This window comes from Triticum aestivum, chromosome 7A, assembly GCF_018294505.1.
Source record: "Triticum aestivum cultivar Chinese Spring chromosome 7A, IWGSC CS RefSeq v2.1, whole genome shotgun sequence".
In the NCBI taxonomy this organism is placed as follows: domain Eukaryota; kingdom Viridiplantae; phylum Streptophyta; class Magnoliopsida; order Poales; family Poaceae; genus Triticum; species Triticum aestivum.
Genome location: NC_057812.1, coordinates 738,391,383 through 738,463,471, shown reverse-complemented (window position 1 = coordinate 738,463,471; position 72,089 = coordinate 738,391,383). Strand labels below are relative to the sequence as shown.

Genomic DNA, 72,089 nt, shown 5'->3' with positions numbered 1-72,089 from the left:
GGAGGGGAGCACATATTTATAGGTAGAGGGAGCTAGGAGAGTCCAAATGAGATGCGGTTTTCGGCCACGCGATCGTGATCGAACGACCGAGAGGATGGAATGGGTTTTGGTGGGTTTTGGGCCAAAATGGAAGGGTGTTGGGCTGCATCACACACGAGGCCTTTACGGTCCCTCGGTTAACCGTTGAAGCATCAAACGAAGTCCAAATGATACGAAACTTGACAGGCGGTCTACCGGTAGTAAACCAAGGATGCTTGGCAAGTCTCGGTCCAATCCAGAAATATTTAATCCCCACAAATGAAAAAAAGGTAGAAAGGACCACCGGAGGAGATAGGAGCGCCGGAATGCAAAACAGACAACGGGAAAAATGCTCGGATGCATGAGACGAACATGTATGCAAATGAAATGCACATGATGACATGATATGAGATGCATGACACGCAAGCAATGACAACGCAACAACAGCGAATAACTGGACGACACCTGGCACATCGGTCTCAGGGCGTTACACAACCCTTGCTTCAACAATAGTCTAGCCGTGTCAATTGCGGCATTCAGTCGAGTAAAATATGCAACCTTCGAAGCTTCACCTCGAAATTGCATAGCAACATCAATGTGTTCATCTCTTTTTAGTAGAGCGGTACATTTTTTCATTGCTTGATCATGGACACTACCTGGCTCGCCAACATGATCTTTTAGCCTTGATGGAACGCTCCAGGTATCCCAACCATTCAGAAGAAATGCTTCATACCCAGCTTCTTTCTTGTGGCCACGATCCCTAAATAAGAAACAACAAAAGCAATATGCTTTTTTCTTCTCTTTGCTGTATTCAAGCCAACTCTAATGATCATCAAACAATTCAGGATTGAACCTTCTCCTCTTAGTCCCAAAGATTGAATATGGAAAATCGATATCTTTTGGCTGACAAGGTCAATTAAGCAATTACTTTCTTCTTACCAAGTCTTTCAAATTTGGATGATAATGTTCTATCAATTTCCTCTTGCCTGGATCATATTGAATCTCCTCCTCCCAATTCATGTCTTCTGGAGCATCTTGTGATGGTGCCTTTCTTTTGATAAGAAACTTGTCCGTTGCCTGCATTTAACAAATAAAATTACAACAGAGAAAAAAAAAATTGATCTACTAGCTACAAGTTAATACATACAATTGTTTGCAACTTATAAAAGCATTTATGAAGAATGACACACAAATGGGGTACCAAGCAGAATGCGAATCAAGTATGACTAATTGACTATAATTAGGTAAAAATACTCAAAGTGATGTTGCTACTTCGCTAAGGCAATAATAAGGCCTAAAACAGAGGGGGTCCGAGGAGGAAAAAATTTACGGCGTGCGGCGTAGTCGGCTAGTCGCGTCTCGCGTTGGAGGAGTTCGGCGTCCGGCGTCATGCCGTTGATCGGCGGCCTTCTGGTTGCCGGCGCCCGGCTGGCCGCTGCTGCACGAACGCCGGCCGCCCAGCCGCCAGGATCAGATCACGGGTGATGAGAAGACTATATGATTGGGATTTGGGGTCGCTGTTTTTTTTTCTCGAGTAGAAAACTGAAAAGTCACGATCATGTACTAGAAGACCGAACGCCCAGCCGCAGCCGTACCTGAATCTGCGAGTTGGCTTGCGAGAGCGTACGCGCGTGCCTCGGAGCTGGTGCGGCCTGGTTCATTGGTTTCATGGGCCACCCTGATGCACACTCGATGGGCCACCCTGTTGCCTCGGGCCATATGCCTTATAATTAGCACTAAATTTTCTTTTGGACCCTGTAGCCTGTGCTACAGGGTTGGCCCATTGGGCTCCGCCCCTGCCCACAAGCTTGCAAAGCATGCTTTAACGCTGTGTACAGGCCGTCATGTCTGGCTAGGTCATCCGGAAGATCTTTGCTTCGTCCCTGTAAACTGTGTGACGGATGAATAAAAACTTTGCAAGTTTGCCTCGAAAAAAAAAGAAAACTGCTCCCGCTCAAAAAAAAATGAAAGAAAACTGCTCGAGAGACGAACGGATCGGGGGAGGATGCGGGCGGTCGCTCGATGCTTGCCGCGAATGACGCATCTCACGCGCGCCGCCACGCATTCCATCTCCGCCACAGCCCGACGACACCAACGGTGGCTCCCCTTCTCTTCTCGCGCCGAGGGGAGGTCTTACCCGCTCCGCAACCAGATCAAGCACCTTCTTCTTGGGAGGTGCGCCTCCACTTCGCCTCTCTCTGGCCACGGAGCGCCTCCCTCTCACCACCATGGCGACGGATCTGCCTCCCTGAGCCACGGGTCCACCACCATGGATACGGACACACCATGATGGCGCCACGGGGATCCACCACGATGGCATGGCGACGGATCCACGGATCCCTGCGCCAGATCCAAAACCAACGGAGACGGAGGGACACACAAGCGCCAGACCTCGGCCTCCTCCAAGGTAGACCCATCTCCGCCATGGCGACCAACTGCAGCACAGGTATGAATCCCTCCTCCCTTCCACCTTCTCTTTTACTTCTGCACAGTTATGGGCAGTGTTTCTTTCTCTCTTTCCGATCTAAGCATGAGCTTGATTAGATTCTAATACCTATGTGGCTCACTAGTTGTAGGTTTTTGTGGCTGTGATTAGGGAGGATCTAAGAATAAGATGGTTTTAATTGTGTGTTATGTTAATCAAATTGGGCGCCTGCAAGTCTGGTTCCATGTCTACAATCGTTCCCTCCAAATTGGCTGGCTACACATACATCTTCTTTTTCTTACAAAGAAAAAAACAGTTATGCACTGTCTTGTCCTGTTTAGGGTAGGGACGGGGGCTGTATGTTGACACACGAACACGTCACGTGTACCCTCGATGCCGGGGGTGATGCACCGTAGCTCACGTCGAAGGAGACCCGACCGACAGCGCGATACGCAAGACAGTCGACGGGCGCTTTTGCAGACCCGAAACCCCCACACCCCCGGGAGGGACCCCGTCAGGGAGTGCGGCGGCTATGGGCTGCCCTAGGTCGATTCCCTCGCCCCTAGAGCCTCGGGATTCGCAGCTCTCAAACACGAAGAACAGCGAAGAACGAGATAGAAAACGGTGGAGAGATAAAACGTAGATGAAAAAGTAGTATATTGATTTGTTCGATTGTGTGTTGTTCAATCGGCCGTCACCCCCAACATATATAAGAGGCGGCTGGACTTTCCGTACAAGTAAAGGATTCATCAAGGCTTTCCTTACAAGAAAAATTATATCAATTCACGTCCTAGAGTCCTAATTCTATTCCAACTCGGATTCAGTCTCAATCTGGCCCAAACTCTGTCTTCCTTCTTGCGTGGGCCGCCGGGCTTGCATATGATCTCTGATCAAGACGGCCCAAGTATCAAACTTGTGCGCCTCGACGATACGAACAACTCTCATGTTGATCATTTTTTCAAATAAAGCCATCTTGAATACTTTTCGAGGTCATCTTTATCTTTCAGTCGGACTCGGTTTTGTAGTAGACTGGATTATCCGAGTCTTGTAGTGAATTTGTAGGCTATATATTATCTCTGATGATGATGACTCCAAAATCAAAATTTACCGTCTTGATGATACGCACAACTTCTGTATTGAACATTTATTCATCCAAGGTCATTTTGATAAACTTTCGAGCACATGTTCAATTTCACTCGGACTTGAGCTCATCCACTCGGATATTAGATACTTTCACTCGGATCGTCCGATTGGACTTTTTCACTCGGAAGACAATCTTTCACTCGGATAACTATATTTCCACTTGGATGACTATATTTCCACTCGGAAGGCACTATCTTATTCAATCGGCAAGTTTTCGTCCCGATGGTAATCTTTTCACTCAGAATATTTTCACCTGGACGACAATTTCACTCGGATGATCATATTTTCACTCGGATGACTATATTTTCACTTGGATAATAATAAGTTCATCCGGTCAGCAAACTTTCACTCGACCGAACAATTTCACTCGACCGTAAACTTTCACTCGACCGTAAACTTTCACTCGGATGGTAAACTTTTCACTCGGATTTCCGACTGAAAACATAGCCCGATCTTGATTTGTCTCTCCAGGCCTCATATGATCTCGGATTGAGACGAATTATATATGAAAATCGATCGGCTCGACAAGACAAAACTTTTCCATGTTGAAGGTTTTTTTATTCAAGGCCGTATTGATGGCCAAATTACTCGCGCAACCTATCAGACAAGTGTCTGGCACCTCGCGCCATATTTCCGTTGAGGTTCAGTCTGCAGTATATTGCCTCTAACTTTTGCATATGAACTCGGATTGAGATGATTTATATATCAAAATCGATTGCTACGACGAGACGAAGACAATTCCTTAAGAGTGCTCCTTCATCCGAGGTCATCTTGAAGACGTGATTGGCCAAAAACCACTCGGAACATTGAACTATGGCACTCGGAATATAGTTTCGGTCCGTAAGATAAAGTCGAATGAATATAACCGAAACATCAAAGTGGTTCCACTCGGTGACGTGAATGTTTTTATGCTGAAAACTCATTCACTCGAGACCATCTTCATTGCAATCTGTATCTTGCCAAAATCAGGTGTCAACACTGTATATGTGTGTTTGTTAGATTTCTGGCAGCATTTTTAAATTGTTGACCAAGATTTCTGCTAGGATTCATGTGTTTGATTTGAACCCAGCTTGCATGTTAATGAATCCTTAAAGATGTCGTATTAGGATTCAGGTGCTACACTACATGGGTTTAGTTCTTATATGAACATGAGTTGGTCTTATCCCTGCTTATGAATTCTCTGTGTCCTTCAGGTGCTACACATACATCTTCTTTTTCTTACAAAGAAAAAAACAGTTATGCACTGTCTTGTCCTGTTTAGGCTAGGGACGGGGGCTGCATATGTGTGTTTGTTAGATTCCTGGCATATTTAAATTCTTGACCAAGATTTTGTGCTAGGATTCGTGTGTTTGATTTGAACCCAACTTGCATGTTAATGAATCTTTAAAGATGTCGTATTAGGATTCAGGTGCTAGACTACATGGATTAAGTTCTTATATGAACATGAGCTGGTCTTATCCCTGCTATTGTATTCTCCTTGTCCTTCAGTTTTTCATGTTGTGCGTGCTGACTGATGGATGGACGCGCTTTTATGCAAATTTGCCATGATTTATTGATTACATGGGATTAGTAGAAAGGAGATGATACCCACGGCCTTTTTTGCACCAATGCAAACAGCCCGCGTCAATCATTAGTTTTTGTTGCAGATTTTAATGCTAAATTTTCTTATATTTCTCTCTTTTCGATTTAACAATCTCTGCTTCGTTTTATTTCGCAGCTGCCCATCCATTGGTGTTGCTGCTCTCCTCTGATTTGTCGCCATGAACATGCCCTAGGTGTTTCTGCATCTTACCTCAACAAGGTCACCCCATTATTTCTCCAAGATCCAGCGTCAAAGACTTCTTCTCTTCTTCCTGCACTATCCATGTCAAGCTCCGTGGCGTTGGATAAAAGAGTAAGATGATGACCTTGCTTGCAACCTAGCTTGGTTTGGGCCCTTGTAGCTAGCTTTCAGGTGGATGAACATGTATTGTATTGCATCTTCAATAAAACTGTCACACATTCAACTTAATCAAGATTTAATTAGCTGCTATTGCAAAACATCAGTTAGTGCTCTCCTGCAATTTATTTGGATAATCTAAAAGCACGTGAGTGATCTTCTCAACTAGTGTTGTAGTTTGGTTGCTGTGAGATTCAATTCAATGGTCTTGTACATATCTGGTGTGGGTAAACAATTGCCTCCTCTTTACTAGTTTCTAATGCCTGGAGTAATCTGCGTGGCCGGTTCTATATATTTAGTAACTGCTGGCATTGGTTGCAGATTCTTGAAGCTATTCTTGATGTACTGAGAGAGCTTTCTCTTTATTGTTTCTTGTGATTTTTGTTTGGTCCACCGATTTGGCCTCCTCCTGCCTCCACACGTGCAGTGCAGGTAGTCCCTCTTCCTCTCTATTTTTGTAGTAAATTTATTTATGGATGGATGTCAACATCCTCTTGTTTTTGAGACCGCAACCATATGGCTGGTAGTAAATATATGTGGATATTTTCGTTCGACTTTTGGGGATGAGTATGGTTGTAAATTTGTGGGATATGTACCTTTTGGCACTTTGTTGGTAAATACATCTTTGTTGGTAAATGCATCTATTAGATTTTGTGCAACTATTGGTTACCACTTCCTGGACTTGTATTTGTTGTATACTCGTGGATAACTGAATACTTAATACCAACTCAAGTAATGGCTGGATGGAATTGAACATAGAATTTTTTTTACAAACCCAACAATCATTTTCTGGAACTTGAATATTGGGACGGGGGCTGTATATGTGTGTTTGTTAGATTTCTGGCAGCATTTTTAAATTGTTGACCAAGATTTCTGCTAGGATTCATGTGTTTGATTTGAACCCAGCTTGCATGTTAATGAATCCTTAAAGATGTCGTATTAGTATTCAGGTGCTACACTACATGGGTTTAGTTCTTATATGAACATGAGTTGGTCTTATCCCTGCTTATGAATTCTCTGTGTCCTTCAGTGATTCATGTTGTGCGTGCTGACTGATAGATGGATGCCCTTTTATGCAAATTTGCCATGATTTCTTGATTACATGGGATTAGTAGAAAGGAGATGATACCCATGGCCTTTTTTGCACCAATGCAAACAGCCCTCATCAATCATTAGTTTTTGTTGCAGATTTTCATGCTAAATTTTCTTATATTTCTCTCTTTTCGATTTAACAATCTCCGTTTTGTTTTATTTTGTGGCTGCTTATCCATTTGTGTTGCTGCTCTCCTCTGGTTTGTCGCCATGAACATGCCATTGGTATTTCTGCACCTTACCTAAACAAGGTCACCCCATAATTTCTCCAGGGTCCAGCATCAAAGGCTTCTTCTCTTCTTCCTGCACTACCCATGTCAAGCTCCGTGGCGTTGGATAAAAGAGTAAGATGACGACCTTGCTTGCAACCTACCTTGGTTTGGGCCCTTGTGATCTGGTCCATGTAGCTAGCTTTGAGGTGGATGAACATGTATTGTATTGCATCTTCAATAAAACTGTGACACATTCAACTTAATTATTGCAAAACATCAGTTAGTGCTCTCCTGCAATTTATTTGGATAATCTAAAAGCACATCACTTATCTTCTCAACTAGTGCTGTAGTTTGGTTGCTGTGAGATTCAATTCAATGGTCTTGTACATATCACGTCTGGGTAAACAATTGCCTCCTGTCTACTAGTTTCTAATGCCTGGAGTAATCTGTGGCTGATTTGTACCGGTTCTATATATTTAGTAATTGCTGTCATTGGTTGCAGAATCCTGAATCTATTCTTGTTGTACTGAGAGAGCTTTCTCTTTATTTTTTCTTGTGACCGATTTGGCCTCCTCCTGCCTCCACACGTGCAGTGCAGGTAGTTCCTCTTCATCTTTATTTTTTGTAGTAAATTTATCTATGGATGGATGTCAGCATGCTCTATTTTTTGAGACCACAACCGTGGCTCATAGTAAATATATGTGGATATTTTTGTTTGACTTTTGGGAATGACTGCGGTTGCAAATTTGTGGGAGATATACCTTTTGGCACATTGTTGGTAAATGCATAGACTAGATTTTGTGCAACTGTTGGTTACCACTTCCTGAACTTGTATCTGTTGTATACTCGTGGATAACTCAATAATTAATACCAACTCAAGTAAAGGCTTGATGAAATTGAACATAGAATTTTTTGTACAAACCCAACAATCGTTTTCTGGAACTTGAGTATTATAAAATATAAATGATAGAAAAATATTCACATTAAGTGATTAGTTATAAATAAATGGTAACCATTATTTTTCTCGATTGTTGTTCATGAGAACCATTGGTTGAAAAAAATAGTTTGCTATGGTTATGGATTCTTTCAATCTTAAATGGTTATGGATATCTGAACTCTCTGTTTTAGGAAGGGTCTATCTCCACATCACAAGTCTGATGGGTCCTTGGTGGTTTTCTCAGTTTGACCCTGCTGCTGAGGATGCACAGGCTGCTCCTCGTTCATTCGAGGTGCGTGCTGCATATGATTGATGACCTTTCCCTTATCTGGTGGATGAACCATCTGGATTTTGCATTCATTTTCAGCTGCGATGCTTTTCTGCTGTAAACTAAATCCCACTTTTCATTCATGAATTTTGTGCCAATCAACTACTAAAAACCCAGTGCCACTGGCTTGTAGAACAAAAAAACGAAATTCATGAATGTGAACCAACTGCCCTTCCTGCAGTAGCATTAATTTAGGCTCATATTCAAACTTAGTTTTGGCATGCTGGCTTAGCCAGTTCATATGTTTTTCTTATTGGTTGCATAATAAATCTGCTATGATTCTATTGTTTGCATCTATTATGGATTAGCTGCTACATGGGCTGAATAATGCAATTATGTATGCACACATGATAGGCGAGCACTTGCTACACATTGATTGTTTATCAAAAGAAAAGCTAAAGTGTAGTTGGTTGCCATGGACATCATAGGTTTGCTGTAGTATGTCTATATGACAACGCAACAAAGCCACTTTGGGTAAATTGCCTATAATACAGTTTTGGATTGATGGACATGTGATTCCCTCCAAAAAAAATAGTAGATAAAACATGACCATAATAACAAAGATTAAACAAGTCATGCAATCTAACAGAGAGTAAGCAATTCCGTCACAAACTCTTCCTAGATTCACCACTAGTGGTTACTAGCTACAACTTTTTCAGCATTAGTATGATTCCTCTGAAAAAGCATGTACTGCCTTTCAAAAACAGAGAGTGAAATGCGCCATTAGTCTGTTAACTCAAAGTAAATGCACGCTTTAGGCCACCAACTCAGAAAGATATCAGATTTAGTCCATAAACTTGTTTATTTGATCAAACAAGTCCAAAACTGACCCGGGAGGGAAAAACCGAGTTGTGTGAGCCACTTGTACATCACAGGTGTGTTGTAGTATGTCTGTATGTCTATATGACAATGCAGCAAAGCCACATAAACAGTAGATGAGCAATTGACCATATGATTTAATCCACATAAAGATTAGATAAAATATGACCATAATAACAAAGAATAAACTAGTCATGCAATCTAATAGAGATTAACGAAATAGAATCTGTAGTTGTGGTACTGAACATAACATATCTAGTCCAATTGCTAGAATAGAACATATCTAGTCCAATTACTGAACATAACATATCTAGTCCAATTGCCATAATAACAAAGAATAAACTAGTCATGCAATCTAATAGAGATTAACGAAATAGAATCTGTAGTTGTGGTACTGAACATAACATATCTAGTCCAATTGCTAGAACTAGATAGGAACCACCACTCAAAAGACCGTTGTGCTACTAATTGATTGTTGTATTATTAGGTTAATTGTCTACAGTGATCCACTCTATGAAAAGAAAACCCGGATCGGATCAAATATATACCATGTATGGAAAGATATTTGTTCCTTACACAATAAGGGATAAATCGAAATGTAAGGAAAGTGTATAAAGGACAAATCATAAGCGTAAGCAAAGTAATCCTAATCAATATATTTTCTGGTACCGCTTGTTTTCCTTATCTTTCTTAGATAGTAGGGGAGAAATCACAACGTAAGGATTGGTTTTGCGGTTTTGCCCGTAGGTCATGGGTTAAGTTCCACAGAATGTGAGGCCTTTTATTTTTTCCCTATATTGAATTATTGGCGTTGTTGCAGAAAGATCCTGTAAAAATTAGTTAGTTTATGAGCTGCCAAAGAAAGAATGACATGGCAGCCATGTGGCTGGTTTTTTCTCCCCCGATTAGGTTTTAGCCTTATTTGATCAAATAAACAAGTTTACGGACTAAATCTGATCACTCCTTGAGTTGATGGCCTAAAGCATGCATTCAATTTGAGTTAATGGACTAATGACGCATTTTAATCAAAACCATCAGAACATGTTTACTAATAATTCAATAAATGCCAATGGATGTTAGTGCTGGTATATAGGTGAGGCCGTGCAAATTAAAACCATCCCAAAAGAATTAAAAAAAGGTGGAACTAACCAGCAGCATTTGTTCTGATGGTTTTGCTTCTTGAGTTAATGACAGGAAGGCAACTCTTGCCACAGCAGATTCTGCCTCCTTTTCTGTGGTGGTCTTCTGGACATTCAAATGTTCGCCCATCTATGCTACTACATAGTCCAGCCATCACCAAGATGACCTGACAATAAGCTATCCACCATACAACAACTATGAGCCAAAAATAAAAGAAAAACAGGCTTCTCCATGTTTTAGCTGGCCCAAAAAGTATTTCAGTTCCCACAAGTATTTCACCTAGGCCAAAAAGTAGTTCTGTTCAAACAAGTATTTCAGCTCGGCCAAAAAGTATTTCCGTCCACATTAGTACTTTAGCCAGGCCAAAAAGTATTTCTATGCACCAAGTATTTCACCTAGGCCAAAAAGTACTTTTGTCCGACCAAATATTTATGGGGTCGTCCGTCGTCATCACGCAGGTCGACAACCTTGAGCGCATAGAGCAGGGAGGCCAGTGGCAGACGAATCCCTGTGTGCATGAGGTGTTTGTGGCCGTGCTCGCGGACGAGGTTAAGGTGTGCGAGGCGGAGGGTGCCGTCGTGGGCTGGCGCAAGGTGCGTTCAGTGTGGTAAGGTTCAAGGGTGGGGAAATTGTTAGGACAATATCGCTGATACCCGTGAGGGCGGTATGGCGGGGGCAGACCGGCAGCACATCCAGAGGATCAGGCGGAACCGCTACTACATTGGTCGTGGCGAGCAGAACCCACCGACTGAGGACATGCACCAGGCGGTGAACTACCTCAGCTAGGAGCTCTACTCCAGGGACGTACACTTCCAACCTACTAGCAAGGAGACAACGTGGGACTGGGCGAGGACGTGGGAAGTCGCCCGTCGTCGTCACGGAGGTCGACAACCGTCATCCAAAAATCTCCACAGGATATCGAGCAACATGAACATTACAAATGTTACCATCTAGGACTTCTATTTTGAATTGATGTGATATGTGATCACTGAAATTAGTTGTGAACTTTGGTGGTAGGACCTGCATTAGGCAATCACCACCGGGCACCATGGCTTATCCATTCCTGTCCTCCACCGTCGGGCTGACGAGCAAGGAGGCAAATGGAGCTCGAGCCTCCAGGAGCCGGTGACGCGAGGCCGAGGCGAGGGGTCGGAGCGCGCGGAGGCGGAGGGGGCTAGGCATGGCTGAGCGTGGCGACCTGGACGGCCGGGCAGACGCGGGGCGGCGCGTGAGTCCAGCGACCACGGGCAGTGCGGCGACGCGAACTGCCAGGCCAAAGCAGGGCGCGCTAGCATGCGACCGCGGGCAGAGTGGCACGCGGGGGTGGCTTGAGCGGAGGAGCCGGCGCGGGGTGAAGAGAGGGCGGAGCCGCGCGCGGTCGTGGAGGCGCTGGGGGATGATGGTGTAACGCCCAAGACGAATCTCTATCGCGATCTCATGATGAATTCGAGATAACGGCAGAATCCCGTTTTGGATCGCTTAGCAAGGTGGCATACAAATACATACAACCGAAGAATAAATAGAATACAAGATGAAGGCATACACTTGCTCCAGAATAGCATAAATACGACAATCATCATACAATTCATCCATAACATTTAGATAGAGTCCAACTACGGACAAGACAAACGAGAAAACACCACCCTGCTACAATCCCCGGATAATCCGACTAGGGCCACTACTGATCGTCCGGAAACGAGACATAGAAATACCCATGATCCTTGTCAAATTCCCACTGATGCTCGGTCAGATCTCCTATGTCTGTCTCAGTGGTACCTGCAACTGTGTTTATAGTAATCTGTGAGCTACGGGGACTCAACAATCTTATTACCCACGGTGTTAAAACTAGCAAAGCTTAAGATTGGTATGGCATGGTTAAGTGGTGAGGTTGCAACAAGCACTAAGCATTTGTATGGTGGCTAATTTACGAGTACAAGAATAAGATGAGAGATTACGCATACGGTCACAAACTAGTAATGATCAAGAAGTGATCCTGAACTACTTACGTTGTAATCATAACCCCACCGTGTTCTCTTTCCGAACTTCGTCAAAAAGAGACAATCACGGTTCGCGGTTGGTGTATTTTAAAAGAGTTTAGTGTCAAGTTCACTACAACCGGATATCATAAATTTCCCATCTACCACATAACCGCGGACATGGGTCTCGAAAGATTTAACCCTGCAGGGGTGTCCCAACTTAGTCATTTATAAACTCTCATGATCCATGGAGGCAAATCTCCATCTCGGGACACCCCGATCAAACTCGGAATCCCGGTAAACAAGACATTTTGACAATGATAAAACAAAACCAGCAAGACCTCCCGACGTGCCGACACCCCGATAGGAGCCGCGCGTATCTCGTCACAGGCCACGATTGGATGGGACAAGCTACAAGTAAAATCAGACCTTGAGTTTCCTTATGGTGGCCCCGTAGGCCGCTCATTTTGGACCAACACTCATGAGGAGCACTGGCCTGGATTGTCGATTAAGAATCCTCGGGTTAATTACTCCCTATGCAAACTTACGTTGTTATTAGGCAAACCAGATCTGAGGAAGCTTACTTTCAGAAAATGTTTTGAGGCTCATCAGTTGGTAAGTCTATCTATGATGTTTAGTGCCCTGAAAAAGAAAAAAAAATACCAAAACAAGTTTTTTCAAGCTCTACAAGTCCTATATATATAGTGTTCCACTAGATAGCCATGTTAAACTAGTCCAGTCTTGCCGAGTGGCCTTATCTTCTGGTTACCTGGTCCGGTACTTCTACTTTGAGAGTGAGTTAGTAAACATGATCAACTTTATGATCCATTTTGAGAAATTGCAATCACATAATCAGAACGGGTGGGTCTAGAGTCCATCCTCACACAGTTGAAATGCTACTTCTCTCTTCTCCTTTCCAAAAGAACGTGGATCTCATAGCCTCTGAAAAATCGAAAAGTAGGTCTCAGTCTCATTTTTAGATGCAATTTTCCACTGAAAAGAGAATCTCATATTCTTGAAGTCAAGCCGTCAATCCTAGGGTCCATGCGGAATAGGAAACCATTGCTCTTTGAGCAGTTAGAGAATCGAAATTCCGCCCATTTAGAAATCGATCGTCGAATGCCATAGGAAGGATAAGGGGAGCCTACACCAACGTACACATCATATTGAGGAGAAAACTTACCCAGGCTACTGAACTTGTAAATACAGTTGCGCTCATGATAGGGATTCCGTTTATGGCGTGAGGTGAAGTTAGAAGCATACATATATATATATACTCGTAGTGGCTTCCATACCTATCTCCGGTAGAACTAACAAAATAGAAACCTATGACTAGTAGACTCATAAGAAAACTTGAAAGATTTATTTCATTAGAAGAGAAAGTTCACTAATCTATGGCCTAGAAAGCCAAAAGAAATGATCGGTCCAATGACAGAAGGACAGAAGCGCGTTCCCTTCATCCTCAATGTGCGTCCACAGCTTACTCGAGTGCTTGAAATATTCATTTGATTTAAGGCACCTTCATCGTAGGAAGGAAAAAACCGGGATACCCGGGCGGATTATTCCGTCTAACAAGCTAAAAATAGTCTAGGAGCAAGAGAGGAAAATCCAAAGTGCAAATAACATAATATGAAAATATTATTTTTTCTCTAGGATGCTCCGTCATCTTTGAAAGAGTGTTAAAGTGGTCATCTATGAATTTAAAAAGTGACCAGCCTCAGTTTAACCTAAAAAAGAATAGGGGTAATAGAAGTAGATGTATTTCACCGGCAGAGTGCAATTCTCCTCCCAGAGCAAGATGGAGTCTCAGACCTTGGAATGTCGGAACTACGTAGAACTACCCCTCATGGTTGAGAACCCTAGCCTCAGCACCAGCTTCGGGTTGGTATTGCGTAGAGCGGGGAGGCCGGTGGCAGACTTTGAGTTGAGATGCAATCTACAATGTGGATGTCATAGACAAGATTGCACTTGCCCTCCTTGGTGGCTCCTCTCGACCTTTAAATGTGAGGCCGGGTCCCAGAGTCCAACCTGAGTCGGTTACAAGTTACTTTAATCTAAGTCGCCCACAACTAAGGTTCTGGGCTGAATATAAACGCGACGGAGCTCCCTGCCGCTGTCCGTCGCCTCGCCTCCCTTCATGAACATGAATATCGTCGCTGCTACCGATCTCCTCATCCATTCCTGACTAGGGGATACTCCATGGGTCCCCACGATGAGGATACGCGGTGCGTGTCAAGATCGATGGCCCACTACAAGCCTTGACGGGCCCAACTTTAGCCTGCTAGGCCCAACCTAGGCAAATGCTATCTTCCACTACAATTTCACGCGGTCCGATGAGTATTGTTCAAGAACCTCCTTCTGCACAAGAATTCCGATGGATTGGTCCAACGTGGATAAACTATGCAAAGATTGAACATGTTTCTTTCTCACACAGACATTAATGAAAAATATGTATTGCAAGGAACGAGAAGACATCTGGGAAAACAAAAGCCAACTTAACATCACACTGCTTTTATAAGAACCATCACAAGGACACAGCCTGCAATACATGGAGAAATATCTAAGTCCATGCCTAAATAGGGGTGAACAGCTAAAACTTTGAACTATATGTCATGTTCCGTATGGTACTCCTCAAGTCTCCCACTCCATTGTACTCATCCTCGTCGGTGTGGCCCTCGTCGGTGTGGCGGAGAACGAAGGCATGCTTGCCGGAGGGTTTCTTCTTCTTGGGGGGGGGGGGGGGGGTTCTGTAACGCCCTGAACACACTCGTCGGTGGTCGTTACTCTTGACGGGTTCTAGACTGGCCCCATAGATCAATACTAGTCTTTTCTGCGAAGTTTGTCCTCACTTGTGCGCACGCGAGAGCAACTTCCCGGTCGGTCACCCATCCTGAAACTACTCCAAGCTAAGCACGCTTAACTTTGTAGTTCTGTCCGAATTGGCTCCCGCAAAAGAAGGAATTTCTTATTGATATGAGTAGTCTATCATCCCTAATAAGCCGGGCGATCACATGTTCTTCCCTCTTTTTCTTTTCTTTTCTGGAGGTAGAGCGGTGGGGATGACCTCAGTAGTTGCGATCTTCCTCTCTTCCTTGAGAACCTTGTGCTGGTCATCTGTCTTTGGGGTGTCTATCTTTGATGGGCTGCATCAGGGTGCTCGTTAGAATCGACCATGTACAAGAAGTGAGACAACTAATAATTTATGGGGGAAAATTGTTGTGCGACTTGCGAACACCCGAGGAGGCGGAGGAAGGTACCTACCTCGCCGGTGGAAGAACTCAGGGTCTCACCGGAGAGGAATAATTCCTCCAGGAAGGCTGTGGCGACGCTTTAGCTTTCTCAAGCGGAAGAGGCGCGGAGAGTGAGGGGCCGTGGTGCGAGAGATAAAGGGGCTCATAGAGCTGCTTAAATAGCCTGTGGCAGAGAAGAACCGAGGACAGTGGAGATTTAATTCTAGCGCAGAGTTCAACATGCTCATATTTACAATGGAAAACCGAATATTCAACTTCGGCGTAGAATTCACACGAGTGAATTGCTCTGCGCCGGCCCATATGAGGGTGTGCACGAGCGATTCACTCGTGTGAATTCTGCGGGGAAGTTGAATCTTTAGTTTTCCATCGTAAATGTGAGCGCATGTTAAACTCTGCACCCGAATTAAATCTACACTATCCTCGGTTCTGCTCCGCCACGGGCTATTTAAGTAGCTATACGAGCCCCTTTATCTCTCGCACCACGACCCCTCACTCTCCATGCCTCTTCCGATTGAGAAAGCTAAACTTTGCCACAGCCTTCCTGGAGGAAATATTTCTCTTCGGTCAGACCCTGTCCTCTTCCACCGGCGAGGTAGGTACCTTCCTCCGCTTCCTCGGGTGTTCTCAAGTCGCACTACAATTTGTCCGCATAACTTATAAGTTGTCTCACTTCTTGTAGATGGCCGATTCCAGCGAGCACCCCGATGTAGCCCGTCAAAAGATAGACACCCTAAAGACGGATGACCAGCACAGGCTTCTTGAGGAAGAGAGGAAGATCGCAGCTACTGAGGTCATCCCCATCGCTCTACCTCCAGAAAAGAAAATAAAACGAGAGAATAACCCCCTCCCCCCAAAGAAGAAGAAACCTGGCAAGCCTTCGTTCTCTGGCACACCGATGAGGATAAGTACGATGGAGTGGAAGACTTGATGGATTACCAAACGAAGCATGACATATAGGTCAACGTTTTAGCTGTTCACCCCTGTTTCGGCATGGACTTAGATATTTCTCCATGTATTGCAGTCTGTGTCCTTGTGATGGTTCTCATAAAAGCAGTGGTGATGTTAAGCTAACTTTTGTTTTCCTAGATGTCTTCCCATTTCTGGAAATACATATTTGTTCATGAATGTCCCTATGAGAGAAAAAAACTTGTTCAATCTTTGCATAGTTTATCCACGTTAGATCAATCCATCGAAATTCTTATGCAGAAGGAGGTTCTTGAACAATACTCATCGGACCGCGTGAAATTGTAGTGGAAGATAGAATTTGCCTAGGTTGGGCCTGGCAGGCTGGGCCTATCGAGGCTTTTGGTGGTCCACCGGTCTTGACACGTACTGGGTATCCTCGTCATGGGGACCCATGGGATATCCCCTAGTCAGGGATGGAGGAGGAGACTGGTAGCAACGATGATCTTCATGTTAATGAAGGGAGGCGATGCGATAGACAATGGTAGGGACCTCTGCCGCGTTTATATTCAGCCCAGAACCTTAGTTGTGGGCGACTTAGATTAAAGTAACTTGTAACCGACTCGGGTTGGACCCTGGGACCGGCCTCACATTTAAAGGAGGGAACCTACAATCTTCTTTATGATAGCCACATTGTTGATTGGATCGCAACCCGAAGTCTGCCATCGGCCTCCTCGCTCTATGCACTGCCAACCCGAAGCCGGTGCTGAGGCTGGGGTTCTCAACCACGAGGGCTAGTTCTGCATAGGTCCAACATTCCATGGTCCGAGACTCCATATTGCTCCGGGAGGAATTGCACTGTGATGCCCCCGATTCAATCGTACACTAATCATGCAAGCAAACATGTACGATCAAGATCAGGGACTCACGGGAAGATATCACAACACAACTCTAAAAATAAAATAAGTCATACAAGCATCATATTACAAACTAGGGGCCTCAAGGGCTCGAATACAAGAGCTCGATCATAGATGACTAAGTGGAAGCAACAATATCTGAGTACAGACATAAGTTAAACAAGTTGCCCTAAGATGGCTAGCACAAACTGGGATACAGATCGAAAGAGGCGCATGCCTCCTGCCTGGGATCCTCCTACACTACTGCTGGTCGTCGTCAGCGGCATGCACGTAGTAGCAGGCACCTCCAGTGTAGTAGGAGTTGTTGTTGACGGTGGCGTCTGGCTCCTAGGCTCCAGCATCTGGTTGCGACAACCAGGAAGTAATGGAAAGGGGGGAAAGAGGGAGAAAAGCAACCGTGAGTACTCATCCAAAGTACTTGCAAGTAAGGATCTACACTACATATGCATGGGTATCAGTGTAAAGGGGCAATATCGGTGGACTGAATTGCAGAATGCCAGAATAAGAGAGGGATAGCTAGTCCTATCGAAGACTATGCTTCTGGCCGCCTCCATCTTGTAGCATGTAGAAAAGAGTAGATGGTAAGTTCACCAAGTACCATCGCATAGCATAATCCTACCCGGTGATCCTCTCCTCGTCGCCCTGTTAGAGAGCGATCACCGGGTTGTACCTGGCACTTGAAAGGGTGTGTTTTATTAAGTATCCGGTTCTAGTTGTCATAAGGTAAGGAACAACTCCGGGTCGTCCTTTTACCGAGGATCTAGGCTTTACGAATAGATAAACTTCCCTGCAGGGGTGCACCACATAGCCCAACACACTCGATCCCCTTTGGCCAGACACACTTTCCTGGGTCATGCTCAGCCATGGAAGATCAACACGTCGCAGCCCCACCTAGGCACAACAGAGAGGTCAGCACGCTGGTCTAAATCCTATGCGTGCAAGGGTCTGGGCCCATCGCCCCTTGCACACATGCACGTTGCGTACGTGGCCGGAAGCAGTCCTAGCCCCCTTAATACAAGCACGGGCTTACGGTCCAATCCTGACGTCAAGAAGGCTTCGGCTGATACCACGACGTCGAGTGCCCATAACTGTTCCCGCATAGTTGGTTAGTGCGTATAGGCCAGTGGCCAGACTCAGATCAAATATCAAGTTTTCGTTAAGCGTGTTAATTGAAGTATCCGCGGGCGCCGACCAGGGCCAGGCCCACCTCTCACCTAGGCGGCCGAAAGGGGATCGAGTTTGACCTGCGCGAGCGAGAGGGGGCGGGGCGACTGGACACTGAACATGAGAACGGAGGATCGACGTTGGGCTCCTTGCTCCGCTTCGCCTCTGCCCGCCGGTATGGCTGTATGTCCGGTGCTTGAACTGAAGGGCGGGCGATTGGGCGGGCTTGGTGGTGGCCACTGGCCGGTGCTACCAAATTAAGTAGTTCATCAAGAGAACCAGCATGGCACCTTGTTGTAAGGTTTGTGGAGTGATGGTGTTGGATGTTGTTCGACGAGTGCAGGTACATGGAGCCGACATGCCGTACAGTTAGATTGATGGCAGGGCTAGGTATTAGTAAAATCTAGTACTGCAAAATAGAAATGCTAGTAGATGTTTTTTATGTTGGAAAAACCTGCCTAAAATGATTGAAAAACCTGTCAAAGTGGATGTTACAAACGACATTCACGCGCCTCTTACGTCTATTACACAGTCCGCGGCTAGAACCAACTTCAGCCAGCCCGCGGCTGCCGATGGCGGCGTCGTCTTGGTCGCGCCGTTCGGCCACGTCGACGCCCGAACCAAGTTCTGCGGCATGTGCCAGCAATCTAGCGGCAAGTTCGGGGCGAGGATGTCCAGGGTGGAAGCCGAGAGGAGGTAGCTCAGCACCTTCGACACCATGGAGGAGGCTGCCAATTGTAATGTTCAGGTTGCCTCCCTGCGCCGGCTCCGCCGCTCAGGCCGCCCGGACGTGCCATTCCGCCCACGGCCGCGTCTTTGCCACCCCCCGCCCCCTCCCGCTTCAACCCGGCCATCCGCGTCGCCCCTGCCCATGTCCTAAACTCTGACAACAAAACCGCTGCTCCCCTCGATCTATTCTCTACTCCCCTTGATCTGTTCTCTCACTCGTAACTGTGTACTGCCGCCCGCTGTCGTGTTCGGTGACGGCGAACAACATCCCTCCGTCGCCGCAGCCGCCGCTGCCCGCCCGCTATCGTGTCAAAATAAATGAAAAACCTGTCTAAAATGAGTGAAAAACCTGTCTAAAATGAGTGAAAAACCTATCAAAGTGGATGTTACAAACAACATTCACGCGCCTCTTTCGTCCATTCCAAAGTCCGCGGCTAGAACCAACTTCAGCCAAAGTGTGCTAGCAATCTAGCGGCAAGCGGGGGGCGAGTGAGGCAGTGCCCAGGTCGACACCGCGCGAGGAGTCCATTCATGTTTTTAGCCCCAGCACGCCAGGGCCGGCCTCTGGCTCCCCGTGAGACCGGCGCACGTGGGGAGCGCCACCTCTTGTTGGCTTTGTTGGTGGGCGGAGCCGACGCGCCACCGTGTATGCATCCCAGCACACCCCTGGGTTCCTAGAACTTCCTGGTGCCACCTCCGGGAGTGACGAACTCGCCACCCTGGTTGTCTACGTTACCCTGATGCTCCCGTATCCCGAAGAGCTGATTGAGTTAGCACACGACACACGCGCGCGAGGCCGAGAAGACGTGCTGTTGAGACCGGAGGCACCTCCGGGAGTGATGAACTCGCCACCCTGGTTGTCTGCGTTACCCCGGGAAGGGTTTTCGCGACCACTAGGCGGGGTTCCTCCACCACCCTTTTGCGTGCAGTCCCTCGGGATGTGGCCGGGTTGGCCGCAAGCGAAGTCGGTGAACCCAGTGTTATTGCCCGAGAAACGCCTTGGCTGGCCCCGCCTTCCATGTCGACATTCCTTCTTTGAATGATTGTCGTCGGGGTGCAGCTGGCAGGGCTCGTCGTCCACGACCTCCGAGGACGAAAATGATTTCGTCTTCTTGTTCTTGGGCTCGGCGGCGTCATCCTAGTTCATATTCAACTAGTTACTAAAGAACTAATAACTAGAACTACAATCAAGCTAAAACAATTCTAGGTGAAATAATCAATCTAAGTTCAAAAATATGAGTGATTTCAAGCAAATAATGCATCGAATCGGAAGCAAGTTTGCAAAAACTAGTTTGAGGGATCGGAGGAGCTTACGAATCTCTCTTCGGGGCCATCTCGATCCGAAGAAACGGTGAAGAAACAGCGAAGATTCGAGGAGGAGAGTGGAGGAGATGAGAGAGGGAGAGAGGGGCGGGCGAGGTGGGGAAGAGAGACGAACTGCTCGGTTGGGGGAGGGGGAGGGTGGGGGAGATGGCAGGGGCGGGCATGGGAAAATAACTGCTCGAAGGGTGCCTACCGCCAGTGACCCTGGCAGTAGGGTGCGACGGAGGGGGACGTCGGGTTTGCCCTTAGGCCACGTTTGGGAGATCGGAATTGTTTTAACCCTTGCAATATTAACTATTTTTTGCGTACACATGGAAACCGGCGAATGAAAATAGACTAGCAAATTAAGTGTTTTTATAGAACTCGTGTCGGTTTTCCAGGCCAGCCACTTGCCCCCGCCAATGGTGCCTAGCTGCCTAGCATGACCTCTCCCACGTGTTCTGCATCTGCAGGTCACCGCTGGCAGGAACCTATAGCCGTGAGGGTGGCTGATGTCAGGCTTGATCTTGCCGTTGCACAAATTTGATCAAGGCCCGGTGTTTCTCTAATGGTGGCCATGGGATCCCAGTGGCTAGCCTCGCGGATCTTGTGTCGGAGCTATGCAGGCGATGCCAAGGGAGACATCATCATCGGGAAGATGGGATATAGACCGCGATGTCAGGGAAGCGATGATACTTCCCGAACATATCTATAATTTTTGATGGTCCATGCTTGTTTTCTACCAAATACCTTATGTTTTCTATATGATTTCCTTCGTTTTCCAGACATTTTTCAGGGACTAACCACTTTGTTATCTTTTAGCAGAAAAAACAGTACTTCCGGAACATATCTATAATTTTTGATGGTCCATGCTTGTTTTCTACCAAATACCTTATGTTTCTATACCAGAGTCATAAGATTTTCCATATTTGCTAGACACTTCTACATACCAAAACGAGAGTCAATTTTATTGGCAACGCATACTGTTTGTTTTATTTTTTTGAGCAGAAAAAACAGTAAAGTTGAAAAATAAAAGGAACAAACCTCGCAGTCCTTCCAAATCCCACCGAGCCAATTAGAAGAATGGCAATCAGTCATACTCCTTGCCGGACTTTGTTGCTTTAGCCGTGTCAAGGACATGTCTTCATTAATATGAACAAGCAAATACCAATTATAGTTGGAAGAATTGTTCTAAAAAATGGTGGATTAGGCATATTGGACTTCAAAAGGCAAAACAAAGCGCTTCTCCTTAGGCCTTGTTTGGCAGCCTGATAATTCCCCAGATGCAATATTAGAGGCAGTGCATTAACTTTGTTTTCTTTTAGCGGAAAAACAGTAAAGAAGTTGGAAATTAATATCAGCTGAATAATTCTATACCAGAGTCATACCAAAACGAGAGTCAATTTTATAGGTAATGCATACTGTTTGTTTTTTTAGCAGAAGAAACAGTAAAGTTGCAAAATAAAAGGAACAAACCTCGCAGTTCTTCCTCAGCCCACCAGTCACACTCCTTGTCGGACTTTCCTGCTTCAGCTGTGTCAAGGAAATGATCAGGACACATGCACAGAAGAGTTGGAGAAGATAGTCAATAAATCTGGCATATTAGCTAGAACAAGTCTAAACTAACTCTTTCTCGATCCGTGATATACGATTCATCCGACTAACTCTTAGTCGATCGACCCTACCTTGTCAAACTATAGGAGAATAATCATCATCCCTTTAATAGTTCAATTCTCTTCTCGATCCATGATATACGATTCATCCGACTAACTCTTAGTCGATCGACACGGTTAACACTTAACCGAGTCGCGCATGGCTATGCTTCCCGAATCACATCACTTGAGAGGGCCGAACGAATATCTCTCCAGTTGGAGGGGCAAAATCCCATCTCGGTTATCCACATCACGCAGCTTGATTCTCAGTCAACCCGAACTCTACCTTTATAACTGCCCTGTTATGGATCAGCGTTTGACAGAACCTAAATTGGTGATCCACAACTCGGATTATGCGGTAATCTTATTGCAAGGGTTAAAACAATTCCGATCTCCCAAATGTGGCCTAAGGGCAAACCCAATGGCCCCCCTATTTGATATGTTTTGGTCCTCGCGGACTAGTTTGGGTAAAAAATCCACTCCAATGACCCCAAGCGAATCGAAGGGGTGGGACAGGTCGCGTTTTCCCCAAACATGGCCTAAGTTTGATCCATGTTTGGGGCGAGCGAACTTAGATTAACCTAAGGCCACCCAGATTAGTGTCCACAGGACAGTCAGCACCCTAGGATCTAATCCACTTAATGATAAGAAAAATTCAGACAGCCAACCATCATCAAACCAAGTAGAGAGTCAACAAACTGTGCTCAGGAGCACAAATGGCTAGCCGCAGAACATCATAGCCCCAAGGAGTGTGACTGATTGCCATTCTTCTAATTGGCTCGGTGGGATTTGGAAGGACTGCGAGGTTTGTTCCTTTTATTTTTTAACTTTACTGTTTTTTCTGCTCAAAAAAATAAAACAAACAGTATGCGTTGCCAATAAAATTGACTCTCGTTTTGGTATGTAGAAGTGTCTAGAAAATATGGAAAATCTTATGACTCTGGTATAGAAACATAAGGTATTTGGTAGAAAACAAGCATGGACCATCAAAAATTATAGATATGTTCGGGAAGTATTGTTTTTTCTGCTAAAAGATAACAAAGTGGTTAGTCCCTGAAAAATGTATGGAAAACGAAGGAAATCATATAGAAAACATAAGGTATTTGGTAGAAAACAAGCATGGACCATCAAAAATTATAGATATGTTCGGGAAGTATCAGCGTTTCCCCGACATCGCGATCTATATCCCATCTTCCCGATGATGATGTCTCCCTTGGCATCGCCTGCATAGCTCCGACACAAGATCCACGAGGCTAGCCACTGGGATCCCATGGCCACCATTAGAGAAACACCGGGCCTTGATCAAATCTGCGCAACGGCAAGATCAAGCCTGACATCAGCCACCCTCACGGCTATAGGTTCCTGCCAGCGGTGACTTGCAGATGCAGAACACGTGGGAGAGGTCATGCTAGGCAGCTAGGCACCATTGGCAGGGGCAAGTGGCTGGCTTGGAAAACCGACACGAGTTCTATAAAAACACTTAATTTGCTAGTCTATTTTCATTCGCCGGTTTCCACGTGTATGCAAAAAACAGTTAATATTGCAAGGGTTAAAACAATTCCGATCCCCCAAACGTGGCCTAAGGGCAAACCCAACGGCCCCCCTATTTGATATGTTTTGGTCCTCGCGGACCAGTCTGGGTAAAAAATCGACTCCAACGACCCCCAAGCGGATCGAGGGGGTGGGACAGGCCGCGTTTTTCCCAAACATGGCCCAAGTTTGATCCATGTTTGGGGCGGTCCACGGACGCGGGTCGCGTCCTCCCTGACCCACTAGTAAGTGACCCATGACATGTTGACTGGTCCTTCTTAACTGCACCGCGTCGAGGCCAACGTTCACGTCCCCACTCCAGTTCCCACTGCCACCAACCAAACCTTAGGTCGTCGGGGCAATGGTCAACGAGGGGAAGCCGCTCGGGCTCGGCCGCCACGACCACGAGGAAGGGCCATCCAACGGTCGTAAAAGGGACCTCCGCCGCCTGAGCTGGGACTACGCCCATTATCTCTCGACGCACGAAAAGCCGGTGCCGTGGCCGGATGTCAAGCTGCCGGATCGGTGGCATCTAAGCCCCCAACAGGTCCTTGTCCCCCCAGTGCCGGTGTACGGCTCGACGTGGCGGAGGGAAATCGCGCGGAGGCGCACTTTGAAGGGGCGCGTTGAGATAAACAAAAACTTTTCCTACGCGAACTCCCAATATCTAGCCGACGTAGAAGGCCACAAGGATTACCACTAGACGCACATTTGCGGATTATCGGTGCAGCGTCTAGATGCAGTGCAGTGCCACGATCCGATCCAGGCGATCCAATCTGGTGATCGCCGAAGTGTTGAACGTACATCACCTCTGCCGGTATCCACACGTACGAGGAGGAGCTTTGGCGGTGGACTGCTAGGTCCGGCGCGGCGGAAGGACTGAGTGGGGCTAGGGTTTCCAACACATGGAAGTGGCGAACCGTGCCCCTTGGGCATCCCACGCCCCTGCTTATATACCGAGTGGAAGTGGGCTCTAACACTTGTGGCCCATTCACTCTGCGAGTCCAACTCACCTTGCTAGTCCATTTCTGGTTCGGGTCCAACCCGACCAAAATACTTGCTCCCGCTCTTAAGTGTGTGACCTCGAAGGCTCATAGCAACCTGGACACGATTGGAGTCTGACTACAATCGATCAATCGGTAGCGGCTCCTAGCAGAACGTGCCGACTCCCAAGTACCATAGAGTCATGACGACATACCTTCCAATGTGACATATGTCTTAGTCCCTTTTGCCTTACGATATACCTTGTCGCGGGTCGCGTCCTCCCTGATCCACCAGTAAGCGACCCACGACATGTTGACTGGTCCTTCTTAACGGCACCGCGTCGAGGCCAACGTTCACGTCCCCACTTCCACCAACCAAACCCTAGGTTGCCAGGGCAATGGTCAAGGAGGGGAAGCCGCTCGGGCCCGGCCGCCACGACCAAGAGGAAGGGCCATCCAACGGTCGCAAAAGGGACCTCCACCGCCTGAGGTGGGACTACGCCCAGTATCTCTCGACGCGCGAAAAACCGGTGCCGTGGCCAGATGTCAAGCTGCCGGATCGGTGGCATCTGAGCCCCCAACGGGTCCTTCTCACCCCAGTACCGGTGTACGGCTCGACGTGGCGGACGGAAATCGCGCGGTGGCGCACTTTGAAGGGGCACGTAGAGATAAACAAAAACTTTTCCTACGTGAACTCCCAAGATCTAGCCGAGGTAGAAGGCCACGAGGATTACCACTAGACACGCAGTTGTGGATTATCGGTGCAGCGTCTAGATGCAGTGCAGTCCCACGATCCGATCCAGCCGATCCAATCCGGCGATCGCCGAAGTGTTGAACGTACAGCACCTCTGCCGGTATCCACACGTACAAGGAGGAGCTCCGGCGGTGGACTGCTAATGTGGGGTAAAGTTCAAGATAGCAAAATAAATATCTAAATAGAAAAAACATGACTACTAACTGAAGAGATTAAATGTGCTGTAGATTGTTCTTAAACCTGAGAAACTGAGAAGTATTGTGCAATAAATTTTAATAAATATGCTAGAGTTCATTTAAGTTACATTGCTGCTAATAGACAGCGCACTGGGAGCACATAAAGTTATAAACAAAGCAGTTTCCTTAAAGAAGATCCTAGTAGATGGCATAGGAATGAACAGAAGTTCATGCCAACAGAAGCAATATGGAAATCATGTTTTAGTTTTGTGAAATACAGCAAACCTGTGTTTCTATCCCACCGAAGTTTTTTGTTAAATTTTTCCACTGTCTAGAACCTGAAAGGAAAATAACATTAAGGGTATATAACTCTATTGTGCTGCAACAACATATCAGGTAAAAAATGGGAGTATTTACTTCAAGACAACAATGTAGTGTTCTGGAGGAAATTATGTAGGAACCACTGCACTACCATTAGAGTCATGATGCAAGAGCTTCGCGTTTGCTTTGTGTGTTATACCTCCCATCAGAACATAACATCTCTCATCATTCCGTAGAAAGATCCCAAGGCCAAAAAAATCAAGCAGAATTAACAAAGCAAAATAGAAATCACTACTTGTAGAAGACATGAAGCAAAACCAGACTATGTTGAGAAATGAAGATGTTGAGAGTCTCATTATATGTATAGCTTGTAAATATATAGATGCAAATAGAAGAATTAATTCTAGGTCATACACTCATACACTCATACTGATGAAGTAGAAAATGTGTCCCTTACAAATAACTTATCAAGTTGCATCCAAGAGAACTCCTCCATTTACAGGATTCATTTTTATCATTGAGTTTCTAGTTTCTACTACAACGAAAATATACCGGAACATATCAGGCTATCGATAAATTACATGAGAGAAGAGGAGGTCGAGGCTATGACATACCAAACATAATGATGGTGCATCGCTAACCCCCCCCCCCCCCCCCCCTTTAAACCAAATTGTCCTCACTTCATATGCAGCAAAATGGTCCTTGATATAATGTCAGCACAAGTTCAAGGAAGTATGGGTCAGAATTAGATAGGCTTGTCTCTTAACCATACTTAGCATTCAGTCTTAGCATTAAGTAAACATTTTCAGTGGCCAAACTGTTGCTGGGAAATATATCCTAATGTGTGGTTCATGCCTTGCAATACAACAATAGCACTGTCAGATACCTCTGGCTCATTATTGCTTCAGTTTTTAGCGAGGGTTTTAGGGGAAGTGATGTCCATTTAAGAGAGGGGCTTCTTACCTACTGTTTTTTCTGCTAAAAGAAAACGAAGTTAATGCACTGCCTCTAATATTGCATTTGTTTATGATATGTAGTGTTCTACAGCAGTAACTATGAAGGAAAGGCATCCATGGTCGGTAGACGAACAACTGTATTTGTTGCAACCTTTGGCCACTAGTCTTGATGCGAGAGAAACATATCTTAGAGACAAAAAGGGCTATCGGGAAACTGTTGCCAACATTATGAATGGATTTTTTGGAGGTAATAATTGCAAGTATGAGAAGCTGGATGCTAAAAAGGTTTTGGCAAAATTTAAGCACTTTGCTAAAAGATATAGAGAATATCTGAAAAGCCCTGATCATATAATTCAGGTATTTGCCCCACTCCTGCTCGTTCACTGTTTTGTTTTTTGCGGTACACTGTTTTTTTTTGTTTTGAACTTGGGCTTTTCATTTATAAAGTATTTTGCATCCCAGGATGTGGCTACAATCCGGGGGAAATTTGAACTGGTTGAAATATATATTGCGAAATGGGGTTGGATTTTCACTGAAGAAACTTACTCAACTTCAACAAGTTCATTGGCTAAGTCGTCCAAGAGGAAACGAGATGAAGTTGAAGACGAAATTGCACATGCAGGTATGCTTATGGAAAGGGTAATGTTTCCACCCGGTGCGCCGGCGGAAACATTGGGCCGGTCCTGCCGCTTTGCGTTCGATCGCACAGATCCAGCGTACGAGCGTGGCCCCGCGCGCCTAGCGCGCCCTTCCATATGCGCTCCATCCCCTACCTCCAGCCATACGCGCGCGCATCTCTCCTCCCCCTCCCCTCGGGCTACGACTCGGCCACCACGAGCTCCATCGCCGGCGGCCAGGCGCTCCCCTCGCCAGCCGCCATGGGCTGCCTGCTGCCATAGCCAGAGCCATCCCCTACCTACAGCCTTCACGTGCGCGCATCCCCTCGCTCCTCCTCCCGGGCTGCGACTGGACCACCACAAGCTCCATCGCCGACGGCCAGGGCGCTCCCTCGCCGGCCGCCATGGCTGCCTGCCGCCATGTCCGAATCCACCCGCGTATACAAGTGTTGCAACCGTCATATAGAAAAGCTTCAACAACTGTTGAAAAAAGCTTCAACCATAGACATAGAAAGCTTCAATGGCACTGCACAACAAAGGAAAGCTGCAACCGTATTTAGAGTTTGCTACTACCGGTGAAGCTTTTTGCTACATCCACCAGGCGGAGCTGCGACCTCGCGACGACGGCAAATGTCGTTTTCACTGCAAGCCTGCAAGCGCAGCGGGATTTTTGCTACATCCATGTAAGGCGGAGCTATAACCGGTGTCAAATTTTGCTACAACCTTTCTGCAACGCCGTTTTGGAGTTTTTGCTACATCCATGTAAGGCGGAGCTACAACCGGTGTCAAAATTTGCTACAACCTTTGTCGATTTTTGCTACAACCAGCGTATTTGCATTTTTGCTACTTTTGCACAAGCCAGCGTCTGAATTTTTTTTGCTACAACCCTTGCTCGATTTTGCTGGAACGTGCGCTCGTTTTTGCTGCAACAGGCGACCGAGATGTTACGACGGTGAGATGTGACCGACGAGGTGCGGCAGCAGGTGTGAGCGGCGACGAGCACGACGGTGAGCTATGGCCCTCGCATTGAAGCTGCAATCACCGCCACCGGAGCTACAAACCACGGGGTGCCGATGTTACATGCGTGGAGCTGGCCACCGGCGGCGGCGATCATCGGCGGCGAGGGGCGGCGACCGGCAGTGCCCATCGGCGGGGGGGGGGGGGGGGGCGCGACCGGTGATGGCCGGGAGGGACGAGCGGCGCGGGGCGGCCTGGGGACGCCAGGGGATCCGCGCGAGAGAGGAAGAAGGGGATGGGGAAGTCAAACACGCCCAGATCTAAGAAGAGGCAGATCGAACGGGTGGGGCGCGCTGCATCGGGCGGCTGGCGCTGGACCGGCCGAAACGTTTCGGCCGGCGCACCGGCGCCTATCAGCCGCCTTATGGAAAAGCATTGCAGCAACAAGGAGTTGACTTTGTATTTGTGCGCACTGCAATCCTCAACAGTTCGTATTGGTTTTCGGGTGAAGCCTGACATTCAAAGCAAGAAAAAGTGGCTCGATGACCATGTGCAAACAATGAATCAAGAGACACCGGGCTGGTGGAAGCAGCGGATGTAACTTTAATGTGGGAACATAACAGCCTGCTTTTCAGATATGATGTTTCGGTCTGCGAATTGGTGTGCCTCAGCTATGTAGCGCTATCTTTCTTGTGTTGTCAACAAGATCCTGCTGAACTTCTAGTGTAAACAACACCTGGAATTCTGTCTTGTGCCATTTCTGCCTGTCTGGTTCAACGTAAGGATATGAATGTAATCTGCCTACCATGTGTGTGTTAAACATTTGCACCTACTCTATTTGTGGCCGAGTGCCCATTTGAACCTATTCTATTTGTGGCCGAGTGCTGTTAAACATTTGCACCTACTCTATTCGTGGCCGAGTGCCCACTTGAACCTATTCTATTTGTGGCCGAGTGCCCTTTGCGGCTCTTAGGCCTCCGGGAATCTCGTGGGTGCCTTCTGCCATGCCTGCGGCCATTGTCCGAGCTGGACTGCGGCGGTGTGTGGACGACGCGGCACTCCATGAGATGGCATCTCCGCTGTGTCCGCCTTTGCGAGAACGAGGCCGACGAGGAGGTGGAAAACCACCATGCTGGTGGTTTCCCACCTCTCGGATTCTCCTTGCTAGACCACCCATGGTTGCCCCTCGATCGACGGAGGAGAGGGAGGGAGCTGCTCTGCTCGCTGGCCTTTCCCTGTCATAAAGTGGCGACACCGCGGCCGTCAAGGCGCGCAGCGTAGGGGCGATAACGAACTTCAACCAGTCCGCCGCTATTGACTGCTCGCCCCACTCCACCAGGCAAGGCCACGGCTCCTTGCAGAAAAGGAATGCGCCGGATCTTGAGGCCATGGAGCGGTGGTATATTAGTTCAAAATTTAAAATGTTGGAATTTGGAATAGTTTTAAAGAAAAGCCATGGAGCGGTGGTATATTTGTTCTGGATTATCTTGTTTTCGAAAATAATAAGGTAAATGGTAGGAAAAGATCCCACTACAATTTTTGAATTTCAAAAAATTTCGAAAATGTTTGCAACATTTTTTGAAATATTTGTTCTGAATTATTGTGTTTTCGAAAATACTAAGGTAAAAGGGTAGGAAAAGATCCCCCTACAATTTTCGAATTTCAAAAAAATTAGAAAATGTTTGCAACATTTTTTGAATTTCAACAATTTTGAAAAGAGTTTTAGAGTCATTAAGGGTTGGATTGATCGGCCCTAGTATTTCGTGTACGAACTAAGGAATTTTGCCGATGAACCAAAGAATTTCAGTTTTGCTTTCACCCAATCCTGGGCAATACACTTCAAAAGAGTATTGGCCAAAGTATTACCCATGAGGACATAAGGCGCAGTAATGGAACGGAACCGCCAGCCAACGACGAGTTATAACAAAATACACTAGCATCCTAAGAAATCCACGACGAGTTATAACAAAGTACTGCACTGGGGCATGCCCCAGGTTCACAAAGTACAGACAACCAAAGTACAAGAACAAAGCACAACCAACAAATAGGGAAGTAGAATAACAGCAGACAACGTTCACATGGTCCTCACGTCCAATCGAGCGACATTGCCTGGCCTTGTTCTGCTAGGTAGGATATTTCCTGGTATTCAAATGATTCCCCACAATGATAATTAGAAAATTGCAAAACTTCACAAATGATTCATATATGGGTTAGCTTTAACTATACCTGGATCCATATTGTTTCCTCTCCTTCCTCTCCCTCGAGTTGTACCTCTCCCTCCAGCTGTACCTCTCCCTCGAGCTGTGCTGTTGCGACTGCATTGGGGGTCAGCGTTATATTCTTCCGAAACTTCCATCTTAGGTGTTGCTGCCAAAAACAACGGTTTCTCGGTCAATTTTTTTTTACCCAAAAGCCACATTTGGATGGTTTCAAACTTAAACATAGGTGGGATCCCAACCTGATCTACGCAAATGCTGTTTTGGTTAGTCTATGTTCGAGGAGTCGCACAGACGTAAGAACTCTATGTTGGGACACCGTTTCCTGCATTTGTGAGGCATAAATCATTTGTTCTAGGATTTAAATAGAACAAAACTTAAAAAACACAAGGCTCAATGTTTACCGGGTTACTTTGGCTGGCATATATAGACGAACCATCACCATTGACGAGCTCTTCCATATACATCAGTAAATGAAATGCACGAGTATTTGACAAAAAACTACCACATTAGGGGTATTCGTCCCACAGAACTACCACTTTCAAAAAAGTGACTAATAACTACCAAAAATTTCAAATTTTTTGGCAAAAAACTACCAAGTCGTGTTGATCGTCCATTTAGCCGTTTTAACCGCATAACTGATAGGGATGGCCCACAGGCAGGCGGACGGCTGCCCTAACGGCTAACGGCTCCCCACTGGCGGCCGTTAGTGGCCCGGCTTGGGCGGAACTAGCCAGGGGCCAGGTCAAAAGGACCGACCGACCGACCGATCGATCGAACCACATCTCTCCCCGAGCTCTCTCCTCTGTATCCCTAGGCGGCGGTGGTAATGGCGGCAGTGGATCCAAACCCCGACGGCGATTTGTTTGGCGGCCAACCTCCTGACATAGTTGGGGGCCGCGTCGACCTTTCGGAGGTCGATACGTGGCTATACAGCTCTAGCTTTGCGGCGCAACAGCCTGAATCTGGAGTTGGCGGCGGTGGCTCGACCACCGACGAGCCATCCCAGGAGTTGGCGGCGGCTCCACCACCGACGGCGACAAGAAGTTCACCTCGCGGCCGGCGCAAGCTTCCTCGTGCGGGAGGAGGCAGGTACAACATATCTTCTTCTTTTTCAGTTTTATTGACAGGATGTATTTTAGGTCAATTTCCCCTAATGTATGATAATAGAGTAATTGCAAATTGTTAGAAACTTTAGAAGTGTGCATTCTTTATAATAATCCATTCCATTTTTGTCCAGTATTGATGACCCAAAATGGGGAATTTGGTTCCATTTAGAAGGCAGAGATTCTGTTGTTAGAAACATGTACCAGTCAGACATATCATTTGGGACTCTGATATCTCTTATTAGGAGTGAGGGTTGCTGCTCTAATGATTATAAATACTATGTTAGTGATGCTCATAAAGGGATGGAAGGCTTAGAGAAAATATCTTCTGAAGATGATGTGCAGCAGATGTTGCTCCACTCTCTAAATGAAAAGAGTGTGAACATAAGAGTTGTGAGAGCAAATGAGCTGTGTAATCCAGATGAAAACAGAGATTATTATTTTGTTGATCATTGCATTAACACCCAACAAAGTTGCACTAAGTTGGTGGATACAAGCATGGACAGAAAGGAAGAGCTTAAGAAAAGTATTCTTCAGAGAGAAGCTGACCTCAATCATTTTGAAGGTGACACCGATGTATCAGAATTTCTGTCTGATTCAAATGGCAACAGTGTGGAACTCCAAGCAGTTTCTTCATCTGATGATGAAGATAGACCAATGGCACAGAAACTAAAGCCAGTGAGAAATCCTGGTCCAACAATTAGATCACACAATGAGGCTGAGAAAATGGAAAAACCAGATTGGTTCCCTGAAGCTGATGAAAAATGTTTTCCTGGTGATTATGGCATTAGTGATGAAGAAGATGAGCCTGAAGGATCCTATAAACTACCAAGTGGTAGGAAGAGAAGTAATATGAAGTTGAAGGAAAGGGTATGGTTCAATCCCAAACTACCAAACCATGAAGAACAGTTTTGTAGGGATTGTGCTTGACCAGTGTTTATGAGTACAGAGATGCACTTAGGGATTTTCACATTAGGACATTGAGGAACTTTCAATACCATAGAAATGCCCCAGATAGGATTATTGTTTGGTGCTCAGAGAGAGCACAAGGATGTGATTTTTATATCATTGCCTCTAAAATAGATCATGAGAAAACTTTCTGCATCAAGAAGTGTGATATTGTGCACACTTGTGGAGCATGTGCAGAGTCCCCAAAGGTTACTACAAAGTGGTTGTCCAGATTAATACAGGAAGCATTGAGAGAAGACATTAGATCTCCTGTGGATGCATTAATTAAAAAGACAAAGACCAAGTTTTCAGTGGATGTGTCAAGGAGTGTGGCATATAGGGCAAGGAGGAAGGCTGTTGGTGTGGTGCAAGGTGATCACAAGCAGTAGTATTTGAGGTTAAGAGATTATCTTCAAGCTGTTCTTGATACAAACCCTGGGAGCAGGTGTATAGTGACAACATTTGAAGATCCAGAAAACCCAGCACCTACTCCTACATTCAAGTATCTTTTCTACTGTTTAGCAGCTTCAAAGGAAGGCTTCCTTAATGGTTGCAGACCATTTATAGGTAATTTTTGAAGATTTAACTGTTATTAATTAGTGGTTTCCTAGTAGTTCTATGCTATAGCTAATTTGTCACTTAATCCAGGTCTTGATGGATGCTTCATCAAGTTAACCACTGGACAACAAATACTTGCAGCCACAACAAGGGATGGCAACAACATCTACCCCATAGCTTTTGGTGTGGTTGCAAGGAAGATGGAGAGAGTTGGACTTGGTTTTTAATTCAGTTGAGATGTTGCATTGGTAGTGGCAACAAGTTTGGAACATACACCATCATATCTGACAGGCAAAAGGTTAGTGTCTTATGCACAAATATGTTTGATCAATGTGGTTTTAGTACCTATTGGAATTATTTAAGTTTAATCATGTGCATTACTAATTTGTTAATGTACAGGGCTTGCTTAAGGCAATAAATGAGGTATTACCTGATTCACCTCAAAGGTACTATCTTAGGCACATATATGCAAATTTCCAAGCAGCTGGATTTAGGGGGCAGGAAGTAAAGAAATGTGTGGACCAGGCTAGCTACTCTTACACAAAACATGGTCATGAATTAGGGATGGCAGATTTGAAAGCACAGTGTGAGGATGCCTGGAAATGGCTAAAAAAGATTGATGCTTCTGCTTGGGCTAGGTTTGCTATGGATCATACATGCAAAACAGATCTAGTGGTGAACAACCTGAGTGAAGTGTTCAACAAGATGATACTGGATATTAGGGCTAAGCCTATAAGGACAATGTTTGAAGGGATTAGGACCAAGCAGATGATCAAGAGGCAGTAGACTAGAGAGAAGTTACAGATTAGCAGGTGGACAATCACTCCCAACTATGCAGAGGTTTTAGAAGAGAACAAGAACTATGCCAAGTATTGTCAGGCTGATAGAGTATTTGAAACAATATGGCAAGTTACCAGCAAAGAAAAACAATAGTCTGTTGACATGGAAAAATATACCTGTGATTGCAAGAGATGGAACATGTCAGGAGTACCTTGCAGTCATGGCATATCTGCAATGACAAAGAAAAAACTGCATCCTTAGGACTATGTTAGTGATTTTTTCAAGAAGACACTATATTCTGAGACATACAAAGAAATCATATACCCTGTCCCCGGTCCAGATTGCTGGCCTCAAACAAACACACCAGACATTGAGCCTCCTGTTTTTAAAGAAAAGGCAGGGAAAAAACAAATTGCAAGGAGGAAAGGGCAGTTTGAAGTTCCAGGTCCAAGAGATAGTAGTAGGATGGGGACTATAACATATAGTAACTGTGGGCTAGAAGGACACACATATACAAGTTGCCAGAAGGCTCTGAGGCCTAAGCTTCAGATGAGGAAAAACAAACATCAAGTAATTACATGACTTACAAGTTTCCTTTTTCCATGGTATTTACCTCACTAAATGTGTCCTGGTTCTTGAATGCAGGAAAACGGGACAGTTTATGCAGATACACCAGCTGCACCAGCTCAAGGCCATGCTACAACTGGAAGAAGAGCCAATCCTATCATATCAGTCCCTGCTGCAACAGCAAATAGAGCATCACATTCTGCTCCAGGCCCTTCTGCATCAGCACCAGCCCCTGTTGGTACATCCAGAAGGGGCAGGCCTGCAGGTAGAGGGAGAAATTCTGGTTTCAGTGCACCAAGATCTGCCACAACTTCTGCACAAGGTTTGGCAGGGACCAAAAGGAAGAGGTATCCAAGCTCCAAATTGAAGGGCTACTTCTATGCAAGTGGTAACTGATGGTAAGTCTGAACTTAGTTTCTGAACTTTTCTGAACTTAGTTTCTGAACTTAGTTTCTGAACTTAGTTTCCGCACTTAGTTTCTGCACTTGTCTGAACTTGTCTGAAACTGAACTTGTCTAAGATGGGCCTGCTGCCCTGTTATGGTTTATTAATTTGGGCCTGGTACTGGGCTCGGTTATTGGATTTCTCTGCCCCCCCCTCCCAAGCCTGCCATTCTGTCTACAAAAGTTGCAGTGATCGTACAACCTCTTTCCCCTAACCCAAAACCTAGCCGCCGCGGAAGCACGCGGACCCTAGTTCAGCCAGAGATGGATCCAACATTAGGAGAGGTAGTGGATGACCATGAGGAGGTTGATAGGGCTGCTGCGAGGGCCAATCGCAGAGCGCACGCGCTGGAGCGACGGCGGAGGCTGGCTGCCAGGATTATGGCAGAACGCAACACCAACGATGTCAAGCAGTTCAATGAGGCGTTCCCAGAAGGAACGCACATCACGGATGACCTTGTCATCTGGTGCGCAAGAGACAGGGCAAGCTTCCATCGATTCCAAGTAACGAGGACACGGTGGACTAGGATGTTGGCTGCGTTCGAAGGAAGAGAGGATTAGTTCTCTGCATGTTATATGCATGCTCTGTGTTTTCTGTTTATGTATGTCTCTGAACTTATTTCTTCCTTTATACTGCATTTGCCTGCACTTATTGTTGTTACTTCTGAATGTTCAGAGCAGTGTCATCTTCGTCGTCTGCAGAGTGAGAGAGCATGCAACAATGGAGATGCAGCAACAAATTATCGTCATCTTCGTCGTCTATATTAGTACTATGTTTGCTTAAATCAGCTCGAACTATCTATGTTTTATGCGTTTTAATGCGTGGTACTGAATGTTTCGTCTCTGTCTATGTCTGAATCTGGTTAAGGATCATGCTATCTAAGCATTGCTGAATGTTTCTAAATTTGGTTTAAGTTTATGAATCAGGTTTACGTTCATGAATGTCTATAAATACCTGAGAAATCCTTTTTGCGTTTGGTTACATTCCCACCTAACTTTCACTTTCCCGATGAGAAATGGCAGCAAATTATCAGAAGTTTCAACACACTGAAACTATGAACATTAAATACAACACATCTACCACCTCACTATTACTACTCAAATGCCACACAACACCTCCCCCCACTTAACTCCTCCACATAACTACTACTCCAACACCTATCCACCTCACTTCTGTCGCACCCACAACTACTCCTCCTCTCCCTAGCTCCAACCATGGCTGGTTCTTCCTCTTCCCCTTCCCCAGACCCATGGCTAAACCCATTCCCAACTGGCAAGGGATGGGTTTCCATGCTTCTTGGTTCAGCACGCGGCGACCAAGAACTCTTCCTCGACTACATGAAGGTCGCCATGAGGTACACCAGCGCTATTGGGCTGGTAGATGCAGCAGAGGAAGTAAGGAAGAAGGCGACTAGCGAGGAGAAGCAGCGCATGGAGCAGTGCTATGGAAACCCAGGTAAGGTGGTCATGCCCATCGACATTCTCCTATGGGTAATGAAGGAGGCCGACTCCAGCGATGTTGGGCAGAGGCAACGGTGGGCAGACCACCGCTATGTCGCTCCAGCACAAGCTATATCAAATGCAAACGCAACAGAGGTGCACGAAGACGACGACGACTTACAGATCGTCGCACAGCCAGCTGTGCAGGCTCGCCGCCGTCCTCCTCCCATCATCATCATCGATGAAGATGAAGAGGAGGTGGAGGTGCAGCCAAATCCCACCCAACTGAAACAAGAGGTACGACGATCCGGATGCTTAGTAGGACAGACAACTAAGTGAATCTGAAACTATAAGTTTCAAATTCAGTTTCGTCAGTAGTTGAACTACCTATGTCAGTTTCGTTAATTGAACTACCTATGTCAGTTTCATCAGTGTCAGTAATCTTCAGATTTAGCAAGTATTGTGCTATCTATGTAATGCTACCTATGGTGCCTCCTATGTGAACTACATACCTTTGTTCAGTGTTACCAAGTTTGTGCAATCTGTGAAATGTTACAACAAACTTCTCAGGACCATATTACAGGTAGGATAAAAAAGACAGATAGAAACTTCAGCGGGCTTAATTAGATAATAAGGTTCTTAACTTAGCATCAGGGCATTAAAGATAACATCATCTTAGAGCATTACAGATCAGGGCCATAACAGCACCCCACACCACAACCAAAATGATCTGAAACCATAGATAGTTCTTAGGCTTAGGCAGTTCATTCGCTAATATTAGTACTGAGATGCATATTTGCATCAGATGAGATGCATATTTGCATCAGACTCCTTCATTGCTAGGCCAGTTAAATATAGAGGCCTCATATTTACTTACCAACCATGCCTAATAAATCACTCCTCCATGACAACTTCTTTGATCTTGTCCAGCTTTTCCTTGCACCCATGACCAGCCTTCAGTAGCTCAGAAATGACATACTCCAGCTTCTTCTTCTTCTCTTCTTTAAGGAGGTCTCTCTCCACTTATATCTCCTTCATGGCCTTCCTGGTGTTTTGAATGATATCAGCTTGAGTATGCAGGATGCACCTCTGTTCTTTCTTCAGCTTAAGCTTCTCCATTTCAACCTCAATCTTTGCCTTCTCCTCAAGCTGATGCTTCTTCTCCTTAAGTTCATTGATTTCCTGGCTTGTGTAATCCATGTCATGGGATTTCTACCCATCCTGGTAATTAAACAGCTTGGATGCATCATCCATAAGCTGACTATACTGATTGGCAAGAGAATCCAGCTCCTTCTTCAGTTTCTCAACGTCTATCTCATGAGCTTCTTTGTCTTGGACTCTACCAAGGTTCTCCTCATGATACATATCCCACAGCTTGGTTAAACACCTCTGCAGAATTACTGGCCAAGGGGCATCTACCCACTCCAGAACATCATAGTTCACACCATCCTAAAAATGCAGTGAAATATTAATGATAACTAAATCCAGTAAAATTCAGTTACAGAATTCATACATACATATCAATGTTTGTCTGAATGCAGTAACAAAGAAATTCAGTTAGACCAATTTTAGATGCTGCCTAGATTCAGTTCCTATCAGAGATTTAGCTAACACATGAACACCACGTCGGCTTTGTACTTCAGTTTTCAGTAAAAAGATACCGAAACAACAAGAATATCAATGTTGTTTGCACTATGTACCACCAAATAAATCTACACATGAAAACCAATAACAATAGTTGCTCTTACCGTAGTAGCACATCCAATGAATCTCCTTCCAGTGCCAGTCCCTTCAAATGCCACAAACCTGCCTGGTCTCTGCCTGTGCAGGATGCACTTACGGTCAGATTCAACCACAAGCCCACTGAAACTTGGATCTATCACCGTGTCAGGAGCTTGCTGCAATACCAACCCCATATATATCAGCCACAACACCTCACACATAAGAACTACATGGAAGAGCAGAGTGATCTCAAACCCTAACCCTAACCCTAGCATAGGAGAGAACAGAGTGAGCTCACTTACAAAATACTCCATCTGCATGCTGCTGTAGTCATCCATGTACTCGTCATCGTCGGTGTCGGATGTCTCGTTGTTGTTGGGCCAGGAAGGCATCCTCGCGCCGCCGCGTCGCAGTCGCCGGAGGAAACAGAGGAAGAAGAGAGCTCGGGGAGAGGAGCGAGTGAGTGAGAGTGAGTGAGGGTCGGCCTGTCGGTCGGTCGTTTTGACCTAACCCCTGGCTGGTTCCGACCGAGCCGGGCCACTAACGGTAGCGAGCGGGCGTCCGTTAGCCGTTTGGGCTGCCGTCGGCCTGCCATGTGGGCCATCCCTGTCAGTTAAGCGGTTAAAACGGCTAAATGGACGATCAACATGACTTGGTAGTTCTTTGTCACAAAATTAGAAATTTTCGGTAGTTATTTGTCACTTTTTTGAAAGTGGTAGTTCTGTGGGACGGATACCCCTAATGTGGTAGTTTTTTGTCAAATACTCTAAAATGCGCTATCATGTCCGCAAGAATTGCAATTGATTACCACGTAATAATTTGATAAACACAGAATTGCAATTGTTGCATCCACTTACTCGTAGTCTTGAGTCGGAACAAATGGAGCTAGCATCTCAAACTCATAGATGGCCTCACCGTGCTCAGAGATTCTCCTCAAAATTGACTGCAGATTACATAACACAGTGTGTGCCAGAGTTTGATTTATCAGTGCACCATCAATTATACCCGAGTTAAGGAAAAGTTCTTCTGCTGTCTGGTCGAAACAGCAACCAGGGACCAGTGAAGAGAATCAACAATAGGAGCAAATATCTGGAAAAAAACTATTTTCAAACTCCTGAACCCAGTAACAATGTCTCACAGTGCACAACACTGGTCCTCAAATATTGGTCAGCTACTCGCATCAGGGCCATCAATAATCTAAACTTTGTACATGTGCACTTATTAAGCAGAGTCAGAGCTTAGTTATCTATTTGGTCCTTCCGATTAACATTTGTGAGAACTGCCTGACGTGAATGGTTGACTCTTTGGATAAATACCAAAGTTCAAAGGCCAAATTAGATCTGGTAAAATAATACACAAACCTGATCCGCTTTCTCCACCCTCTCTTCTGTAAGATCCTTCTCCAGATATTGAGTTCCACGTCCTTTCGGCAATTCATTCTGGAATAATAGACAAAAATCGTTATTAGAGGTAACCGGAACCATGAGTTGAGTTTTTTGGATAAGTACTTACAATAGAAGATTGACTAAGGATGATTGTATCAGGGTACTCCTGTGAGAACAAGTGGCAGCATAACTCAAATATGCTTGGGCACATAACACCCTTTGGTTCTTGTTTAAAGCACTCTATAAAAGTATGCTCACGTATCTCAAAGTCACCAAGCTTAAATACAATGTTCTCGCGCTGTCTTTGCTCAACCCACTTCTTGTACACACTATTTTCCCTCAAAGGACAAGGCACCGCTACAAGGGTTCCGTAGCAGCTCTCCTCCCACCCAATCAACTTAAAAGAACATAAAGAAATCATTATAGAATGGTAACACATGATTTGCAAATTTGCAGTCATATTAATATATGATTTGTACTTACATGAAGATTCTCTAGCAGTATCAAATTCCTGTCCCCCCTCCCCCCCCAACCCCCCTTTTCTGATCTGGATTTTGGAGAATTTTCTGGAGCATATCATTTGAATAGCAGTAAATTCTCCCTGATGATTCCTTTTCCACCAGATTACCCTCAGTACAGTCTGCCAAACAAATCTGTGAACCAAAATGAGAAAAGTTATCGTAGATATCTCTAGAAAACAAAATTACTTGCAGCAGCTCCTAGTACTTACCATAAACACGGGCAAACATCAAGCCATATATTTCAGCAGGCCGTCCTTATGCAGCAGATTCAAATCTCTCTTCATTCTTTCAAAAACCAGATATGGCCAGTCCAGCTTATCTATTTTGTCTACATGATATACATATCTAAGTGCCTCTCTGGATAAATGTGTACCCTGGGTTGGCAGTAGCAATTTCTCTACTTTTACTGCAAGGAAAAGTCTGACGAGCCTAAGTTCCGTAACAAGATCACTAAATTCCTCGTCATTCCAATGGCTGAACAAACATTGAATCTTACTCGGGGTGAACATTGTTCTTTGGTCTTTATATAACTGAGGGGGTTTCCTTCTTCTTCTGCTGCCGCTGCCCCTGTTTGAATGCCTGATACTCTCTTTTGCCTCTACCTACAGACTCTTCTGGGTACCTAGCAGATACGTCATGTAGTAGCATCCACATCTCTCTGTACTCTTTTTCCACATCATCCTAAGCTTCAGTCTCCTTATCACTTCCATGAGGCACATCAAGAACATGCTGAATGACCTTCTCATTGATCCAAAGTGATCCACCATTGAGATGGAGTTCAATTAAATTTTCTTCTTTATGATAAACAGTTGCGCGCATGAGATCTGCACAAAGTTGTCTGTACGAAAGGCTTGTTAGCTTCATCCTCAGCATATTTCTACCGAATTGTGACTGACTAATGCTTTGAACCATTGTCTCTGAAAGTCCCGGAATCAATGGTTTCCACGCGCCGGGGTTACACCGCGTTCTCCATATCGCCTCCGTGTTATCCTGATTTTCCGTATCTGCCCCTTCTTCCTCATGAGGCACTTCTGAAACCTCCAAAATAAACCGCAATTAGGATATTAAGAACATCTTTTTTGCTTTCTACTTGATATAATTCAATTATTCTTATGCGCCTAAATGAAATATGATTGTCAAGACCAGCACCTAAAATGTCGTGTGGAACTTTACTTTAACTGAATCAAACTTGACACTAGCAAATTCAGGTCCAGAACGAGCACTACTGCAACTATTTTACTGATTCCAGGATCAGGACTTGCATTTCTATTTGGAAGTGCACGATTTGCAGATTAATGTCTAAAACAGATCAATTTGACCTACAAGTCCAGTACAATAGATTAACCAAGGAGTTTGCAGATTGGAAAGACAGAGAGGGTGTCGAGCACTTGCCTGGTGCGGATCGCGGACGCGGACGCGGCCACGACGAGCCGCTTCTCTACCCTCCGCTTCTTCCCTCCGCCTCTTCCCTTCGCCCTTTCCATCGGCTTCTTCCCTTGGCCTCCGCCTTCGCCCCGTGCCTCCGCTCTGTGCCGTGCCGAGCCTCCGCCCGCCCCGCTGTGCCGAGCCACCAACGATGACTCGCGAGTCCTAACCCTAAACCCTAGCAGCAGCGAAGAATACGAAGCTGCACCTCTGGGTACCCCTCCGGTTGCTTTTGGGTTGACCGTGGGTAACGTGTCCCCACGTTGATTTTTGGTTGTGCCCTCGCTACAATGACTTAGTGAGAATGAGATATTTAAAATATCATTATTATAAAAATCTTCTTGTGTTGTATCTTTCATGACATACTTATTATGCAATTGTGACTACCTTGTCCACTCACAATCACGAAATAGCAATATCTGATACAAATTGTCCACGGCGTCAAGCTGGGAGGATGGAATCGGCGACGGAGTCATGAAGAGGAAGAAGAGAGAGGTTCCAATCAGGGAACAATTATCAGATTACAGAATGAATGCCGTTTCCGATTACGGGTTGGGCCGTCTTCTCCTTCTTTGGCCTTGCTCCTTTCATCCCATTTCTCTTGACGTCGACGTTCCCGCTCCAGTGTCCGGTTCTTCACCTTGATCGCGTCAGGCAGAGCCTGGGTCGTGAGAATACCCCCTCCTGGAGTACCAGCTTGCCCCCAAACTGGTGCCGATGGGAAGGCGTTGACGATGGCGTAGACGTGCTCCCACATCTGGCACGAATCTGGCATCCCCGCCCACCTTATGCACACCTAGGAGGTTTGCTTGCCACCGCACCGCACCACTCGTTCATCTGCGATCTCCACCTGGTACACTTGCACATCTGTAGAATTGGTAAGAGAAGGAAGGGTCTCACTTACTGTTTCTCCCGCATAGATTTCTTGAGCTGTGACACATGTATCACATGTTGTATCCGAGCTGAGTCTGGCAATTTCAGTTTGTAAGCCACATTGCCCACTCGCGCCAAGATCTTGTAGGGTCCAAAGAATTTGAAACCCAGCTTCTATGGCGAGAGATGAGCCACTGATGTTTGGACATACGGCTGAAGCTTCAGATACACCATGTCTCCAACCTCGAATGAGCGTTCCATCCTTTTCTTGTCTGCCTGGTGTGCCCTTTCTTGGAGCCATGCATCCAAATCTCCATTCCCACTAGGTGCTCCTTGCTGAAACCCAAAATGTCGAGGTTTACGCCCATATAGTGCTTCGAATGGGGATCGTCCAATGGCAGACTGAAAGGTGGTGTTGTACTAGTACTGAGCCAGCGGCAGCCATTTCGCTCATTGTTTTGGATTGGCATGGACCATGTGACGTAAGTATGTTTCCAGGTTGAGGTGTTGAAACCTTCAATGAGTGTTTATAAGTCTAAGATACGATGCCACTCAGCCCGCCCGCCGCACGCACCCCCTTGTCACCACGGAACTCATCAATTCAGACCGTGTGGTTGTTGCTTTCACATTCTCTGATAGGTACTCAATTCCTCATCACAAGAAGCTAGTCGATGCACGCGCTAACCCCTTGTTCAATGAGATAGCTAAATTTAGGACGGATGCTAAATTACTGAAGGTAAGAACGATAGTGTTGTGTGGACATGACCGATGCTGCAGGCCAGTGATTGTGTTTTACGACAATAGACGAGGCCGGCGAGGAGGTGGAAAACCACCATGATGGTGGTTTCCCACCTCTTGGCTGGTAGTGGAAGCATGGGAGGGAGGCGCGGGTGACAACCGGCGCCACCATCTCCTCCACTGGCATGTTTGCCAAGGAGGAGGAGGAGCCCGATGAAATACTTCTGGACTGCGGGCTCCCTGTTGTTCTCCAGGTACACATCCTCTCTGCGTGGGAAAATGAACCCAATCTACACATACTCCGGTGGGATTAGGACCTATGAGCATCTTTGTTGAAGATACATGCATGGGTTGGAAGACATTTTTGTTGAAGATGCATACACGAATTGGAAGAACTACCTCGGTTCACTGCTTGATTCGCCTTTCCTGGACAGGGGCGACGCGGCTCCTCAACAGTCATGGCTCCTTGAGGATCGCCTCGACTTTAGTCGTGATCGAGCAGGAGTAACAGAACTTAATTTTGCAAATAGGAAAGATTCCCATGGTTATATAGAAAGTTAATTATTGTTCTATTGGGCTTGACTACCTTGTTTTTTACGGAGGCTTGACTACCTTGTCAAACTAGATAGGACAAGTAGTCAATTCATTGTTTTTTTATTGTTCTATCTGCATGCATGTTTAACTCCCATGTATGTGATTGAGAATGCTAGCTGAGAAGAAAAATTACAGACTAGTTTCAACAGCTAGTTATTATTGCTCCATATCTTTGGAGAGAAGATGGCTTTCGCGCCTGCCTCTTTATGTAGGAGTACATCGTTAGTCAAACTTAGCACTTCACATTATTCATTCAGTTGAAAAGTTGTTCAAAACAAGAATGTTGCATAACCTGTAAGTTGATGTTTGAAGGCTCTGAATCTAATATTTGTGAGCACCCCTTATTTACCAAGTTCTGTTTCCAAGGAAAGATAGGATTCACCTGTTATGGTCTGCCAATTTTTGTGTATATTCCTTCCAAACTGCAAAATGAGCAGCTTGGGCGCCTTTGTTCCTAAGTTATGGTGTACTCCGCGGTTTAGCACATGCCTCCTTCCTAAGAAGTTGGGATAGGGAAATTTCCCATTGCATCAACTGCAGTTGCTTCAGTTTTCTAACTAAATACATTTATGCAGATCTGAGCTCGTTTGCTAGTAGTTTTGGTCTTGCTTGGGCGATCTACACCTGGGGTTGGTTGGATGGGGGATGTTCAAGATTGTGCTGATGTGGTTTGATATGTCTGTATTAGCATGAATGTAAGCAGGATATGCTGTCAGCAAGTTGAGTTTGACCAACACTGAGGTCTAAGACTCTGGTTTATATTATGTACTGATGTTTGTATTGGAAGACTTCGGTTTATGTTCCCCCTTTTAATCAGTCTAGATGAACTAGCTTTTATCTGCATGAGTCGATGAGTTTGTTAATTTATTTGGTTAAGATGCTTCCGATGAGTTCATGGATGATTGAGTTTCTTGCGCACTAAGCATGGATGTTTTGTGCAAATGAGGACTGGCTATAATAGAGATGGATATCATACAAACATCAACTTCCAGAGCTTCAGGTTTCTCTACCTTGCCCACAAATTTGCCAGCTGTTCTAAATTTTCTAGACTTGTGCCTAGGTGGTTCAGGATCCTCCACGCGCATAGGTGGCAGTTTCGTTATCAGGCAGTTGCCGCCCTCTCAAGCGCCTTGAGCCGGTTAGCCTCCGTGCACACCTTCTGCTCCTCCTTCAGCTCGACTTCGCTTTGCTTGCTGCCACCACCATCACCTCCATCTTGATAATTCTTTAGTCCCTCTTGAAGGCATGGGTTCTGAGCGCCTACCTCGCGAGAAGTGTGTCGAGGTTCCTGTTTTGTGCCATCAATCATAAGTTCATAACACCTCATCATAGGTGCGCAAAAACATTCATACTAACCCACAAAGTACAAAGTCTAATGTGCAGAGTGTAGATGTGCGTCTTAAATACATTACAGGGCATTCACAGCTAATCCATGAGACTTAAATTATCATTTTAGTGCATGTTGTTTCAATTGTTTGTTTCCGGATGAACTCTTTAAGGATCACTCAAGGGCATTGTTCTTGTTTAGCAACCATACGCATAAGTTGGTATTCTTATGTGGATATATGTAGTATAAGTTGGAAACTTATGTCTAGTACATGAAAATTTCCATGGGTATTGTTGTGAGGTGGATGTGGAGTACCAAAATGAGTTAGTCTGCGAAGCTGAAACTTATGTTCTGAGCACATATGAATGCCCTGTATTTGCGACTTGGGTGCAAGTTTTTGCTTATCTACTCCTATTCTGGTACCGAAGCAAGTAACTTTTCTCAAGTGTAGTTTCTAAATCTAAGCTGTCCTATAATCCCTTCCTTCCTTCCTTCCTGTTTTGATTTCTTTTCATCAAAATACGGACTAATTATGTTCATGGCTAGGCAATGGCATTGTTGATGGCCTATGGGCATTGGGGAAGGTACCTTTATAAGCTTATTTGATTGATGGGGGCCTTTTTCCTCCGTCTGTATGTTGTGGGAATTGCACGATGTATTGCTCTCGTGCATAGGCATGTATATATGATGTACAAAGGTGGGCCACGGACCTCAACTATACAAGGAACTAGGAGGCGGGCCCAATACACAAATCCACATAACACATATACTCGACACCCCCCCCCCCCCCCCCCGCGCGCGCAGTCGAAGCGGCACCGCGGCTGACGCAAAGACTGGACCGGAACTCCTCAAATGACGCCGTAAGAAAGCCATTGGTCAATGATATCGGTAAATTGTTGGGAAGTAGGGATGTGTAAAACATGAATATGGCCAAGGGCCACCTGTTCCCGAACAAAATGAATATCCAACTCAATATGCTTGGTCTGTCGATGATGCACTAGGTTGGCGAAGAGGTAGACCGCCAAGACGTTGTCGCAGTAGACCATCGTGGCACGGTCAATAGGACAAGAGAGCTCCTGAAGCAGCTGGCGAAGCCACGAACACTCGGCGACGGCGTTGGCCACCGCACGATACTCAGCCTCAGCACTGGAACGAGAGACTGTAGGCTGCCGCTTGGACGACCACGAGATAAGTGAGGGTCCAAGGTAGACACAATAGCCCGAAGTGGAGCGACGAGTGTCAGGGCAGCCCGCCCAGTCTGCATAGGAGTAGGCGGTGAGGGCAGTGTCAGCGGAGGCGTGAAGCGTGACGCCAAGATCCATAGTGCCACAGATATAGCGGAGAATCCGCTTGGCGGCAGCCCGGTGAACGTCTCGAGTAGCATGCATATGAAGAAACACCTGCTGCACGGCATACTGGATCTCCGGTCGAGTCAGGGTGAGGTACTGAAGAGCACCAACGATAGACCTATAGAAAGCAGCATCTGAAGCAGGAGAACCGTCCGTGGCAGAAAGCTTGGCCTTCGTATCAACAGGGGTAGCGGCGGGCTTGCAGTTAAGCATGCCGGCGCGCTCCAGGAGCTCATGAGCGTACTTCCGCTAATGAAGGAAGAAGCCATCCGGACGGCGCACCACCTCGACACCGAGGAAGTAGTGCAAAGGACCCAAGTCCTTGATGGCGAACTCAGCGCGAAGACAAGCCGTGATCTGACTGTGGAGACCAGCCATACATGCCGTCAGGATGATGTCGTCGACATAGAGCAGCAAGTAGGCCGTGTCAGAGCCTTGATGATAGACGAAGAGCGAGGCATCCGAGCGGGTAGAGCGGAACCCAAGCTGGTGGAGAAACGCCACGATGCACTGGTACCAAGCGCGCGGAGCCTGCTTGAGTCCGTACACGGACCGCGAAAGTAGGCACACATGGTCGGGAAGCGCCGGGTCAACAAACCCAGTGGGCTGCTAGCAGAAGACCTGCTCCTCGAGGTGACCATGGAGGAAGGCGTTGGAGACGTTCATCTGGTACATCGGCCAAGCACGGGAGACCGCAAGGTGGAGAACCGTGTGTATCGTGCCGGGCTTGACGACCGGAGCGATGGTGTCGGTGAAGTCGATGCCAGCACGTTGTCAGAAGCCACGAACGACCCAGCGCGCTTTGTAGCGATCAAGGGTACCATCAGGACGAAGCTTGTGTTTAAAGACCCACTTCCCGGTAATCACGTTGGCGTGCCGGGGACGGGGAACAAGCTGCTACGTCCAGTTGCGCAACAGGGCGTCGAACTCCTCTTGCATCTCAGCCATCTAGACCGGGTCACGAAGAGCGGCTCAAACGAAGGACGGCGACGACTGAGAGGTGGACGCTGCATGGACGTAGTCATCCGAGGCGTAGCGCGAGCTCAGGCAAAAAACGCCCGTACGGGCGCGGGTGACCGGACCGGCCACATGCACCGGGAGTGCCAAGGGGGCCGCAGGCGCCGGGGGCGCCGAGGGGGCCGAGGGGGGCGCGGGCTCCGAGGGGGCCGGGGGCGCCAGTGCCGCGGCTCGAGGAGGCGCCGCATGCGAGGGGCACGCCTCAAAGCCATGGGCGGGCCAAGAGAGGCGCGCGAGCGCCCTGGGTGAGGCGTCGAGGAGCCCACGTCACCGGTGGTGGTAGTAACAGCCGGGGGTACCTGGTGAAATGAAAACACATGCTCGTCAAAGTAAACGTGTCGGGAAGTGAACACACGGTGGGAGACGGGATCGTAGCACCGATATCCTTGGAGTTGGAGGGGTAGCCGATAAAGATGCAAGCGACAGAACGAGGTGCAAGTTTGTGAGGAGTGAAATCGGCAATGCTAGGATAGCAAAGGCACCTAAAAATACGCAAGCCATCATAAGATGGGGGCGTACCGAAGAGAAGATGGTGAGGTGCATAGTTCCACCGTGGGCAGCATGGGCGAAGGTTAAGGAGAAGAGAAGCAGTAGCGAGTGCGTCCGGCCAGAAACGAGGCGGCACGTTAGCATGAAACAGGAGCGTGCGAACGCAGTCGTTCAGGGTGCGAAGGACGCGTTCGGCTCGACCGTTCTGCTGGGAAGTATACGGGCATGTGAGATAAAAAAAACTATGCCGTGATGCGATAGAAAAGTGTGGAAAGCAAGGTTGTCGAACTCTTTTCTATTGTCAGTCTGAAGAGCAAGGATGGGGCGCCCAAACTGCATGCTGACATAGGAGTAAAAAGCCGTCAAAGTGGAGAGTGCATCCGACTTTCTGCGTAAAGGAAAAGTCCACACATAATGAGAATAATCATCAAGAATAACTAGATAGTATAAATAGCCTGAATTACTAGGAACCGGAGAGGTCCACAATCGCTATGAATCAACTAAAAAGGAAAAGAAGCGATGGTGGTGGAGTTATTAAACGGGAGGCGAACATGTTTGCTGACACGACAGGCATGACAGGTGTGATCCTCTATCTTATGTCAACTGAAACTGAAACTCCTAAGAATATGACGAAGTGTGACGGGGTTGGAATGACCCAAACGAGCGTGCCAGAGATCGACGTCGGCGGAGAGAGCAACCGGTGTGGTGATGGAGGTGGACGGCGAATGCACCGGATAGAGCTCGTCGAAACTGTCACATCGGTGAAGTATCATCCTAATTCGAGCGTCCTTGACACAAAACTCAAGCTCGTCAAATTCAACAGTAACATGATTTTCACGAGTTAAACGACAAACGGAAACAAGGTTCTTAATAAGATGAGGTGACACAAATATATTAGACAAAGTAATAGGCATGGAATTGGAAAGAAAAAAAGTGTACCCGACATGTGTGATAGGGAGTGTGAAACCGTCGCCGACAATGATGCGGTGGTCGGTGGTGACGGGAGTGAAGGAGGCAAGATTACCAAGATGAGCAAACCTGTGAGTCGTAGCCCCGGTGTCCATGTACCAATCATCACCTTCGGTAGAGTTGTTCGGCGTAGGAGTGGTATGCAGTGTGGGAAGGAGCACCGGGTCCCAGGGCGCCGGCGGCAGGGCCGGCGAGGGGGGCGGAGACGCCATGGGGAGGCCGTAGCCACCGCTCAGCAGCGGCGGTGGGTACTCTCCAGAAGGTATGGGAAGTAGGCCTGGCTGCGACTGTGATGCCGGATAGGCTGGATGGCCTGCCGGAAAAACCTACTAGCCCGCTGACAGATGCAAAGCCCTGTACACGGACGCATCGAACGCCCCGTGCAACAGCAAGAGGTCGACGGACAGGGTCAACGCCGGCGGCAGGGCGACGACGGACTAGCCGGAGAGTGCCAGCAATGGGGCGGCGACGTACGCCAGCAGGGGCAGCGGAAGCTGAGCCGTGCGACAAGTCGGAACGCCACCCAAGCCTGATTGCTGATGGAGATACGGGGCAGCATCCTGGTGATGCGTATAAGGAGCGGCGCCGTAGAAGCCTGCAGACGGGACTTCATACGGAAATGGAACAGCACCCGGATGACTGATGGATGGAGTGGCGCCGTACGGTGTAGACAGGGCGGCGGCGCTGTAGAAGCCCACTGGCGGCTGAGCGGCGGAGTCGCCGAAGACCGGCGACGGTGACACGACGGAGACCGAAGCAATGGCAGCCATGAAGACGCCGTCCAGGGAAAGCAGCGGCGGAGAAGCCAAAAAACGGAGCGGCGGCGGCTAGCGAATAGCATGCGCGCGGCTACGGGCGATACGCGGCGGTAGCAGCGATCTGGCGATGCGTGGCGGCTGGGCGGACGAGGCGTGCAGCAGCGGTGGCTTGCGATGCGATGCGGACGGGCAGGCACCAGCGATGCAAGCGGGCGGCAGCAGCGATGCGGGCACGCAGCGTAGCGGCTCTGCGGCTCGATCAAGACAATCGCCGGCTACACACAAACGTGCTCGTACGTACGTCCAGAATCCATTAAGGTGCCTGTTTGCTTGTCTAGATAACTTGCACTACGTGTTTTGGCAGGCACGCGGGAGGATGAATGGATAGCGGCTGGCTCGGGGCGCGGGCGGCTGCGGGCATGGAGGGCGCGCGAGCGACGGTGGCGGCAGCGGCGAAAGCGAAAAAGAAAACCTAGGAAATTGATACCATGTATGTTGTGAGAACTGTACGATGTATTGCTTTCGAGCATAGACTAAAGGTGAGCCACGGATCTCAAATATATAAGAAATTAGGAGGCAGGCCCAATACACAATATACACATAACACATATACTCAAACACTGTCCATCTTGCTCTATAACAACTACTGCTTCTACCGATCTATTGTTAGTCTGTCACCGACATATTCAAAAAAATATATTCATGGGTGCTTCTGCGAGGTGGGCGAGCATGCTATTTTGTGGAGTACCAAAACGAGTTAGCGCTGTTCATTCACGAGTTGAATGCATTTATGTTTATCTATTCCAAAATCTGGCACCGAAGCGAGCAACTTTTCCAAGTTGATAAATAACTAGGCACCTGCCACGGTTCATCTAATAAACTGCCCTGCCGTAAACCCCTTCGTGTATCAGTTGCTTCTTGGTTACTGACTAGCTAGTTATACATGTTTGTGCATAGGCAATGGCAGGCATCGCTGATGGGCATGGCGAAGGTGAAGCATTGGACGATAAATAAGATGCTTTTGTCCTAATGAGGATACACATCGCTGGTTGATGTGCCATGGTAACTGAAAAGACCAGTGGACCTGGAGTTTTTTTATGCTCTTTGTGGGTATTTATCTAAGCTGGTTTACTATTTCAGACTGGTTTTGCTTGATGATTTTTTTCTTCTTCTCATGAAATGGAAGCATTAACTAGCCCTTGCTGTGATTCATAAGGCGTTCGCCCTATTTTTCCAGGTTGCTTGATGGTAGTGACTGTATACACCTATTCCAATAGCTAGATTCAGAAACTATATATATATATATATATATATATATATATATATATATATATATATATATATATATATATATGCTTTGGCACTAAACATGAATAATATTGTTGGTCACTCGGCGTTGCTGGAAGGATTAATTACTGCCATATGATCGAGTCCCGTTCAATGCTTATGAAGATCGGGTGGTCGTTTTATTTATTTATCAGAGTGATGTTTTAACTTTGTTGGAAGTCAAAGTGTGACTTGATGATGTACTACTTATAATTGAGGAGGGAAAAGGCCCTTGAAACAGCTCCGACGAAGAAGATGATTCCGACATTGGACTATATCTCTGAATGCAACGCTACTTTACACCGATTTATTTTCATGACATCTATAGTTCGCTAGCTATATGAAAGAAATTCTGCTATACGTGGTAAAATGGTCAAAAAAGTAAAGAGAAAAAAACAAAAAGCTGGGGGCATTCTGAGAATTGAACTTGGGACCTCTCGCACCCTAAGCAAGAATCATACCACTAGACCAAATGCCCTTTATCCAATTATCAGAGGCTGGTCATTTTTAGACCAGCCTGGGATAAGAATTCTGCTAAGCCCCAAAAAGTTTATCATTGATGCGCCTGAGTCGACCGGTCAATGATAATGCTCATCACCGATGCGTGGTTAGTGGCCCATCAATGATGAGGGGTAAAAGTGCTTCCAAATCTATAGTAGTTAGATGTTGTCACGGCTCGGTATTTAGAAGTGCTCATATGCAAAGCACTAGCATGTGTGTGTTCAAAGAGGTGAGTGCCGTGTGTGTTGTTTGATATGTCGCAGTTTTACTATCAAAGTAATTCAACCTTTTGCATTTGTTTTCTATGTTCTTTTGTGGCGCACAAAGCATGGCAACTTATCTTGTTTTGTTTATCTCATCTTAGTCAACCACAACTAATCAAACATGGCAACCTTTTGATAGATGAATGGATACTTTCCTTTTCATGTATTTTCTGGCCTCATTTTTTGGTTAGCCAGTTGGTCGAATACTTTGAAAATCATAGTAGTATGAGAGTTAGTGCAATAGGATTTGAGCCTATTTATTTTTTATTTTTCCTCCAAGCTTTCTTTGTTCCTTCCAGCGATGAGGTTTTTGCGTTGGTATTTTTATTTGTTTCGTACAAAATTAGTGTCTATATGGGCTTGACCGATAGGAGCAACACTTGTGTTCGGTCCATTCATTTGCATGGCTTGATGGGCTAAGAAGGTTATCATTGTGTCGCGTGTGAAGCGTTCCAGCGCGAGCAGACACATCACGGGGAAACCATTAGCACGCGTATGATATGTCTCGCTCCCGTCATATGGGGGAACGGTAATGTGCTATCGCGTCCAAGTTAGTAAGTTTAAATTGACGGCAAATTTACAGATGGGAGATCTTCTAGATATTCGATCGTGTTCACAAGTACTAAATAAGGCAATCTTCTTCGTACCTGTCACAATAAACTCTTACCAAATCACGGTGATCCCTCCATTATAAATCCACCCCTCCTCCCTCGTCGAAACCAGCAACTTTCTTTTCCTTCACTGGTTTTATCCTCTTGCCAGCAATGGCTCGCAACGTGACCCTCCAATACATCCCCCACGACTTGAACCGGCGCAATAGATTCAAGAAGCACCTCAAGGGCCTGATGAAGAAGGCGGACGAACTAGCCATCATGTGCGATGCTAAGACCTGCATACTGGTGTACGGCAAGGGCAAGGCGGCGCCGGAGGTGTTCCCTTCCCAGGTCGAGGCGGTGGATATCCTGAATCAATTCAAAAGCATGCCGAAAATGGGGCAGTGCAAGGAGGTGATGAACCAGGAGGGCTTCATCACCAAGTGCATTGACAAGCTCCGGGACCAGGTCAACAAGACCCGCCACTAGTGCGAGGACGGCGAGATCAGGTACCTCCTTCACAAAACCATGCATGGCGACCACTCATGCCATGTTGGCCTCAACATCGAGGAGCTCACCAGAGTTGGCTACAAGGTGGACATGCTTCTCAAGAGCATCAGTGAACACATGTCAAAAATCTATTCCCAGGCACCGCCGCTAGCTCCATGTGTCGCCACCGGTGTCGGTGTCAAAACCGGTGGATCTCGGGTAGGGGGTCCCGAACTGTGCGTCTAAGGTCGATGATAATGGGAGACAGGGGACACGATGTTTACCCAGGTTCGGGCCCTCTCTATGGAGGTAATACCCTACTTCCTGCTTGATTGATCTTGATGGATATTAGTATTACAAGAGTTGATCTACCACGAGATCGTAATGGCTAAACCCTAGAAGTCTAGCCTGTATGACTATAGTAATGAGTATCTGTCTTTCCGGACTAAGTCCTCCGGTTTATATAGACACCGGGAGGATCTCGGGTTACACAAGGTCGGTTAAAAAGAAAGGAATCTACCTATTCGGTCGCCAAGTTTGCCTTCCACGCCAAGGAGAGTGCCATCTGGACATGGGTGCAGTCTTCGGTCCTCGTATCTTCACAGCCTATTAGTCCGGCCCATGGATAGCAGGCCGGACGCCCGAGGACCCCTTAATCCAGGACTCCCATAGTAGCCCCTGAACCTGGCTTCAATGACGAGGAGTCTGGCGCGCAGATTTGTCTTCGGCATTGCAAGGCGGGTTCCCCTTTCCGAACTCCAGGATAGTCTTCGGACGCGTCGACATGTCCAGACCTGTAACACATACACGACACACAACCGCACAGAGAATATAATTTTACACGAGCCCAATCTATTGACAACTTTTTGCAACATGACATCATATCTGTCCGGTCGTAATTTCAAACAGTTTTTCGTCTGCCGCTCCACATCTCGAGACACGGTTGCCATTGGCACGTCTTGTCAAAGCAGAGATCGTGTCCCCTTATTGCAGGATCCTCGTCAATACGGGCGCGGGCAACCCAACCGTGCCGTTTACACAGCCCTTGGGAATAGGCGAGTTTTAAGGCGAGTGGGGAGGCGTTTAAAATTCGCGGCCTTTTTAAAGGGGTAAGGATCCGTGTTCATTCACCCACGCCTTCTCCTTCCTTTGCCCCTCCATTCTTGAGCTTTAGCGCCCAAGCTCTAGCTTTCCTCGCCTGAGAAAGCACTCCAACCATGTCCGGATCCGGAGCTGGGGGCAAGTGGATGGCCTCCTCCATTAAGAAGAGAGATATCAAGGAGCTCCGAGAGGCCGGATACCTGGCCAAGGAGATCGTTCACCGACTCCCGGCCAAGGGACAAGTCGTCCCTACCCCCGAGCCTCATGTGAGGGTGGTGTTCCTCGCGCATTTCGTCCACGGGCTGGGATTCCCTCTCCACCCGTTTGTCCGCGGACTGATGTTTTACTACGGGCTGGACTTCGATGATGTAGCCTCCAACTTCATCCTCAACATCTCGGCATTTATAGTCGTATGCGAGGCCTTTCTCCGCATCCCGCCTCACTTCAGCCTATGGCTGAAGACTTTCAACGTGAAGCCGAAGGTGGTGAGCGGCCAACAAGCAGAGTGCGGAGGTGCCATGGTGGGCAAGATGCCCAATATCACCTGGCTCGAAGGCTCCTTCATGGAGATGGTGAAAGGATGGCAATTGGGGTGATTCTACATCACCGAGTCGCGCAATACCAACTGGGCGGTGGCCCCCGAATTTCGATCCAGAGTTCCGATGCGGCTCACCTCCTGGCAAGAGAAGGGCATGTCCTGGGGATCTTCGAATGAGCTGACTGGGCTCCAGACGTGCGTCCAGAACATGATAACCAAGAAGATCAAACTTGTCAATGTGATCCAGGTTATGCTCATCCGCCAGATGCTTCCGTGCCAACGCCGGACCTGCTATTTGTGGGAGTTCGATCCGGCCAAGCACCAGACGCTGCTAGAGCTCTTCGGCACGACGCACGAAGACATTTGGAAAGTGCTCTTCAAGGCTGGCGAGACACCACCGCCTATGACCGTGGATCGTGGGCTTAGCTTAAAGCGCCAAGCTAATTGGTAAGCTTTTTCATGTTTTCAAGGTATAACTTTTACTGGCATATTTTGAGGAAGCAGTCTAAGCCTTCCTATCAATTTCTTTTAGGCCTAGACCGACATAACGGGGCGGATTAATTGTCCCGCTCTGCTACCCGAAGATGAGGAGACTCCACTCCTGACAAAGATGTTGTTTCCGACGCCTTATGATGTGCCGGAGAAGAAGGCCAATAGTACGGCCAAAGGGACCGGGAGTGGCCTTCGCCCAAAGGGTGCTTCGGACATGTCGTCCGAAGACGAGACTGACTCTTCGGCCACCGAAGACGACAGCGAGGAGGAGGAAGAAGGCGGCTCCCCCCTGAGGGGGAAGGAAGAAAGGGGGGCTTCCACGAATCTGGAGGCGAAGGCGCCCAAGAGGGGGAAGGGCTCCCTTGCGGATAACTCCACATGGGATGTCGATGCCCGTTTCAAAATGCGGTCAAAACGGCGGGCTTGACCGTTCCTAGCTAGTGGTTGAATCTTGGAAAACTTTTGGTGCTTCTCTGATTAAATAGATACTTATGTACCTAGAAATTATTTTTTAAAAAAATAAATAGCAAACTATGAGGCAGCTGCAGTTCAAATTTGACCCGCTTCCAACTGAATCGGCGGAAATTTGTCTTTTTCACGAGAGGTGGATCAAAACTTTTTAAACCCAACCATTTTGTCAATTGTGCATTAAATATGTCCTAGTATTTTAGAAAATTGATTTGGTCCAATTTTGCAACAATTATTTGGTAGTTCCTTCACAAAAAAACCTCCTTTCGGGCACTCGAAAAATGGAAAATGGTTTTTTGGTCCAACGAAAATGAAAACTACCTTACGCAACATTGTTTGCCATTCCAATATGCACCCTTGTGCACAATATGAGATCATTTGAACAAACTATGCCATGAATGCGGCCATAAGATTGATCATTTGGCTTGAAAAGCCATGAATCTTCACACTTGATAGCTCATTTCTGAGAACATTTTTTTAAAATAATTACTGTATTACAATTTATTATTTTTCCTGGAAACTTGTTCACATATAATGACACAATGCGAAGGTTTTCCAATTTTTTGATTTTTTTTGAATTTTTTATGCCCGTTTCAAAATGCGGTCAAAACGGCGGGCTTGACCGTTCCTAGCTAGTGGTTGAATATTGGAATTTTTTTGGTGTTTCTCTGATTAAGTAGATACTTATGTACCTAGAAATGATTTTTGGAAAAAATAAATAGCAAACTATGAGGCAGCTGCAGTTCAAATTTGACCCGCTTCCAACTGAATCGTCAGAAATTTGTCTTTTTCACCAGAGGTGGATCAAAACTTTTGACACCCAACCATTTTGTCAATTGTGCATTAAATATGTCCTAGTATTTTATAAAATTTATTTGGTCCAATTTTGCAACAATTATTTGGTAGGTCCTTCACAATAAAACCTCATTTCAGGCACTCGAAAAATGGAAAATGATTTTTTCGTCCAAAGAAAATGAAAACTTTCTTAGGCAACATTGTTTGCCATTCCAATATGGACCCTTGTGCACAATATGATATCATTTGTACAAACTATGCCATGAATGTGGCCATAAGATTGGTCATTTGGCTTGAAAGCCATTGATCTCCACACATGATAGCTCGTTTCTGAGAACACTTTTTTAAAATAATTACCGTATTACAAGTTTGTTATTTTTCCTGGGAACTTGGCCACATATGATGACACAATGCGAAGGTTTCCCAATTTTTTGATTTTTTTAATTTTTATGCCCGTTTCAAAATGCGGTCAAAACGGCGGGAATGACCGTTCCTAGCTAGTGGTTGAATCTTGGAATTTTTTTGGTGTTTCTCTGATTAAATATGTCGTTATGTACCTATAAATGATTTTTGAAAAAAATAAATAGCAAACTATGAGGCAGCTGCAGTTCAAATTTGACACGCTTCCAGCTGAATCGGCGGAAATTTGTCTTTTTCACGAGAGGTGGATTAAAACTTTTTACACCCAACCATTTGGTCAATTGTGCATTAAATATGGCCTAGTATTTTAGAAAAATGATTTGGTCCAATTTTGCAACAATTATTTGGGAGGTCCTTCACAAAAAAACCTCCTTTCGGGCACTCGAAAAATGGAAAATGATTTTTTCGTCCAAAAGAAATGAAAACTTCCTTAGGAAACATTGTTTTCCATTCTACTATGCACCCTTGTGCACAATATGAGAACATTGTTTTTTGAATTTCTTTCAAAATGTTGTCAAAACGGCGGGTATGACTACGTGTCTTCGGTCACCACGAAGGTGACGACGACGAACTCCGCGCTCGCGACCACCACCTTGATGCCCTGCTCTTCTACGTGCCGAGGTCCTTGCTGGCGGCTTTGCCGGATAAAAATCCAGAGCTTCTTTATTCAGTATTGCCGCCTCCGCCCCTGAAGTCGAGACATCGGATGATCCAAAAACCTAAGCTACTAGGACCCTAAAACCTAAGCTACTAGGACCCTAAAACCTAAAGCTAAAATAATCCACACGCGCGGGATCCGACGACCCTCCTCACCGCCGACGACCAAGAAGTCACCGGCAGAGGGGAACCGCCGAAAGACGGTGCAAAAAGAGTCAGTTCTCTTAGCCAAAGAGATGTGCACTTTATTTTCAGCCGGTTACGACCTACTTAAATGGTCATGGACGTCGCGCACATGTACTCTGTTTTGATTGGTTCAGAGGCATGTCACGCGGATTATGGATCGAGCACCGTCCGATCCACCCGGATCCAACGGCAGCGCTCCCTCGTCACGTTTCTCACGCCACCTAGCCCAACAACCCACAGGCCACAGCCTGCACTCCTCCCCCGCAAACCCTAGCGCTCCCCGATCCCTCCCACCTCCCCTCCCCTCGCCGCCACCCACCCCTCCCCTCGCTCTCCTCCCTCCCCTCCCCTCCGGCAAGATCCAGCGCGCTCCAAGATCCCCATGCTCTGCTCCTCCCTCCCCTCCGGCAAGATCCAGCGCGCGGCCTCCCTCTCCTCGATCCAGATCGAGGCACCCCGCCGCCCCGCCTTCGTCTCCCTCCGTCTCCCACCCGATGGAGGCCGCGGTGGGGGAAGCGAGGGGTCTCGGCTTCCCCTCCCATCGCCGCACCACTCGTCCGCTAGCTCCCCACGCAGGCGGATTCGGATGGAGGCGGCCGTCGCCGGGCACGACGACTCCACCCGCCAGGTCGTCGCCGGGCACGCTCCAACAACCTCTTCCGCTTCAAGACGGACCGCTCCTCCGCACCCTTCTCCCCCTTCGCCGAGAAGCTGGACTGCACCGGCGGCGCCGGCTCCCCCACCCCCAAGAAGGCGCCCCGCAAGGTCCCCAAGACGCCCCACAAGGTTCGATCCGCCCGCCCGCCCATTCCCGCAAACACCTCGCGCGCACCGAATTCTCTGATCTCCGATCTACTACTAACTGGTGTGTGGTCGTCGCTGGCGTGCAGGTGCTGGACGCGCCGTCCCTGCAGGACGACTTCTACCTGAACCTCGTCGACTGGTCCTCGCAGAACATGCTCACCGTCGGCCTCAGCACCTGTGTCTACCTCTGGTCCGCATCCAGCTGCAAGGTGCATTTCTTTCTTTCTTTCTTGCATCTTCTTGTTGCATCCATGGATCACGCTCAGGTCAGATTGCTAATGGCACCATTGTCCAGGTTACCAAGCTGTGCGATCTGGGGCCGAGGGACAGGGTCTGCGCCGTGCACTGGACGCGCGAGGGCTCCTACCTCGCTGTCGGCACCAGCCTTGGAGACGTCCAGGTTTAATCTTCAACCGATGCACATTGCAACAAAATCTCACAATGTAGTCCATATTCGTCAAAGGATTCTGAACTGTTTGGTTCACGACTTATCAAAATTGATATCACTGATGCACATTGGAAGAAAATTTCACAGCACACAAGATTAGAGAACTGAAAGCTGTTAGTGTGTGATTGTTAAAAGATAAGTACCAATGTTTAAGGGGTGTAGTCCACTAATAACTTTCACATACTATCGTGTGCGACGCGTCGAAATAAGAACCATAAATGAGGTATTGATCTGCTGCATTAAACACTGGTGTACACGCAGTAATAAGTTTCCCATACTACCTTTTGCAGGTCAGAGTATGACACGATTCGCACTAGTGTAAAAGCAGCTGTTGTTCATCTGGGAGCAGCACTTGTAAAGGTTAGTAACTAGTCGTGGATTCTTAGCACCATGATTGACATGCCCAAACAATCCACCATTCATTGGTCTGCCATTGCTTGAGAAACTTTTTAGTTGTTTGATCAATGTGCTCTTGCCAACTACTTGACTTATACAATTAATATGTTCTTTGGAGTGACCACTCAACTAGTCTTTTTACTTTATCTAAAATCCATGTACCAGTTTTGAGAGCAAACTGGTTGCTGAGGGTTGTATGCCATTCAGCAGGATTTTTTTTGTCTTCGAAATTCCATGAGTTATTAAAAGGTTGTAAATGGCATCTCAATTTTTCATGGTTTGTACTAGTTATCTTCCCTGTTATGCAGTTCTGTTTGTCCAAAAATCACAGTACAAGTTGAAGCTTGTCATCCTGATATTGTCAGCTTAGCCTGTTTGTTATTCTTGTCACGGATGCAATACTTCGATTTATTTCCAGCTGCAATTTAACCTTATATTGACTACCATTGATCTATTGGACATGTTTGGGGTTTCAGGCTGGGCTTTTGACTTTTGACCTACTGTCATTCTTGTCCAAAATTTCACTACATTCCCATCATGTTAACTCGGTGCATCTCTCCTATCCATGGAATATCCTTAGTTACAAGTCAGTTTTATTTCCTTCAAGTATATTTCTAGTAGTACATCACAACACAGAGCTGTTTGTTTGTTTGTTTTACTGTATCACATACACCTCTAAGATCATTGATGTGAGATTTTCACTGTTTGTTAATACTAGTAGATCACAATACAGAGCTGTTTGTTTGTTTTACTGTATGGAAGGCTGATTTGATTTGATTCACATTTGACATCTCTGTCTGCACTTCCAGACTATTTTCGACTTGAGTATGTCGGCTTCAGAGTTTCTGCAGAACTCTGAAGTAGATATTGTCCATCTTGTGTGCCAACAACATATTTCATATAGCTGCCTGGATTTCACAACATGGGCTTTCTTTTGAAATTTCTTTGACTATGTAGTGTAGATAAATAAATACTCTTAGCAGACTGGATTTGAGGCATTCTAGTTTATTTGGTAGACGAAATTCAGTTTAGATTCTGAATTTGTTGAATATGTGACAATTCCTTCATTCTCAAGTGCAATAGATCCTTTGTGGTAGTAAGAATTCATATTATTGTGATGTTTACTCCTGTTTAAGTTTTCCATTCTCATTGTTCTGACCGGTTACCATTTTGGTTTGCAGAAAGGTACCAAGAGGGTGCATTTCGTCATGTACTTGATCAGGGAGGTCGCTGGGTTTGCTCTGTATGAGAAGCGTATCACTGAGCTTCTCCATCTCCCTCTCATCTTCCTTTGCTCGCTATTGCTACTCCGAATTATACATGTTGGCAAAAAGATGTCCCTGTTTCGTCAGTACTATGCACTGCTATATTTATGTGGTTGTCTTGTGTGCATCTTATTTTGAAACCAAGTGAGACACCTCCATCCCCTACATCTTGACGATCCCTCTACTAGTGTACATTTGAGTTGCTCTCACTACCTCCTGCCCCAAGATTCGTAATTGCCTTTGTTGGCTGCTCATTTAATTAATTAAAACTGCATGTGTTCGTGTAAGTATGGCTGTGAGAACGAGATCAATGGTGCCTTCCACCAAACAGATTGAACTTTTAATACATGCTACGCATGCTTGCGTACCTAAACATTCTGTACATTTGTTGTTGTTATTGTTGATCATGCAGTCTAAAAAACACACTGTCTTTTCTTTTCGTGTGTAACAGCCAAGATGATCTACTTTACACTTACAATTCGTGTTGACTAAATCCGAGCAAGTCTCCTGCAGTTCCACCATAAGTAACACTCTGCAGGTGCAGCTCAAATCTTGCTCTATTTCTTTTTTGTGTTGGCTCGATCAGGTTTCTCCCAAATCTAGTCGATCGGATATCATCATGCTATCTTGTTCCTTTCAGTATGTGCCCACGTATATTTAAGCTGCACCTGATTATATATAGGCATAGCACGGGCTCGGGCTTTTAAGCATGCCACATCTCGTTCTGTTTATGTAGCCACCATGTTACATGTTCTGTACTTACAGTTCCTGGCGATGTATTCGAGCCTGTGAACACATATATTTACACGTACCCCTGTTTATATCAAGGCCTCCCTGGTAGGTTATCTACCGAGTGGCAAACAGTTAGATCTCACACTAATGAAATGAATTAGTTCTTTTTATATGCTGCATTCAGATTCGTCATGTGATTATTAGTTATTTTTAACCAATGCTAGACCTAGCATACACTACAATCTCTTGTTCTGTCACTAGCATACACTACACTCTTAGATAAAAGGGGGGCATATCATTTGCTTTATATAACAGTGCTGGGGCATATCATTTGTTGTGTTGATATGAACTTAACAGTATTACATTGTAGTGTTTTCTGCATGTTGTCGTATCACTAGTTACATGCTGCCTTCACATTTGAACCTATTACTTGTTTTTTTATTATCCTTGATTATTATCAATTGTTGTATTGTAGACTTAAAATTGCGGTGGTTCCTCTTTTACAGAAGCTCAAGTGTGAAGTGTGAAGTCTAGAAGTGTGAAGCCGTGAAGTCCTACTGAGTGAACAGCAGTATACTGTAGCATATCTGTGTTGTAAAGATTGTAATAGACTTATTTAGTGGTATATTTGATGAATTTATGTGTTCTTTGTTCTTTTTGAAATATTGATTATGTATGTGATTTGAAAACTTGTGAAATGGAAACTGAACAATGGGGCCACTTACGAAAATAATCTGTCTAATTTGTACATTTCTGACATGTGGGACCTATTTGATAGATGAAATTGACAAGTGGGACCCATCTGACTAGTGGGACCAGTTTGAATATATAATGGCTGAAACTGGAAAATAAATATACTATAAAAGGCCACGGCCCAGAAAATAAAAAGGCCAAATTGTTGGGCCAGGCCCATGTACCTAGCGAAAGTTAACAGAAAAATATATATTAAAAAGGCTGAATTAATGGGCTCGGCCCATCTAAAGCACCGAAATGGACCGGGCCGATTCTAATTTTTAACCTTTTCAATTGGTCGCAATTTTGCCATGTCAGATTGCCACGTCGGATCCGACATGGCATGGGGAGAGAGCTAGCGACCAAAACAGAAGGTCATAGGATAAACGACCTTTTGTTAAAGGTCGCTATAGTCAGTTTACGACGCCCAGCTTTTGACCTTATGTTTTTTGTCACAAAAAGGTCATAAATGGAAATTTGTCACCATTCAGTGACCAATAGTGGTGATCATAAGTTGACATATTTCTTGTAGTGCTCTCGCGCCGTTCACTCGCGGGCCGCGACCCCCTCCCGCTGCTGGGCGCCTTGCCACGCACGCCAGGGCCGCCGCTGCCCTGAGCCTCACGCTGCTTCCCCGCGCCATGTTCTGCCCACCGCCCCACGCCGGCGCAGTCGTGCCGCTGCCTCCCGCCGTTGGCCTCGCTCGAGCCAGCGCCCGGGTTCGCCCCTGTCGGGCGCCCACACGCCCGTTACCGGTAGCGCCAGCACCCGTTTGGCCTATGGCCCTATGCCATGTGGGGCCCTGCCCTAGGAACGTTTCGAAAAAAATTTAAGATTAAAAGAAAATAATAAAAATATTAATTAGTTAATTAAATTAATTAACTTAACTAATTCTAGTTAATTTAACTAATTAGGATTAATTAATCTAATGACTAATTAACCTAATTAACTACTGTTAATTAACTAACAGAGTATTACAAGTGGGACCCACGCGTAAGTTTGACTAAGTCAACAGGACTGTTGACTGCTGACTGGACCTGCTGACTGTGCTGTTGACCCAGTTAATGGCCCCATCTGTCAATTTGACTTAGTCAATCCCTGTTGACTGCTGATGTCATTAATCCAATTTTGAATTAAACTAAAGGATTAATTAAATTCCAGAAATTAGTAAATTTTTAGAAAATCATATCTTTTAATCCGTAACTCGGATTAAATTATTTTCAACATGAAAGTTGCTCAGAACGACAAGACGAATCCGGATACGCAGCCCGTTCGTCCACCACACATCCCTAACATACCGAACTCGCAACTTTCCCACTCCGGCCCTCTGCCCGAAAACGCGAAACACTGGGGATACTTTCCCGGTTCTTTCCCCCCTTCACCGGTATCACCTCATACCGCGTTAGGGCACGCCTAGCATCACGCTTTGCTTTTTCATGCATCGCTATGCATCTGTTTGCTTAATATTTATTGTTTCTTCCCCCTCTTCTCTCGTTAGACAACGAGACCGACGCCGCTGCTACCCAGTACGACTACGGAGTTGACGACCCTTCTCTCTTGCCAGAGCAACCAGGCAAGCCCCTCCCTTGATCACCAGATATCGCCTACTCTTCACTATACTGCTTGCATTACAGTAGTGTAGCATGTTACTGCTTTCCGTTAATCCTATCTTGATGCATAGCCTGTCATTGTTGCTACAACTGTTGATACCTTACCTGCAATCCTAAATTCTTAGTATAGGATGCTAGATTATCATCAGTGGCCCTACACTCTTGTTCGTCTACCATGCTATACTATTGGGTTGTGATCACTTCAGGAGGTGATCACGGGCATATACTATATACTTTACACTGTTACATTACCGGTGATACTGTTTGGAGATGGGGGCTGAAGGGGCAGGTGGTTCCACCCAGGTAGTGGTGGGCCTGGGTTCCCGACGGCCCCAGGCTGTTACTTTGAGGCGGAGCGATAGGGCAGGTTGAGACCACCTAGGAGAGAGGTGGGCCTGGCCCTGGTCGGCGTTCGCAGTTATTTCAAGATAACACATTTAACCAGATCTTGGTATTTGATCTGAGTCTGGCCATTGACCTATACGCACTAACCAGCTACGCGGGGACAGTTATGGGCACTCGACGTCGTGGTATCAGCCAAAGTCTTCGTGACGTCAGCGACTGAGCGGCGCGCGCCGGATTGGAACGTAAGCCTGCTCTTGTATTAAGGGGGCTAGTTCTGCTTCCGGCCGCCCTCGCAACATGTAGGTGTGCAATGGGCGATGGGCCCAGACCCCTGCGCCATAGGATTTACACCGGCATGCTCACCTCTCTGATGTGCCTAGGTAGGGTTGCGACGTGTTGATCTTCCAAGGCCGGGCATGACCCAGAAAAGTGTGTCCGGCCAAATGGGATCGAGCGTGTTGGGTTTTGTGGTGCACCCCTGCAGGGAAGTTAATCTGCTGTTGCTTTGGATGAGTACTCACGGTTGCTTTGCTCCCCCTTTTCCCCCTTTCTATACTCGATTGCTATGACTAGGCGTTGGAGCCCAGGAGCCAGACGCCACCGTTGACGACTACTACTACTACTAGTCGGGAGGTGCCTACTACTACGTGCAGCTCGCTGACGACGACCAGGAGAAGTTTAGGAGGATCCCAGGCAGGAGGCCTGAGCCTCTTTCGATCTGTATCCCAGTTTGTGTTAGCCTTCTTAAGGCAAACTTGTTTAACTTATGTCTGTACTCAGATATTGTTGCTTCCGCTGACTCATCTATGATCGAGCTCTGGTATTCGAGCCCTCGAGGCCCCTTGCTTGTAATATGATGCTTGTATGACTTATTTTATTTGTAGAGTTGTGTTGTGATATCTTCCCGTGAGTCCTTGATCTTGATCGTACACGTTTGCGTGTATGATTAGTGTACGATTGAATCAGGGGCGTCACAAGTTGGTATCAGAGCCAACTGCCTGTAGGAATCCCCCTTCCACACTCCTTGGCGGAAGTTGAGTCTAGTCGTTACAAAACTTTTACTAACATGGTTGTGCGCCTTACAGGCCCACGTCGCCATTGGGTGGTATTAGGATCTTTTACCCCTTGTCTATACTCTGGGACTCTGATCTCTCTTCTATTTGGGTTAAATGAATTTTGCTAAATGTAACATTAGGATCTCGTTATCACTTTCACCCGGAGAGCCCCTTATTACTGATGATCGTCTGCTGCACGTGAAGACCCTGAAGATACTCTCCGCTGTTAACCCGAGAACTTGTGTTCATCGCGTTTGCAATTCCCCTTCCACCGTCAACCCTTATGGATAACTACTTGCAGTTGTTATTCTTACATTCATCCCCGGTTGGTCTTGTTATTACAAGATACACGTCATTGTTTCGATAATCCTTTGAGCTTACTGCCTTGCTGTTCTTTGTCATCTGAATACCCCTATGGATAATTCTCGCACTTATCGAGTATCCGCTCATTCCCCCGTTGTTCATGTGTTTCACAATGATCTTCGAAATACTACTCGATCCTCCAAAAATCCTTAGTAGCTTATTGCTCTGCAATACTTGTCTGCTTGCATTATGGATGCTTTCCATATGTCTGGCAATATCCGTTAGTATCCTTAGACACCGTCATTTTGATCCTATTGATTCAACATGAGTGTGAATGCACGCAATCATCAGTTGATCCTTTTAAGTTGTCTTTCTGACTCAGACGTCATTTTTGAACATGATCTTGTTCTCAACCAATCTGTTTGCCATCAATTGTACCCTTAGGTCTATTGAACTTATCCACCCTTGATCAGAGCGTCTGCTTTTGATCCTTCTATTTGGAAATCATAATTCCTTTGATATCTAAGCATCGAATCATTCAGGTGTCCTATAATCTGATGCCCTTGCATCCTTTCTTCAACTGGCTGTGTGCCGATGCTCACATCAGCTCCGCTATGGACCGTCAGATCCTTTATTGGATTATTATTCGACAGTGTCCTCCTTATTCAATAACCTTGTGATCCTTTCCTCGGATACATAATGCTTTTGGTAAATTGTATCCTCTGTTTTCTCAACCATGCTCTGTTTTCGAGCTGGTGGTAATTACGATTGAAGCTTGTGGTATATGTTTCCACGATACCCTGACGGGTTGAACCTATGCCTTTCTTAATATGTGTGAACCCGAAAGTTTTCACGGGTCATACTCCTCTGGTAATTCACTAGGTAGGTTTTGACACTGAAATCATTTTTATCTAGAGCAGTGAATGAAAGGTTATGCATTGAAGAAGTGGGAGTCGACCTTGAACTTTGTGTTCATGCCCATGGGCACGATGTAGATCTTATCATTAAAGCTTCTCTTAAATTAATTTTTCCCTTGGTATAAGTTCTTATATCCCGGGATCCGAACTTTTTGCAATCGTGGTTTCGACCATATGTTCTTCTTTGACCCCATTTCACAGGCAAGTTTAAGCACTTGTCTTCTGTGGATCAATACACCAGTCCAACCTTTACTTTGATCTTCCATCGAGTAATACACCATGGTACCTCGATAATATCAAGTACTACATAACCTCTTATGAGTTCCTCATCAAGTACTACATTCTCACTGATTCCAATTTTATACGGGCTCTGAGTTATTAAACACTCAAAGACCGATAACTGAACCGAGTCCACCCTACGGTTCAACAACTATTATAAATTTTCTTTGCTTACGAGTTTGTACCCGATCACGTCCTTCCTACCCTATTTGGCTATATCCTTACTGTGATGATTTTAACTGTGCTACCTAGACCTTATTCCCGAAGCACAACTTTCGACGATGAGCTAAGCTTACATCGATCTTCCTCATCATACCATTTTGCCTTAAACAACGAGCTTGGTTTTGAGTTTGTGTCATACCCTTGGGTTCAATAACCTTCCGCTTCATCATTCCTTTGGCTGGATGTCATCGCCGACCGATTACATCTTCATGAAATCTCTCAACAATTATGTTGTGATCATCATCGGCATTCTGAGCTCTTCCGGGATGTCAATTGAGTTCATTATGAGAAATACCATCCTTGCCCTCGATGATCTGTGTTATCATCGACCACTTTATTTACTTCCCTCCAACACAAACTTATTCGTGTTTTGTGCTATACTTTGAGATCCTTGCTATCCAGCAATTCTTCTTCTTTACCTTGGAGTATTACTATCTTATATGTCAATAAGGTCGTGAGAATTGCTCCACCTCTTAAGAATTATTGGTATAGTGATATACTTCTCCCCATCACCATTCTTTCTTGGTTCCCGTGTTGATTCTAGCCGGGATACCAACAGGTGAATGGTGCTGCTTGGATTCTACACTTCTAGCAACCATATTGCTTTGAAGTTAATGGTCGACATTTTATTCTTAGACCTTTGGTTATACAATCACCATTCTTACATCGGTCATGCTACCTAAGCCCATATTACGGGTGCACCTTTCAACCAATGTTTAATTGGGTATGTTTTCCTCGAGCATACCTCGTTATATCATTTGATCTGACAAATGTTATCTCCTTGTTCACATAATTGTGGAAATCCATCTTTTGGAAATCTCGATGGATTGTCGCTAAATTCATCAGCTGCCTCCTCACCCTCTCCTTGTTTTAATGATGAACCCTTGTTTTGGAACTCGCTTCCATAGTCCTTTTCCCAAGAATCTTACAATGACATCTCGTCAATTTGTGTTGCGCCTTCTCTTTTTAGGGATCCCATGTCTGAGTTATCTTGATACCAATCAGATCTGAATCTCGGTCAGATATGATGGTTGGAACTTATTTTCAAGAGTTATAACATTGATCCTCATATGACCCGGTAAGGTGATGTCATGCACACCTGACCGGAGGACCAAGTGTTATAGTTTCCTTTTTAACAAGGTTCACCATTTTTCCATGAGGAAATTGAATGCCTTGTTTAATAAGTTTATCCCGATGGATCCTTTGTGCATCCAAATTCTGAACCTTACTTGATGACCATGTCAATGATATCTCGAAGCATGTCTGTGGTACTCTGATCATCGATAAGAACATTTTAAGCACCATGCTAAATCTCCTTTATCAATTATTCAAACACCGTTGATTGGGTAATGTCATGAACTTCCTCTCTCGTTACCCAAATGGTTTTCTATGTTATATCCTGTCATGGATATCATGCTCTGCTTGTCCTTGTGAAGGATATACCCCTGAAAAATGTGTTTAAACACCTTTTCCTCTCCATCGTTCTGTTTAATCTGATGATCACCTTTTTCTTTCCATTGTTATGTCTAACCTTTCTGGTGATCTATATGATCTAAGCAGCAATATCCTCCTGCTTATGTAAACACCTCGGTGTACAACTCTATTAGTAAGACCCTGTTACTATTGTTGATGACATTCCGGTAACCACCGATGGACGAGAACTTTGCCTATTGGTCCACCTCGTCCTAACGAGCAGGAAAGTGGTTCTCTTCGTCCCTCGCCCTTGGTACCGAGGTTGTTGCCGACATAACTAACAGGCTATCCTCTGACATGCCTTGCTTACATGATCGTGCAAGACGTCATCGCCCTTCCTACTTTTAACCCACCTGGTGGGCCCATAACCCACAGTTCCACAGGATCGAAACCTGACTCTCCTATACATCCCTGCTTCAAAGTTATCCCTTATGCTTGGCTTCATAGGTAATTCGCGAGCCACCTTCCTACTGCTCTATTCTGGTATCAGACGCAATGCTTACTCTCGCCGTTCTGAACCCCTTTCTCACTCTGGTTCTGCCTTTGAGCAGCAATCTATCCGCTTGGACCCTCTCATTGTACCTTCGTATCGTACTCTCGATGTATTTTATATGTTCAACTCGAGAGAGAATCTTATGCTCATTCATGATTAACCCCAGATTGATTCCCTCGTAAGCATGTTGTCGTAGCCGAGCTGCCCCTTACCTATTCGTAAGTACGTTGGAATTCCCGAAGAAAAGGATGATGACTTCCTCATGATGACCTGAAGCAGAGGAATGAAGGCATCAATGTAATGGATCGACCTCTCCGAGAAGAGCAACCATGACCGAGAAGACTCGATAGAATTTCGTAGCCACATCTTTCCCTTACTCCCCTCTTAAATCTCGGGACGAGATTTCTTGTAGTGGAGGAGAATTGTGACGCCCGGGTAATTAAGCTATAGTAAACCCTTGCTAATCATGCCAGGTCATCATAATTAAACTTTTGATCAACCTCACTTGTTTCAAACTGAGATCAAATTCAAATTCAAATAACAAGTCAAATTATAATTTCATAAAGCAATGAATTAAAAATGTTCAAAAGGTTGTAAGTATTCCCTAATCAATTAACAAACATCAAGCAACATTATTGAGAATGTTGATAGGCCTCTACGATATTTAAAACAGGAGCAAACAACATTTAAATTAACCATTTAAAAATAAGCAAATATTTATCCTTTTCAAAATGTTTTGAAACTTTGCGTGCAGCTCCCTTATATGACCCAATATTTATGTGGCAAGTTTGGTATTCAACAAAATTTATTTGATAGCTGGGACTAAATAGAAAACAGAAAATTAAATAAATGAAAAAGAAAATACCAAACAGAAAACAAATAAAAAAAGGGAGAGCTCCCCCCCACTAGGCTCCGGCCCAGCAGGCCACAGCCCCACTGGGCCAACCCCCGGCCCAACCGGCCAACCCACCCCACTCCTTATCCCCTCACCCCTATAACCCACTCCACCGACACCCACTCCCCCCCCCACGGAAATATCTCCCCTCCCTCCCGATTGGATCAGGAGGAGGTTGCCGCAACGCCCCGACCCCGTCGCCCGGATCGCCGTCGCTCGGACCCCCCCTCACCGGCCTGCATCCGCTTCGCCCGGTCATCCCCGTCACCCCCCCCATGACCCCCGCTACCATTGCCCTACCACCTTAGTGAGCGGCCGCCTTCTCCCTCCCCCCTTCCTCTGCAGCATGCCGCCCCTGTCGCCGCACGCCGGCTGCTCCTATAGCCGTGCCCGCGCACCGCGTCCGCCTGCATGCACTGCTCGCCGTCCTCACCCGTAGCCTCGCCCCGCGCTCACCACGCCGACGACCGCGCCCCGGTGCCCCTGAACGCGCCCATGGCCATGCCCCCGCGCCCCTCTCTGCCGCGGCCACAGCCGCGGCCCCGCTCGCCCACGTCCCGCGCGTGCCCGCGCCGTCCCACGCGCTCGCCCGCGCGCTCCGGCCACCGCTGCTCTCCCTCCGCCCCTGCTGCTGCTGGCTTGCTTGCTCCGTCGCCTGCTTGTCGGCCACGCCGAGCTCTCGCACCGTTCGCTCGCGGGCCGCGCACCCCCTCCCACTGCTCGATGCCTTGCTGCGCATGCCTGGGCCGCCGCTGCCCTGAGCCTCACTCTGCTTCCTCGCGCCCTGTTCTACCCACCGCCCCACGCCGGTGCAGTCGTGCCGCGGCCGCCCGCCGTTGGCCTCGCTCGAGCCAGCGCCCGGGTTCGCCCCTGTCGGGCGACCACACGCCCGTTAACGGTAGCGCCAGCACCCGTTTGGCCTATGGCCCTATGACATGTGGGGCCCTGCCCCAGGAACGTTTCAAAAAAAATTAAGATTAAAAAGAAAATAATAAAAATATTAATTAGTTAATTAAATTAATTAACTTAACTAATTCTGGTTAATTAAACTAATTAGGATTAATTAACCTAATGACTAATTAACCTAATTAACTACTGTTAATTAACTAACAGAGTATTACAAGTGGGACCCACACATAAGCTTGGCTAAGTCAACAGGACTGTTGACTGCTGACTGGACCTGCTGACTATGCTGTTGACCCAGTTAATGGCCCCATCTGTCAGTTTGACTTAGTCAATCCCTGTTGACTGCCGATGTCAACATGACATCATGCTGATGTCATTAATCCAATTTCGAATTAAATTAAAGGATTAATTAAATTCCAGAAATTAGTAAATCTTTAGAAAATCATATCTTTTAATCCGTAACTCGGATTAAATTATTTTCAACATGAAAGTTGCTCAGAACGACGAGACGAATCCGGATACGCAGCCCGTTCGTCCTCCACACATCCCTAACATACCGAACTTGCAACTTTCCCCCCTCCGGCTCCTCTGCCCGAAAATGCGAAACACCAGGGATACTTTCCCGGTTGTTTCCCCCGTTCACCGGTATCACCTCATACCGCGTTAGGGCACGCCTAGCATCACGCTTTGCTTTGTCATGCATCGCTATGCATCTGTTTGCTTAATATTTATTGTTTCTTCCCCCTCTTCTCTCGCTAGACACCGAGACCGACGCCGCTGCTACCCAGTACGACTACGGAGTTGACGACCCCTCTCTCTTGCCGGAGCAACCAGGCAAGCCCCTCCCTTGATCACAGATATCGCCTACTCTTCTCTATACTGCTTGCATTAGAGTAGTATAGCATGTTACTGCTTTCCGTTAATCTTATCCTGATGCATAGCCTGTCATTGTTGCTACAACTGTTGATACCTTACCTGCAATCCTAAATTCTTAGTATAGGATGCTAGATTATCATCAGTGGCCCTACACTCTTGTCCGTCTGCCATGCTATACTATTGGGCTGTGATCACTTCGGGAGGTGATCACGGGCATATACTATATACTTTACACTATTTACATTACCGTTGATACTGTTTGGAGATGGGGGCTGAAGGGGCAGGTGGTTCCACCCAGGTAGTGGTGGGCCTGGGTTCCCGACGGCCCCAGGCTGTTACTTTGAGGCGGAGCGACAGGGCAGGTTGAGACCACCTAGGAGAGAGGTGGGCCTGGCCCTGGTCGGCGTTCGCGGTTATTTCAAGATAACACATTTAACGAGATCTTGGTATTTGATCTGAGTCTGGCCATTGACCTATACGCACTAACCAGCTACGCGGGGACAGTTATGGGCACTCGACGTCGTGGTATCAGCCGAAGCCTTCGTGACACCAGCGACTGAGCGGCGCGCGCTGGATTGGAACGTAAGCTTGCTCTTGTATTAAGGTGGCTAGTTCTGCTTCCGGCCGCCCTCGCAACGTGCAGGTGTGCAATGGGTGATGGGCCCAGACCCCTGCGCCATTGGATTTAGACCGGCGTGCTGACCTCTCTGATGTGCCTAGGTAGGGTTGCGACGTGTTGATCTTCCGAGGCCGGACATGACCCAGAAAAGTGTGTCCGGCCAAATGGGATCGAGCGTGTTGGGTTATGTGGTGCACCCCTGCAGGGAAGTTAATCTATTCGAATAGCCGTGATCTTCGGTAACAGGACGACTTGGAGTTGTACCTTGACCTTATGACAACTAGAACCAGATACTTAATAAAACACACCCTTCCAAGTGCCAGATACAACCGGTGGTCGCTCTCTCACAGGGCGACGAGGGGAGGATCATCGGTTAGGGTTATGCTATGCGATGCTACTTGGTGAACTTACCATCTACTCTCTT

General features: G+C 46.4%; 1 long non-coding RNA gene and 1 pseudogene across 1 annotated transcript; both read left to right on the top strand.

Moving 5' to 3' along the window:
• The first annotated feature begins 6,892 nt into the window (after window positions 1–6,892).
• Window positions 6,893–10,894, top strand: LOC123147285 (uncharacterized). Its single transcript, XR_006473153.1, has 3 exons — window positions 6,893–7,427; window positions 7,958–8,058; window positions 10,512–10,894. It is a non-coding gene; the product is annotated as an uncharacterized lncRNA (long non-coding RNA).
• A 41,426-nt stretch (window positions 10,895–52,320) lies between these two features.
• On the top strand, window positions 52,321–61,137 carry LOC123153956 (uncharacterized; annotated as a pseudogene).
• The last annotated feature ends 10,952 nt before the right edge of the window (window positions 61,138–72,089 follow it).